The sequence below is a fragment of the Eriocheir sinensis genome, unplaced genomic scaffold, assembly GCF_024679095.1.
Source record: "Eriocheir sinensis breed Jianghai 21 unplaced genomic scaffold, ASM2467909v1 Scaffold574, whole genome shotgun sequence".
Classification (NCBI taxonomy): domain Eukaryota; kingdom Metazoa; phylum Arthropoda; class Malacostraca; order Decapoda; family Varunidae; genus Eriocheir; species Eriocheir sinensis.
The window spans coordinates 97514-168291 of NW_026111914.1; the positions used below are offsets into that span (position 1 = coordinate 97514).

The following is a 70778-nucleotide window of genomic DNA, read 5'->3' on the forward strand; positions in this document are numbered from 1 at the left end:
ACTACTTTCTACGCTTTCTTTTCTTCTTTTTCTACTATTCTTAAACCACATAATTACCGTTGCCACCTTCCCCCATCTCTTATTTCCCTTGTAACGTCTATATACTTTTCTATTACTACTCTCTTCTTCTTTTCCTACTTATTTCACTACTTTCTACACTTTCTTTTCTTATTTTTTCTACTTATCTTCAACCGCCTAAGTACCATTGCCTCTTTCGATCAATCTCTATATTCCCTTCAACGCCTATAATCCTCCCTTACCATATCTCTTCCTAAGTCTTCTTCTGTCCTTTACTGCTCCTCCATTGTACTTTTTCTCTTCTCTTTTCTTCTTTTTTTCTGCTCATCTTAAACCACGTATAAGTACCATGGCCTCATTTCCTCTGTCTCTTAATTCATTCCCTTGTAACGCCTTTGTTTCTTGATTATCTGCTATCTTTTTCTGGTTTTTCTGTTTCTCTTTCGTCAGTGCGCCTTATCCTAATCCTCATTTTCTCTTGATATTCGTTCTTATTCGTCTTCTTTTTCTACTTATCTTTCCTCAGTGCGTCTATTTCTATCCTTATTTTGTCATGTTACTCGTTGGTGTTTTCACGGTGAGGATGGAAGGCGCGGTGAGATTTTCGTCATTATTATAAGACATTTTCGCTTCTCACATCACCTATTTCTAAAGGTCAAAGAGGGGGTCAGTCGGGTTCTAATAAGTGTTTCGTCTGGTTCACGGTACAGAGGAACGGTCAAACTACCACGTACCAGGGTCATAAAACTACTACTGGAAATGCCCCAACCTCCTACGAAAGCCTTGTCAAATAGGTGTTCTTGGGCCACGAAATGTCTTATAATATGCGACCCCATGTGTGCTTCAAACTTTTCGAACCGTGAGCTCAAGTCTTATTTGTAAGCCTCACCTCTCTAACTACCCATTTGGAAGTCTCTCTCTCTCTCTCTCTCTCTCTCTCTCTCTCTCTCTCTCTCTCTCTCTCTCTCTCTCTCTCTCTCTCTCTCTCTCTCTCGTACCATTTTGTGTCTCGTTATCAATACCAAGATCTATAGTAACAGGTCTCCTCACTTTACCTCCACTGCGCAGCCTGTGACGTCAGCTGGCTGTGAGACAGTGAGGAAGACGGGGAACTATTCTATATTCCCCGTTCTCTCATTGCGCTGCCGTTCTCTCTCTCTCTCTCTCTCTCTCTCTCTCTCTCTCTCTCTCTCTCTCTCTCTCTCTCTCTCTCTCTCTCAAGAATACCCCATATTAGCCCCCAGATGTTGATGCTGTCATTATTATTATTAGTAGTAGTATTGTGTGTGTGGTGTGTTTACTCACAAACGCAAATGTACGCATAACAGCTATAATATTTTGTATATCTCGCTACTTCATATTTTTTCTACATGTAATTCTTATAATGTGCCTTGTCAATGGCTATGAGTAGATACCCTCTACTCCATTCTTATTACTAGCTTACATGTGTGTGTGTGTGTGTGTGTGTGTGTGTGTGTGAGAGAGAAACTGGGAGCGACTGCCAGCTAGCTGTTACTACACGGAGGTTGGAAGAGCGACTGACCCCATCGGCCCCGCTGAACCTACCCTCGAACAGCCTGGTGACGTGAGTGCGCCAGCATTTGCGAAAATATGTCGGAAATGAGGAGACCTGGTACTGTAGATCTTGATCAATACGTGAGGAAGCGACGGCCTAGAGAGTGAGTATTTAAGCTATATTAACCCTTACTTTCCGTACTTTTGAGACCTTTCATTTGGCCCGTAACCTGAGACGCTTTCAAGAGATTCGATCGGGTTCTCACATGTTTTTACGTTTGTGATGCAGAAGCCTTGTCCAACTACTACTAGGCTTTTAAAATTACCCTCCTTGGAAATACTAACAACCTCTACGGAAGCCTTATATTATGTGGGTGCGTAAACTCCGACGTGTCTGAGAATATGACTCAAGATATGCTTTTAGTGAATGTTGACGAGGTTAATAAACTATCAACTGTGATCTCTGCAGTATTTTACTTTAAGGACTAGTATTTACTCTATCTCTGTATTCATTCCCATCTAGTGCTTGGGCAGTGTTCTCCGTCCCCACATTTTATTGTCTTATTGTCCAGGGGGAGGTACCGCCCCCTCCCTTGTTGTGCTTTCCTTCCTACCATTGTATCTTTTTAATTCATCCTGCCTGGGGGTTGGGATGGCATGTTCCTCCCTTCTCCCTTGTTGTTTACCTGCAACAATAAACTATCAATCAATCAATCAATCGTAAGATGGGATGCCACACGAAACAGTGGCCCCGGCGATGACTGAAAATTATTGTCAGCTTATAGGGGCGGACGCGGCTTGAGCCCGGGTTCTCCAGGACGTTGCGCCCACAAGCTAACCACTCAGCCAACGCCGGCAGCCTCCCTGGTTTACTCAAGCAAACTAAGTAAAATAAGCAAAAATAAATTAACCGAGGTGACCAGTGACACTGAGGAAACCGTCCGCAGAGCCAAGACCGAGACCGAGATGACGTCACGCGTGTCAACAAGGAAGGGCCGCCGCGCCGCGCGACTCGAAGCGGGTTTGTTTCCCCACAGCCTAACTAGCCCCATAAAACCACCCAAGAAGAAGAAGGGTTTGTGTTGGCGAGACTCACGGGACGCTGCTGCAGGTGTGTGGCTCTGAGGGACGCCAGAACAGGCTGGAGGGGTGGGGGGGAGTGGCTGTGGTTTGTGCTTGCTCGAGGAGGAGCGTTAACCTTTTCTTGATCGTGATAAGTAATGCGCAGGTGCATGACACGCATATTTGGATTGGTGTCCGTCCGCCTCCCACGCCTTGTGGTGCTGCACACTCACCGGGCTGCGTGGTGTGTGTGTGCCTGTAAGGGTGCGGCCACACTGTACATGGTTTGCTGGGAGGGTAGAGGGTAGCGGGTCAGAGGCAAGAACAAACACATGTTATCTACTACGAGTGGCCATACAGGACGCGGGTAGCAGGTAAGCTTGGAGGGAACCCGCTACCCGCGTCCGGTATAGCTACTCGTATTAGATAACGTGTTTGTTCTTGCCTCTGACCCACTAGGCATTCCGCTACCCTCTACCCTCCCAGCAAACCGCGTGCAGTGTGGCCGCACCCTAAGAGTGTTCCGAGGTGCTGGCGCGGCGTCCGGCTGTGCTTCTCCCCGGCACGGCGCCCGAGATAGGCGTCAGGCACCCACCCACGGTCTAATCACATGCTGGACTAATTACCGCCAGCAAGTGAAATGCTGAGATTTTTTGCTCTTTCCTACTACTCCCCCGGTCCCACACGTCCTCTGCGTGTATTGAAACACATGAGAAATTATTGATATGGTAAATCTTAGGAATAGCGGCTCCTAGTGGGTGCGCGTTTGGGGCACGGTGTGGTGGTAATTGCAACATTTCTAGCACGTACAACGGAGTTTTGACAAGCGGACAGGCGTGTTTATGTCACAAGGGTGTATTTTTCCATGCTGGCCTCATGATTTCTTCCAAGTCAATGGGCGATGAGACTGCGAGCTCCGGGGTGAAGAAAGGAAAGAGCCTGCGCGGAAAAATACACCCCTTGTGACTTAAACACACCTGTCCGCTTGTCAAAACCCCGTCGTATGAGCTAGAAATGTTGTAATTACCACCACACCGTGCCCTAAACGCGCAACCGCTAGTAGCCGCTATTCCTAAGATTTACCATTGATATTTTGCAGCTCAGTCTTACTAATCTTTTACAATGATGTGTCATACTGGCCCCCCCCCTCCCCCTTCTGTTTGAGGCCAAGCTTCACAAACCCCCTTCTTGCAAGAGGACAAGCTCCTCAGGTCACCCATGTTCAAATTAATCTAGCCAATCTGGTTGTCATCCTAAGGGTTGGTAACTCAAGCCTGTTATGAGTCCATAGACTGGAGCATCAGTACTCAGACTTTACCATGACTCGGCTGCTAAGAACCAGTGAAGGTAACAACTATTGGTGTGTATTTAGTTTTACACCCATCACACTGCATTCTGGTCACTATGTAGGTGGCAGTCACCTTCTCCCCCTCTACTGACAACAACTGCACCACACAGTGTCTGACATGTTTATTGTAAGCAAACAACAAATCTAACCTAGCCTAACTACTGTATCTAACATACCTGACGTAACCCCCCCACTTCCCCCACTGCCAAAGTGGGATGTGTTAGGCTGTGGTAATAAAATTTTAATATCAATATTTAGATTTTTTTTATCTGGAGGCTTCTAATTACTGCACAGCATTCAAAGATCAAAATGCAACAATGTCAATATTTACCTTGTGTGAAGTGGCTATCATAAATTCAGTATATATTAGCCCTTATTTTTCTCACATATCTGATTGCACTCCTCATCTTTCTTTTTAGCCATTTCCCATGGAAATGGCTAAATAAGGGAGTGAAGGCACCCTCTGTTAGGAGGTGATGTTAGGTCTGGTTAGTTTAAAATCAGGGCTGTGAGGGGGGTGAAACCCTCTTCCTTAAGGAGTTGATGTTAGGTTTAATAATATTTTTTAAGTTAATTCTTTTTTATAAATATTTGTGATACACTTCTTAATGCGACTTTGTCAATGTGATGGAGGCAGCGATGCAACTCTGACAGCACCAGCGTCCACCATCCTGACAGTCTTGTGAGAGCTCGGGTGCCTATTTTTCCTCATTTCTGTACATTGTGAGTCTGAAACTTTTATTACTGTTGAGTTTGATTTGTATGCTATAGATATGCATTACTTTTTACTGGAGATAACTAGTTTTTGAGTCTTGAGAAAAATTTAGGAAACTAGTGACATTTGCTGAGAATAGTTTACACGTTAATTGAAAACACATCAAAATATACCAGAAATAATCAGTTTCTTTTGCTATTGTGAGAGGGGTGAAGTTATAGAAATGTATAATTTTTTCTGACATGTCTTGTTGTACTCTTCATCTTTCTTTGTAACCATTTCCCATGCAAATGGCTAAATGTGGGGTTAAAGGGGGGGTTATCGTTAGGCCTGGTTAGATTCAAGTGAGGGAGGTTGAGGGGAGTGAAGCCCCTCTGTTCATAGGTGTTAGTAGGTTTTATTTAAGTTCAGAAGTTTAATAATTAATGATAAATACTTGTGATAAACTTTGCAATGTTTTCAGTATAGCAGTTAAGGCAGCTATGCCTTGATTCAGCAATCATGGTGCCGCTGGCCGCTTCTGCCCCGGCGTCTCCCGGGACAGGAGCGGCCAGCGGCACCATGCTTGCTGAATCAACACCGTTCCCATGGCAAGGAGCACCTCCTAAGCACAACGTAGCATCTGTGTGTAACGTCCTGGTGCCACTGGGCCATGGCGATACGACATACATTCACACATTCACATGTATGTTATAATATACACATTACACTGTGCCACCACCAGGCTCAGGGACATTCACTAACAGTTCCCTAAAACTGAAGTCTAAAGAGGCAACAATAACCTCAGTCACACACACGCACACACACAAAAAGTCTAAAGGCACCTTAGACAAACTTTTTAAATTTTTCTCAGTTCCCCAAAATTCCCAAAAATTCAAAAATTCTCATGGAATGTTTCCCAGTTCAAAATTCTGGGGAACTTTACAACCCTAGTTATAGGTCACAGTTGCTTAGTGAGCAGAAGTTTAAGATACAATGATAGCCCTACCCAGTGGCCATCCATCAAAGCCTGAATGGTAGAGTAGGGAAATTTTCTGGATTTACCATGAGTAGGCTGACCGGCCTCCTATAACCTCCTCAAATCCTCGTGTGGCAGCCATGGATCCCAACAGCACGGATAGAGGTTGAAGTTTTGAAAGAGGAAAGTTACCAAGACATATAAATTAGACACTCCTTTTAGATAACAATTCTTGCCACAAATGTATGGAACCATTTGTATACATAGCAGGGTGTCTTCAGGGGTGGCTGATATTATTATTATTATTATTATTATTATTATTATTATTACTTTAGGGAAATATTTATCCTCAGGCTCCATAATAGTGCAGAGACATCAGTAAGCTTTTCCTTGGATTAAACAGGCATGGATCAGTGACATATGAGCGACCTTATCACTATCATTATTACCAGTGACCATTACTATTATTATTATTGTTATAGGGGAATGCTTGCTTTCAGGCTCCAGTGATTTGAAGATACACCATTTAGTTTTCTTGCTGCAGGTGACAGAGTAATGGCATAACCTGTGAGACGGCTGTTGGACACGTTGACAGCTGAGGGTCAGGACAGCTGCGCAGGATGGCGGCGACATGCATCATGAAGCAGGTGGAGGAGCGTCATGTGGCCAACGAGATCACCAAGTGCATCTGGTCGCCCAAGATGGACCTGGTGGCCATTGCTAACATCAAGGGTGAGATACTTCTGGCTAGTTAGTGGTTCTTGCTCACCCAAATCAACCTCTCTGTAACATTCCATATCACCCACAGCCCATCACCATTCAAATCATCCACTCCACTACAGTCCAAATCATCCACTCATTACATTCCAATTTGTCCACATGTCCTTACCCACTCTTCCACCCACTTTACTCACTCCCACATCCATCCACACACCCATTCCACCCAGCAAAGTATGCCTCACCCACCCACAATCATTCCACCTCCAGAAAAGGTTAACTTCACTCTTCCAACCACTTTACTTGCTCCCACACCCTTCCACACACCCATTCCACCCAGCAAAGTATGCCTCACCCACCCACAATCATTCCACCTCCTGATAAGGCTAACTTCACCTCCACTTCCTTCCACTTTAAACAAAATTATCCATTTATTCTTCCATCCTATTCACTCGTTTCCACACCCATCCCACTCACCCATTCCACCTTCACACCCACCCCATACTCCACACTTGCTATTCCACCCATTTGACTCCTTCCCACATTCATCCACTCACCCGTTCCATACTCAAACATACCACACCCACCCACAATCATTCCGCCCTCACACACCTACCATAACCAACATCCACCCCATACACCCTAAACCACCACACTCCCCACTCGCTATTCCACCCACTTTACTCCTTCCTACTTCCATTCCACACTCTTGATCATACCACACCCACACCCAGTCATTCCACCCCCACACAATAACTAAGCCTCCACTGACCTCACCATCCTCACCCACTTATCCCGTTCAAAAATTTTCCGTACCAATACTACCTCTAACTTCAGCTCTACAGGGTGTATTACTAAACATTTCGTCACCCAAGTTCACATATTTGACAAGGCTTTCGTAGGAGTTTGTGGCATTTCCAGAAGTAGTTTTATGACCCTGGTGGTAGTCTGACCCCTCTCCTGTACCATGAACCTAAAGAAACACTCATCAGAATCCGAATGATCCACACTTTGACCTTTAGAAATAGTTGATGTGACAAGCGAATGTGTCTTATAATACCGACCTACATGTCTAGTATTAGCTTACTGGTACTGACTCTGAACTCTATTATCCTCAGGTCAGGTGGCGATGCACAGGCTCTCGTGGCAGCGGGTGTGGGTCATCAGCTCACCGGGAGAAGGGGTCAAGGTCACAGGGCTGGCGTGGCGACCTGACAGTAAGATCCTGGCTGTCGGCTACTCATCTGGTATGTTGTGTTGGTCTTTTCTCAGCTAGTTGTTGTTGTTTTGGGGTGAGGTTGCTAATTCAAGCACACTGTTCCAATCTATTTTTATAGTACTCGGGAAGAAAACTACCATGGGAAATTCAGCTGAGATATAAAAATTCATGATGTTTTTAACCTGTCCGCTGCGATTGGCATGGATTTGGCCTTCACTGGTAGCCTGGTAACATATACTCCCAGGTCTTTCTCTGCCTCTGTGGTGGATAGTGGAGTATTTCCCATGTGGTATTGGTATGCTGGATATCCCCTCCCAAGGTGCAGGACTACATTTTTCTTCATTGAATTGTAGCAGCCACTTTTTGTTCCATTCTTGTAGCAAATCTGCAGTCGAGGGGTTAATGAGGCAATCTTTATTTTGTTAGTTTGTTTGTTTATCTACCTCGCCTTGGTTATCCAGTTGGCACTCATGGGAGGAAGAAAATTACTAACTGTGTAAAATTTAGCTTGGGGTATAAAAATTAGTGGTTTCATATTAACACGGTAACAGCGACGGTCCAAATTTGTGGCTTTACCATGTAGCAGCGACGGGCCAAATTTGTGCCATGATTTAAACCCCCAAAAATAGATATATATAAACTGATCACAAATGCTTCGATATATGTTATGAAATGTTTTTTGTGAGTGATGATTTTTTCTCATTTTTCTCGCTTAGAGGGACCATTAAGAAACATGATCCCCGCTGCTACCGGGTTAATTAGTCGATCTTTATTCTGTCAATATATAGCTTGTTTGTTCACTTTGCCTCAGTTTTTCAGTTTGTACTATATGTAATGGGGAAAAAAAACTGCTGTGGAAAGTTTATTGTACGGATAAGACTTAATGATGTTTTTTTTATAAGTCAGTCTTTATGTACATTTATGGTCATACCTTGCCTTAGTTTTCTTTTTTTTTTTTTTTTTTTTTTTTTTTTCTGGTACAAGTAAGTTGAAATGGTGAGAATGGACTGGCAAATACTACCTCACTTTTTACTCATATTTTTCACATTTCCTGGATCTTTTTTTCATGGCAGCTTTCCTAGTCCATTCTGAGGTACCTTTTCTAGTCCATTCTGAGGTACCTTTCCTAGTCCATTCTGAGGTACCTTTCCTAGTCCATTCTGAGGTACCTTTCCTAGTCCATTCTGTGGTACCTTTTTTAGTCCATTCTGAGGTACCTTTCCTAGTCCATTCTGAGGTACCTTTCCTAGTCCATTCTGAGGTACCTTTCCTAGTCCATTCTGAGGTACCTTTCCTAGTCCATTCTGAGGTACCTTTCCTAGTCCATTCTGAGGTACCTTTTCTAGTCCATTCTGAGGTACCTTTCCTAGTCCATTCTGAGGTACCTTTCCTAGTCCATTCTGAGGTACCTTTCCTAGTCCATTCTGTGGTACCTTTTTTAGTCCATTCTGAGGTACCTTTCCTAGTCCATTCTGAGGTACCTTTCCTAGTCCATTCTGAGGTACCTTTCCTAGTCCATTCTGAGGTACCTTTCTTAGTCCATTCTGAGGTACCTTTCTTAGTCCATTCTGTGGTACCTTTTTTAGTCCATTCTGAGGTACCTTTCTTAGTCCATTCTGAGGTACCTTTCCTAGTCCATTCTGAGGTACCTTTCCTAGTCCATTCTGAGGTACCTTTCTTAGTCCATTCTGAGGTACCTTTCCTAGTCCATTCAGAGGTACCTTTCTTAGTCAATTCTGAGGTACCTTTCTTAGTCCATTCTGAGGTACCTTTTTTAGTCCATTCTGAGGTACCTTTCCTAGTCCATTCTGAGGTACCTTTCTTAGTCCATTCTGAGGTACCTTTCCTAGTCCATTCAGAGGTACCTTTCTTAGTCAATTCTGAGGTACCTTTCTTAGTCCATTCTGAGGTACCTTTCTTAGTCCATTCTGAGGTACCTTTTTTAGTCCATTCTGAGGTACCTTTCTTAGTCCATTCTGAGGTACCTTTCCTAGTCCATTCAGAGGTACCTTTCTTAGTCAATTCTGAGGTACCTTTCCTAGTCCATTCTGAGGTACCTTTTTTAGTCCATTCTGAGGTACCTTTCTTAGTCCATTCTGAGGTACCTTTCCTAGTCCATTCTGAGGTACCTTTCTTAGTCAATTCTGAGGTACCTTTCTTAGTCCATTCTGAGGTACCTTTCCTAGTCCATTCTGAGGTACCTTTCCTAGTCCATTCAGAGGTACCTTTCTTAGTCCATTCTGAGGTACCTTTTTTAGTCCATTCTGAGGTAACTTTCCTAGTCCATTCTGAGGTACCTTTTCTAGTCCATTTTTAGGCCATTCTGAGGTACCTTTCTTAGTCCATTCTGAGGTACCTTTTTTAGTCCATTCTGAGGTACCTTTTCTAGTCCATTTTTAGGCCATTCTGAGGTACCTTTCCTAGTCCATTCTGAGGTACCTTTCCTAGTCCATTCTGTGGTACCTTTCCTAGTCCATTCTGAGGTAACTTTCCTAGTCCATTTTGAGGTACCTTTTCTAGTCCGTTCTGAGGCCATTCTGAGGTACGAGTAAGTTGGAATGGTGAGAATGGACTGGCAAATACTACCTCACTTTTTACTCACATTTTTAACAGTTCCTGGATCTTTTATTCTTGACTTCTTTCCCACGTCATTCCGAGGCATCTCCTTTTGGATTTGTTATGGTTTTTGTAAATATTGTGATGATGCAGTAATCAATGAAGGTACAAGGTTATATATGCTGTTAATTTTATTGGTAGCATTTAATTTTGTTAACAGGCTATGTGACAGAAAATGACAATGTATGTGTACGTTTGTGTTTTGAGATGTTACATAGTGATAGAGAAGAGACATCTGGCTCACCAACAACCAATCAGCAGCGTCCCCACATACCCAGCTTGGAGTTAAGGATCCAGCTGAATGGGCTAAAAGGGGGCAGGAACTGAACTTACTACTACGTACATTTTTTTCATGTCAAACGAGTTTTTAATGAGAAACCCTGCACTGGAGGAAAAGGGCAAGAAAATAATCGAGCGAGCAATTTACTGCAAGACTTAAGTGTGCCTTGTCTTGCAGTGCCACAGTGACCTTAGTTTTAGAGATAAGGCGCAAAGGTGGCGAACTAGATGTTTAGTGCAGGAATCAAGTGTATTCCAGTTCTTGAGACAGCCTTGTGTTGCAGGGGAGGTGGTGCTGGTGGACATCGAGGACAGCAGCTCCGTGCACAGGCTGAACGTGAAGGCCGAGGTGACGTCCCTCAGCTGGGCCGCCCACATGCCTGAGGAACCCACCAAGGAGGACACAATATTTCAGGTTAGGAGGAGAAGGAAAGTGAGGGATGGAAGGAACAGAATTATCATCATCATCATCATCATTTCACTTAACGTCCGTTTTCACTCTTCTGAGTGGTTGGACACTTTATGGCTCTCCTCCATTCTACTCTGTCTTCTGCCCAATGCTCATCCAATCCCATCAATGCCAAGTCTTCCTGTATACACCTCCACGTTTTCCTAGGTCTACCAAGTGGTCTCCTTCCTTCTATCTTCAATCTCTCCAAAACTCCCAGCACTGTATCCTCCCCTGCTCTCTTTACATGTCCAAACCATCGGAGTCTCCCTTCTGATCACCGTTTCCAGGTCCTCTACTCCACATCTGTTAGCCACATCTGCATCCACCTGATCCCAGCCATATACCTCAGCATTCTGCGATCATTTGCTCTCAATACTTCCATCGATTTTCTAGTTAGAGCCCATGTTTCTGCTCCATACAACATAACTGATCTGAAGGCCCGTCCACACGATCGAGCTTACCGCTTGTGCCCGCTGAAAAACTCGCTTATGCCTGCTGAAAACCTAGTAGTTTTTCAGCGGGCACAAGCGGTAAGCCCGTCAATGGCCAGACCGCTCGCCTGTGCTCGAGGGCACTGCTCGATTGTGTGGACGGGCCTTTATACACACTTGGTACACCCCAGCTCTGCTCTTAGAGGGATGCTATGATTCACGAGTAGACTCCATATTAATTTTCAAACCTCTCTCCTCCATTCCTTCCTTCCATTTATTAAACTTTTCTTTCACTTCTTCTGCTGTCTCTGCATTTACTACCAAGTTATCTGCATACAGCAGCTCCCATGGTGCCTCTCCTCTTGCTTCCTTTGTTGCCTCCTCCATTACTGTTATAAACAAGAGCGGGCTAAGGGCAGATCCCTAGTGAACCCACACTCCAATTTCAAACTCATCTGATGTTCCCACCACTGTTTTCATTCTCAATTTTGTACCTTCATATAGTCCCATCACTGATTCAAGCAATCTCTCTGGTACTCTTTGCCTTTTCAATGCCCATCTTATAATTGCCCTTGGTACTTTCGAAGGAACAGAATATACAGTATTTGTTTTAAACAAACTTGGACTCATGGCTAGGTTATAATATATAAATAACTCCATGGCACCTCTGTGGTGTAGTTAGCAAGCATGCCTTGATGTAGTGTACCTCCCTGATGTGAAAAGCCTCCCCAACTCACTCAGTGAGTGGGGTACCTCTTTGGCTGACTGGTTGATGGCCTGTTCTCACAGAAAGTGAAGCTGTGCTATGCACACTATGCCACCATGTGGCTTTCAGTTGCTTCTGACTGTTCACACCAGATGCATAGCTATGCAAGCAAGCTTTACATGCAGTGTGAACAACCAGGCCCCAAGGTCACAGCAGATTGTAAAAAAGTTGAGGGGACATGGGATGACAAACAACACACATATTTGTTCACTACATAAGTTACAAGGGCACGGAGGGTTTCTTGTGAACTGAGCTGGTGGATCTGACATCATTGTAATAGTCAATGATTAGCATTATGCATCAACGCAACCTGAAAAATGCAGATTGGGTATTGTTCATGATTAATTTATGCAGCTGACACCCCTGAGGAGCATCACAGGCCCATATTCTCAACATTTCAGGGCTTACGACCCCCATTTGGTAAGGTTTTTATAGAGATGTGTTAGTATTTCCATGAGTAATTTTTTGAGCATTGTGATTAGTTTGACAAGGCTTCTGCATCATGAATGGGAAAAACACTCATGAGAACCCAGCCAATCTCCTTTGTGGACTTTGGAAATATTCATGAGAGCCAAAAGCATCTGAGAATATGGGTCTTAGGCAAGATCTGGGAGGTGGAAGTGGGATGAAATCTATATAAAACTTGACACAGACAACATCATGCTCAGTGAATCTAAGTATAGTCGGTCCAAATTAGCTTGGCCAATTTGCACCGAGAAGCCCCTCTCCCATTCTGGCTAAGCTCCGCCCCCCTTTCACCTGATTGGCTGTTGATGACATCATAGATTGTATCAAAGACACGTACCAAATATATATGGTTGAGATAATCTAGCTTCTTTCATGATTAAAAAATATTCGAAACGTAATTGAATAACGACACTCTACTTAAACAATTAATGACATCACTTAAGAAACAAAGTACAATCATAATACTGCAAGTTTTCAAGAGAGAACGGGCCCTGCAAAATGAGCACTGAAGGTGATGACAGTAGGCTATCTATAAAGTAATGCACACTTTCCGTCATTATTTCCTACATAGCTCATTCACATAGGCATACCAAATATAATCACATAAAAAATATATTCTACAGTAGCTTCATACAAGTAGGAATCATTGTATTGAGGAATAAGTTTCGTATCTGTGGCTGTTGTGCTAAGCGTAGTACATACATAGCCTACCCGTCGCTCCAAGCCCCAGATACATATCTTATTCCTCAATACAATGATTCCTACCTGTATTCAGTTATTATAGAGTATATTTTTTAAGCGATTATATTTGGTATGCCTAACGAAGTGAAATTACTTTTATAGATAGCCCCCTACTATCATCTTTCAGTGCTCATTTTGCAGGCCCGTTTCCCTTGAAAACTGAAAACTTGCAGTATTGTACTTTGTACTTTTGGATGTCATTGATTGTTTAAGTAGAGAGTGTCGTTCAAATTAAGTTTTTTATTTTTTTTTTATGAAAGAAGAGAGATTATCTCTCAACCATATATTTGGTACGTGTCTTTGATACAATCTATGATGTCATTAACAGCCAATCAGGTGAAAAGGCTTTCGCAAATTGGCCAAGCTAATTTGGACCAACTATAGTTCAACCATTGCTAACATGACGGGTCAGAGCAACCTATCTTAACCCGGTAGCAGCGGGGGAGCAACCTATCTTAACCCGGTAGCAGCGGGGATCATGTTTCTTAATGGTCCCTGTAAGCGAGAAAAATGAGAAAAAATCATCACTCACACAAACCATTTCATAATATATATCAAAGCATTTGTGATCAGATTAGTATCATCTATTTTGGGGGGTTTATATCATGGCACAAATTTGGCCCGTCGTTGCTACCGGGTTAATGTTCACTAATTTGTATGCACCATTCCATTTAGTCCTTAGGTTGGGGGAAAAATATTCTGATAAATACTCTGGAAAATTGAACTGTAGCATAAAATGAAAGTCAAGAGAAAAGTTGTATCATCAATCTTTATTTTGACTTTCATTAATATACCTCAGCTCCGTTTTCCATATTACTTTTTTCTCTCATGTGTATACTAACTAAATGGAGTGCTGCACATGAATTGGCACACACATCTTTCTAGAAATAATATGCAGTAACAAGTTGCCTTTTGTCATGTCACATTACAATATTCCTAAAGAAATGTCTACCTAACATTTTATATACCTGCGAGCTTCACTACGTAGTACTCGTATCTTTACTTTCTTACATTTTCTTCTTCAGTCGTCATTAGTCAGTATGTAGTATGTACTATTAGTAGTATGTTTCTGTTTCCTCAGCAAAATGCAGTTCAGTGGATGTGTCATAGCAAGGCAGTACAATGTTACCCTCTCTCCCCAGGACACCTCCGACAGCTACCTTCCCCCATTGCCGTCCCTCTCCAAGACTTACACAGGAGGCACCGGGGAGGACCAGGAGGAGGGCTGGCATGAGGGGCGCCTGCTGAGGGACCAGACCTGCCTCACACTCCTCACGGTGGGCACTGCCGCTGCTGCTGTCCACCTCTACGCCTTTGGCCTCTTCCACTGTGCCACCGTGGAGCTTGGCGACACAGTGCCAGGTGCAGGGCCAGTACTGGATGCCACACCCTCCCATGACCTGCATTTGCTCAGCTGTATGTTAGAGCGGCAGGCTGGGGCAGGGCGAGAGGTGGTCCATGCCACGGTGGAAACCTTTGTGCTGTCCTGCCGCCACCGAGAGCTGCATGCCCTCGCCCGGCGGTACGGCCAGATCCTGGGGCTGATGAGCTATGCCAGCCACACCCTCACACTACTTGAGGAGGCCTGGGAGAGCATCTTGCTGGAGCTTGACCACAAACTGGCCGATTATGCTCGCATGGTGCCCGAGGGAGGTGTGGCAGACTTCCTGGAGCTCCTGGTGTTTGGCCGCACCTCCTCGGAATTTGAGGTTTTCCTGTCTAATGAACTGACTGAAAAGGGCCTGAAAAAGCTGGGCCACTCCATTGAGCTGAGCTACTCCAACATCCAGAAACTGGTGTTGAGAAATGTACAGGCGGTGGGCCAGGCGTTGGTGCACCAGCTGAGTGCATTAATGGGTCTGGCTCGCTGCCATGACCGCTTTGGGATGCTGGGGGTGGGAGTGGAGGAGGAGGCGGTGGGGCGGGCTGTGCAGGAGGCCGGTGCTTTTGTTCTCAAGGCGGTGGAGCTGCAGCAGGTGATAGATGCTGCCATGACCACCTTCAAGGCATTCCTGCGCTGGCTGTACGTGGTGGTGCAGCGGGCGCGGGGCGAGGCCGTTCCGGAGGACATGACCCGTGGCACCCAGCAGGACCTCACCTACATCGCAGAGTTCCTCCATGATGGCCTGGAGGACACCCCCACCAACCCTGCTGCTGCACAGGGCGAGAGGCGGCCACGGTTTCGTCTGGAGCGTGTTGGCCAGTACCTGAAGGATGCGCCGCTCTCCTGTCCTCCAGAGTCTGGCCCCAACCCCTGGGTGGCCTTCCTGGAGAAGCACCCGACCCTGGCCACACACCCCATCATCTTCCCGCACCACCGCGACCGCTCCCTCATGCAGGAACGCAACAACCTGGCCAATGTGTTGGAGGACATGGCCAGCCAGCCCGCCCGCGTGATCAGCGAGGCGATCAGCGTGGCCTCCTGGGTGCCCATCGTGGGGGTAGAGGAGGGTGCAGCGGTTGGGGTGAGTCAGATAAGCTGCCCAAGAGACTCTGCCGTCTACACCGTGGTGCTGCCCAGCCCTGGCCAGTCCACGCTCTACTTGGCCCGTTGGCCCACCACGCCTGAGTCTCTGGTCCGTGCCCCGTTAGGGCAGAGACCTGCCCACCATGTGGAGGCTATGCCTTTTGTGTTTTCACGACTGGATGGTGTGCGGAGTGGCTCTCAAGATCAGACGCCTGCCAACTCCCTGCTAAAGCTCATGGGTGCCCAATTCTACACTGAGGAAACTCTGTCCGTCCTGGCTCAGGACCCGGCTGACCCCCGTGTGGCTCTCTTCATCCAGCTCTGGGTGTTGGCTGCAGCAGGAGAGCTCAAACCACTTGCTATGTGTGGAGACCGACCCCTTGCCGAGGCCGGGATCCCACCCCGTGATGCTGCAGCGCTGGTGGACGCCAGTGGCTTTCGGCGGCTGGAGGGCGGCCCACTCGCTTCCTTGGCTGTGTCAGGCTCCAGAAAAGTTGCTCTCCTCCTCTCAGAGAACAGACGACGTGTAAGGCTGTTTGAAATGGAGGTGGATGAAGATGACGATGATGACGAGGATGAGGACACTGCTGCCCAGCACGAGTCCATCATGAATGCCTCGGGTGCATCCGACGATCAGGCCGATGCTCTGTAATGTAAGGACAGTTAAAAATTTTGTATAAATAAACAAACAAATTTATTAGACTTATTTTTATTTTACCTGAGAAAAGTTTTGATAAAATTGGCAAATTTAGGAAAAGCAATGCAGTGTGATGCACATACTGGTAACTGTGGGATGTTCAGCAAATGGGTGAGGGGGAGGAGGCTTATGGCTATGGGTAAGGAAATAAGGCACCAGGCAGGAGGAGGAGGTGGAGGAAAAGACAAGCCAAACTTACCAACACAAAAAAAAAGACTATTACCTTTACAATATCAAAGGAATCTCACTAACAGAAACAGCAACAACATGTATTTGTGTGTCTGTATAGTGTTGACTTAAAAAAAGCCCACATTTAGGTTGACTGAGATGACTTGCAGACTCCTGATGCATCTATGCTTTTTTGTGCTTACTGGAGAAAGCTTGATGAAGGTACTGAGAAGAAAACGGAGGGCTGCAAGGTGAAGGAGAGCAGGAAATCAGGAGTAGGGAAAAGAATGAAAACAAATTATTGGAAGATATACTACACCTATGTTATATAATGCCTGGAGTCAACATCCATGAGAAAACAGGAATAAAGTTGAAAACAAATTTCCAATAGATACACTACACCTATGTTATATAATGCCTGGAGTCAACATCCATGAGAAAACAGGAATAAAGCTGAAAACAAATTTCCAATAGATACACTACACCTATGTTATATAATGCCTGGAGTCGATATCCATAAGAAAACTGGAATAAAGCTGAATGAAGGGAGAAGAATGAGAAGCAGGATAACTTAGTATGCAGTGGATCTACACACTAATTAACATGACCTCTGAACTTTTCCATATCATAATAAAAATACTGATGTAAGCTATATAGTTTTAGGATTATTTTCTTTAACACATCATGGCAAAATATTAAAGTTAAATTGTAGTAGTAGTAGTAGTAATGGTAGCCTAGTGGTAGTAGTGGTAGTAGTAGTAGTAGTAGTAGTAGTAGTAGTAGTAGTAGTAGTAGTAGTAGTAGCCTAGTGGTAGTGGTAGTAGTAGTAGTAGACTAGTAGTAGTAGACTAGTAGTAGTAGTAGTAGTAGTAGTAGTAGTAGACTATTATTATTATTATTATTATTATTATTAGTAGTAGTAGTAGCGTAGTATTGATAACAGAAAACTAAATCTAACATCGAACACCATGCACAACACGAATATCTGATTTTTTTTTCAAAGATTAAGTTAATTACGGCTCAGCTTTTGTAAACTTACTCTCTTCCAGCGGGTAAAAGTAGCCCCTCTCGTGTAACCTACTGACTCGACGCCTGCAGGTGTTGGCGGCCTGGGGCGGCGGCCTGTGTGTGGCGCCTCGCTCCTGAAGACACGCCTTGTTGTGGTCAGCCCTCGAGACACGCGGTGACCTACGGAGGAATATGAATCTGTGTAATGCCAATATAATAATGATAGTAATGATAATACAATGACAGGCTAGCCCAAATAGAAGGCCAGTATGTATAGTTAAAAAAAAAGCCTTAAAGAACACCCTCAGACTAATATCAATAATGAAGACAAAAAATGTGAAAGTTCATGAATAGAGACTTGGTGAGTGTGTGCATCACATAACCGATCAAGTATCAAAGTATTGCATATATGTCCATGGTCTCCAGCGTCATCAGTGGTGCTTCATGCCTCACGCAAACCCTCCATAAGTAGCTACTTCGTCTCAGCAGTGACACAGGTACGGTGGAAGATGAGGGCGGAGTGGGTGGGGAATGCTATAGAGGAGGTGGGAATGCGAGAAAACTTGCAGAAATGCTTCTGGAAAGGGAGGAAGAGAGAATACAAATAATTAGGGCTTGCAAATTAAGGTAATGGGAATGTGAGAATGCTTAGAGGGGGTGGGAATGTGGGATTACATGTGTGGAGGCAGGTGGTGGGTTATGCTTGCGGAGAGGGAATTGGAATGCTTAGAGAAAGAGGATAGGAATGCTTATGGAGGAATGGGAATAGCTACCAATGGTTACGGAATGAATACTTGGGTGTGATATGACTGTCGGGAAGAAGTTACTTTAAGAGGACCGCCGTTATGAAATGCCGCGAGACTGAAAATGTAGGAGTAAAGTTGGGAACATAGCGCGTGCTAGGCTATTAGCTGCGCGTGGCCGTGGTGTTCATCTCCGTACCACTGGCCTTTAAGTTATGATTGGTTACGATTCGGCAATGTAAGAGGAGCGAGCTTTTTTGTTTTTGTTTTTGTTTTTTCGCCTTCGAGCTGCATCCCGTGCTGTAAAAATAAAAAATAAAAAGGCCATGGTCGCCAGCGCACTTCGGCAAGGGAGTTTCACGGAAGAGGTGAGAAAAAAATAAGATCCTACGCCGAGTTATCTCTGTGAAGGCTATTTCATTCCCGCCGCGACGCACATTTTTTCATTCTTTGTGGCGCTGACGGGGACGAGGAAGCGGCTTCGTGGGTATAGGGACAGAGGAAGCTTTTAAAGAACTTCCACTTACACCAAATGTTATAAAATTATACTACATTTTACGATCGTGTGTGTGTGTGGGGGGGGGGGGGTGACCGCTTGCATCATGGCACTGCTTGTGTTACTATCATCGTACAAAGGATATCCTGCTCCAGCGGCCTTACTCTTATCAGACATTCGCAGGCACTTACACAGAGTTGACCTTCGGATTACTCTCGCTGGGTATTGCAAACGCCTTGAGCAGTGAGGATAACACATCTGAGGAAGAAAGTGAAGAAGACGAGAGCAAAATGGGAAGCGAAAACGTAACCAGGTACGTAACGTGTAGCCGGGGTGACAAGCGAATAACACGACACATGAGGCTTGGTTTCCTGTTTACCAGCAGCGCTACACGGGCGATAAGTGGGTCGAGCTGAACATGTCAATACGCAGTGTGGAAAATCAGGAACTTCCAAACGATCTGTACTTCGAGTTAAGAGTGGTGACTATGTAAAGGTGTGCAAAATGTCTTCCGATTTTGTTCACAATCGGATGCTGCGTGCTGTGGCGTCTGGCTCATCCACTTAATTGTAGGGGTGGGCAGGTACCGGTACCAGTACCGGTACTAACGGTACCAGCTAAACGGTACGGTACCGGTACCAGATTGCTCGGTACCGGTACCAGTTGCTCGGATTTATTTATTGGATTTATTGATAATTCTTCATGTCCGATTTTTTTTTTAGGTTGCTAAAAAATATTGTTATTGTTATAAGACTATGATCGAGTACATCCACAATAACTATACATGCTATTTTTTTATCGAAAAAATAAATATTCACTTCATTCAGAGAGAGAGAGAGATCACCACTTAGTAAGTGGATATCTCGGTGATATGGGTAGTGGGTACTCGATCATAGTCTAATAACAATAACAATATATATTAGCGTTTTCTAAAGACTCGTGGGACTCACTAACTTTTAACCCAAGACTTCGTTTTCTTTTTACTTGCCACTGTTAAATTCGTATGACTCGTTAACTTTTAGAGAGAGAGAGAGAGAGAGAGAGAGAGAGAGAGAGAGAGAGAGAGAGAGAGAGAGAGAGAGAGAGATCATATTTATCCAATAAAGCATTAACGAAAAAAGTTTGAATCCCTTGGCGAGAGTTTCTGGCTATAAAGAATTGCATGATGAATTATATAAGATGATTAAATATTGGAGGTGTAGCCGGAGAGAGAGAGAGAGAGAGAGAGAGAGAGAGAGAGAGAGAGAGAGAGAGAGAGAGAGAGAGAGATCACCACTTAGTGAGTGGATATCTCGGTGATATGGGTAGTGGGTACTCGATCATAGTCTAATAACAATAACAATATTTATTAGCAACCTAAAAAGAAAAAGAATCGGACATGAAAAATTATCCAGTAACTCCAATAAATAAATAAAATAATGGAAACGGGAGCTGTGATGGAAACGGAAAGCAGGACAAAATGGTGGGAACTTGGGGAGACGGTCAGCGGGGCAGTGACTCAGCGACTACACACAGGGTCCATACCGCATGGAGGCGGGCGAGCACCGAGCGTCACTAAGATCCTAATCGCTTGTGTGTATGGGGTAAAGCGACTCGGCTGGGCAAGCAAGATGTGATACTGTGTGTGTGTGTGTGTGTGTGTGTGTGTGTGTGTGTGTGTATATATATATATATATATATATATATATATATATATATATATATATATATATATATATATATATATATATATATATATATATATATATATATATATATATATATTGCTGGAAGCTTCCCCGGCGACCACAGGCCTCTAGAAGGCTCCCGGAGAAACGAGCAAGGGGCGGGGAGCAAGGCAGGCCGTCCGCTCCCGAAGGGCGCGGCCAGGCGCCAGGCAGGAAGTGTTGCCAACTCGCATATATTTTGCTACATGTTCTTGTGTGATCTAAAATATACTGTAACATTCTAGACTGTACTGTTCTGGATATATTAGGAGAAGAGGGCGAGAGTTCCAGTCTTAGTAAGCTAGTGGTAAGTGAAGAGTCAGAGTGAAGTGTACTACTAAGGAAGAATATTAAACTACAGAAGCTGTGCAAAGTGTTTACATCTCCCTCCCACGGAGTCTCCTGACGGCGACACGGAACCCAAGTAGCACGTCCGGCATAACACTGGTGTCAGAAGTGTAGGCATTTGTTTTTCGCCATGGAGACTCGTTCCCAAGCTGCCCAGAGGGACGACATGTTGACTGAACTTTTGGAAGCCTTGAGACTACAGGGGGAGAAACAAGAAAGAGCACAGCAACAACAAGAAAGAGCACAGCAACAACAAGAAAGAGCACTCCAGGAACTCAAAGAACAACAAGAAAGAGCACCAAGAACTCAAGAACAACAAGAAAGAACACTCCAAGAACTCAAAGAACAACAAGAAAGAGCACAGCAACAACAAGAAGGAACACTTCAAGAACTCAAAGAACAACAAGAAAGAACACTCCAAGAACTCAAAGAACAACAAGAAAGAGCACAGCAACAACAAGAAGGAACACTTCAAGAACTCAAAGAACAACAAGAAAGAGCACAGCAACAAGAAGGAACACTCCAAGAACTCAAAGAACAGCTAGAAGATCGCTTCACAGGATTACAGCTACAGCTAAAAGCAGTACAAGATGGAAGTGAATCAGTGCGAAGAGAAATGACTGATGTGACCACGAACTTGGGACAACGCCTGACAGAAGTGGAGAAAGAACACACAAATCTTCAACAAGAGATGGAGGTGGTACGGGAGACGACACACAAAGAAATATTAGAAGTGCAGGGAAAGGTGAACCGTACAGAACAGGCAGTTTGTGATGTAAGTGACAGAGTGAAGGCCCTCGAAGACTGCTTGGCTGGAAACAGACAGCCAGTGCCTGCAGGCTCTAGTTGTACCCAAGATGCTTCTTCTACGCAAGTCCGGGGTAGTTTGAGTCCTGCTTCGCCTGAGTTTATCCCCGCAAGAAGTTTCGCCAGCCCCATGAGTCTGCTGGGTTCGCCTGTTAGAAAGAAGCCTCAGGAGTTTGATGGCAAGGTCTCCTGGGAGGCTTACCGCGCTCAGTTTGAGCTGTTGGCAGCCCGGAACGGATGGGATGACCAAGAGTGTGCGGTACAGCTGGCCACTAGCCTGAAAGGGGCGGCGCTGGAGGTCCTTGCTCAGCTCGATAATGCAACAAAGGGCAGCTACAGCGGGCTGGCACAGGCGCTGGAGCAACGATATGGGACCAAACACCAGAACGAGCTCTTCAGGGTTAGGTTCAGAACCCGCAACAGGAGGCGCGAGTCTCTTCAGGAACTCGCTCAGGACCTTGAGCATGGCACAAGGCATACCCAGGTGCCACCCCTGACCTGCTGACGGTTTTGCTGCGTGATCAATTCATCGATGCCCTGGACAGCCCTCAGCTGAAGATACAAGTGAACCAAGCTAAACCAACATCAATGCAGGAAGCTCTGGCACGTGCCATGGAGTTTGAGTCCTTTGTTAGGTCTAGCTTGTCGAGCTTCAGGGACGACTCGACTTCTGGCTTTAGGGCACGAAAGGGCGCTGTCAGCGACACAGACAGGTTCCAAGGAACGTGCTGGTACTGCGAGAAGGTTGGGCACAAGGAGAACGAATGCTATAAGAGGAAGAAGGAATATGAAGGTGGCGCTAATAAGAAGCCCAGGGAAGGACCCAAGTGCTGGACCTGTGGAGAAAAGGGGCACTGGAAGAATGAGTGTCGGAAAAATGTGCCCCCAACGAGGGACCACCACTCGGGAAACTAAGAAGGACTGGTTCACGGGGGCAACGACCAGTCTGTCCTGTACATGCCCCGAAGATATCAATGTGCAGGAGAACCACCATGACGAGCTGCCAAGTGGAGGGCAAGGTTGACGGAGTGTTGTGGCCTGTGGTCGTCGACACAGGCTCGGAACGCACATTCGTGCGGCCTGACGTGGTGAGTCATCGTCGGCTTCCTAAGACGTCGCATCGACTGTGCGGAGTCACTGGACACTATGCAGAGCTCAGAGGCCCAGTGAACGTGAAGTTTGAGCTCGGAGGAAAGGAAGAGTCCCTCTCTGTGTACGTTGCTGACATGGACGACCCCTGCATCCTAGGTATGGATTATCTTGTCTCCCACAGGTGCGAGCTGGACTTCCGCGCTAAGCAACTGACTGTAGGAGGAAGGAGGGTGCCACTGACGACTGTGCACAAGGAGGGCCTGCCAGTGACAGTCAAGCGCACCACCATTATTCCTCCGAGGTCAGAGATGCTGTTACCCTGTCAAATTACGGGTGCCCCCCCGGCTAGTCTGTGTGTGGTAGAGAGTGGAAGTCGATGCCCGGTAGAAAACGGGGTGATTGTAGGCAGTACTTTGGCAGACCCTACTGCAGCGGAAGTGCCTGTTGTCGTGGCCAATGTCTCCTTCAGCCCAAAGAAAATAAAACAAGGGACCATGGTGGGGTTGTGCCAAGAGATCGACCAGAAACCAAGAACCTGTGTCTGCAGGAGAACCCTGACGAAGCCCCAGGAGGAGCTGCCTGACTACCTGCGCGACCTGTTTGACAGGAGCTCCAAGTGTCTAAAGGAGCCCCAAGTGGAACAGCTCAGGGAGCTTCTCGTGAGGAATGCAGATGTGTTTTCCACAGGAGACCTGGACTTGGGGTGTACGGACCTGGTAGAGCACCACATCGACACAGGTAGCCACCGCCCAGTGAAGCAAGCTCCTCGAAGGATGGCACCAGCCCGTCGCAAGGAGATGGATGAGGTGATGGATGATCTCCGGCAACAGGGGTTAATCGAGCGGTCCAGCAGCCCGTGGGCGTCTGCTGTAGTGCTCGTCAGGAAAAAGGACGGTTCCCTCAGGTGCTGCGTGGACTACCGAGCCCTCAACGATCTCACCATCAAGGATTCATACCCACTCCCACGGATCGACGACACGCTCGACGCTTTGGTGGGCTCCAAGTGGTTTTCAACACTGGATATGAAGTCTGGGTATCACCAAGTCAAAATGGCGGAGCAGGACAAAGAAAACAGCCTTCTCCTACGGTCAAGGCCTGTGGCAGTTTAAGGTCATGCCCTTTGGCCTGTGCAACGCGCCGGCCACGTTCGAGCGGCTGATGGAGAGGGTGCTGGAGGGACTTCACTGGAAGACGGCACTCATCTACCTCGACGACGTGATTGTCTTTGGCCAGACCTTCGAGCAGGAGATGGAAAGACTATCAGAGGTTTTCGCCCGGTTTAGAGCTGCACACCTTAAGCTCAGCCCGAAGAAATGCTGCCTATTCAAAGGGAGGTCCAATACTTGGGACACATCGTGAGCGAGGCTGGAGTACGCACTGATCCTGAGAAGGTGGCTGCGGTAAGGGACTGGCCGACACCCACCAACGTGAAGGAGCTGCGGAGCTTCCTCGGGTTGTGCTCATACTACCGCAGGTTTGTGAAAGGCTTCGCTACGATTGCTGCACCACTGCACCTCCTGACGAAGAAGGGGCGCAAGTTTGAGTGGACAGCGGAAACTCAGGTTGCCTTTGAGAAGCTCAAGGAGGCCCTCATCAGCTCGCCCGTACTCACCTACCCAGAATCCTCTAAGCCTTTTATACTGGATTGTGATGCCAGTGATGAGGGGATTGGTGGAGTGCTGTCTCAGGCATGTGCCGACATGGAACGGGTTGTGGCCTACTTCAGCAAGAAGCTCACCCCAGCCGAGAAAAACTATTGCGTGACCCGGAAAGAACTCCTGGCAGTAGTCAAGAGCCTTGACTTTTTCCATGCTTACCTGTACGGTGCAACTTTCACCATCCGCACGGATCACGCTGCATTGCGGTGGTTGAAGTCACTGAAAAACCCTGAGGGCCAGCTTGCTCGCTGGATAGGTAAACTAGAGCAGCATCACTACACTATTGTGCACCGACCTGGGCTAACACACGGTAACGCGGACAGCTTGAGCCGGCGCCCTGCCTACCTGAGTGTCAACATTGCCTCCAGAGGAAAGCGTCCAGAATATGTGCCGCCGCACTACAGTGGAACAGACAGCGGAGGTGCCATGGGAAGACTTGGGAAAACTGCAGCGGAGGACCGAGATCTGAGACCAATTATGGAGTGGCTGAGTCAGTCGTCAACGCGACGTGGATGGGAAGTAATCTGTCGAGAAAGCCCTACCACCAAGAATTACTGGACTCAGTGGGACACTCTTCGGATAGACGACGGGGTGTTGCAGCGACGCTGGGTCTCTCATGATGGTCTTGACCACTACTGGTCCACGGTGCTACCTATGAAGTCCCGGGAAGGCGTCCTGAAAGAAATGCACGACAGCATCACCAGCGGACACCTTGGGGTAAAGAAGACACTGAGTCGCCTGCGGCAAAGGTTCTACTGGGTTGGCATGAGGAAGGACGTGGAAGAAAGGTGTCACGCGTGTGAGGTGTGCTGTGCAAAGAAGGGCCCCAAGAAGCGTCACCGTGCCCCATTGCAACTATACCAGGTTGGAGCCCCCATGGAACGGGTGGCAGTGGATATAGCAGGACCCTTGCCTCTGACGACGAACGGAAATAGGTATATCTGCGTCACAATGGATTACTTCACCAAGTGGCCGGAAGCCTACGCCATCCCTGACCAGGAAGCCACTACCATCGCCAAGGTTTTGGTGGAGGAGTTCTTCTGTCGTTTCGGTGCCTAACGAGCTCCATTCCGACCAGGGAAGGAATTTTGAGTCAACAGTCCTTGCTGAGTGCTGCAAGCTCCTGGGTATCAAGAAGACCCGGACCACCCCTCTGCACCCACAGTCAGATGGAATGGTGGAGAGGTTTAATTGGACGTTGGGCCAGGAGTTGGCCAAGCAGTGCAACAATGATCAGTCTTCATGGGATCAGAAGCTGCCTGCGCTTCTCATGGCCTACAGGTCTGCCGCCCACGAGACTACGGGGTATTCACCGGCAAAGCTGATGTTTGGACGTGAGCTGCGATTGCCGGTGGACCTACTGACAGGAAGGCCTCCTGGGGAAAGCCTTCCAAGGGACGCCTCCAGTTTTGCCCGTCAACTAGAGGAACGACTGGAAGAGGTGCACCATCAAGTCCGAGGTGCCTTGAAGTTCTCCGGGGAGGCCATGAAGCGCGGTTACAATATGAGGGCAAGCCACGTTGACTTCAAGGAAGGAGACCAAGTCTGGCTTTACAACCCGCAGAGGAAGAAAGGACAGTCTCCGAAGTTACAGAGCCCCTGGGAAGGCCCTTACACTGTGCTAGAACGCCTCTCCGACGTGACTTACCGAATACGGAGAACGGAAAAGACCAAGCCGAAAGTTGTCCACGTCAACCGCCTATGGAGGTACCACGGTCCGGGAAACTACACCTGGAACAACTACAGACACCCAGCAGCCGACGAAAACGCAAGGGACGTCCAGGACCGAGAGGAGGTCGACGACGACATAAGCCTTCTGGACCTTTCAGCCGAGGGAGATAACCTCCCGGCTTCGGCAGATGTTCCAGGGACACCCCAAGAAGCGGACGACGACGAGGCGCACCAAGAGACAGACGTGCAGGAGGCACCGAGCAGAAGACAGAGACAACGCAGGCGTCCACAGCGATACGACGATTATTATGTTTTTGATTAATTCTCTTACGTTTGTATATAGTTAAGTGTGTGATCGGGACGATCACAATTAAGAGGGGGGGATAGTGTTGTGCTGGAAGCTTCCCCCGGCGACCACAGGCCTCTAGAAGGCTCCCGGAGAAACGAGCAAGGGGGCGGGGAGCAAGGCGAGCCGTCCGCTCCCCGCGGGGCGCGGCCAGGCGCCAGGCGGGAAGTGTTGCCAACTCGCATATATTTTTGCTACATGTTCTTGTGTGATCTAAAATATACTGTAACATTCTAGACTGTACTGTTCTGGATATATTAGGAGAAGAGGGCGAGAGTTCCAGTCTTAGTAAGCTAGTGGTAAGTGAAGAGTCAGAGTGAAGTGTACTACTAAGGAAGAATATTAAACTACAGAAGCTGTGCAAAGTGTTTACATATCTCCCTCCCACGGAGTCTCCTGACGGCGACACGGAACCCAAGTAACACGTCCGGCATAACAATATATATATATATATATATATATATATATATATATATATATATATATATATATAGATATATATATATATATATATATATATATATATATATATATATATATATATATATATATATATATATATATATATATATATATACACACACACACACACACACACACAGTATCACAGTCACTGCCCCGCTGACCGTCTCCCCAAGTTCCCACCATTTTGTCCTGCTTTCCGTTTCCATCACAGCTCCCGTTTCCATTATTTGATTTATTTATTGGAGTTACTGGATAATTCTTCATGTCCGATTCTTTTTCTTTTTTAGGTTGCTAATAAATATTTTTATTGTTATTAGACTATGATCGAGTACATCCATAATAACTATACATGCTATTTTTTTTTCGAAAAAATAAATATTCACTTCATTCAGAGAGAGAGAGAGAGAGAGAGAGAGAGAGAGAGAGAGAGAGAGAGAGAGAGAGAGAGAGAGAGAGATTTATAGATTTACATAGAAACTTAGACCACACAGACCCCATGGTACAGACTAGGTGGTCTGTCTTTAAACCTAAGTGATTTTACATTAATCAGAAGGCTCCTAAACGTTGCATTTCTACTCTAGTTGATATTAAGTTGAAGGAAGAGAGAGTTTTCTTTACAGGAAATTTGTTTGGGAATTTCATCAGAAGTCATTAAGAAAAAAAAAACTCCTTTGGGTACCGGTACCGGTACTAACGGTACTTGAGTTTTCGGTACCGGTACTACCGGTACTCAAATTAACGGTACTTGCCCATCCCTTAATTGGCGACGTCAGAACCAAGCAGATGCCTCGTTACACAGTCCGAGAAGCTGCCGTTCACCACACACACTCCCCATTGCACTTGTGAAAATTTATTGGGTTTCAAAGAACGATAATTATGAATTGTTTGGATATGTAAATGATGACACGCTTCAAAGTTAGATAAACACTCCCCAGCCCCAATCATCACTAACTAACTAACTAACTATATATATATATATATATATATATATATATATATATATATATATATATATATATATATATATATATATATATATATATATATATATATATATATATATATATATATATATATATATATATATATATATATATATATATATATATATATATATATATATATATATATATATATATATATATATATATATATATATATATATATATATATATATATATATATATATATATATATATATATATATATATATATATATATATACTCGCGGGGAGCGTTACAAAGGTTAATTCCAAATACTACTGATCCGTGATATATTTAGTGATTTCGGTGATAAATTAATCGCCCGAAAACCACATGGTAAATCAATACAAAGGTAATTTATATACAAAAATTTCCAACAGCCCAAGCCGACATCAGGTCGACATCAGGTCCCGCTGGAAACCACCTCATTTCAACTTCACGCATGACATCTCTTCCGTTATAAATTCCATACGGCAAGGAAAGGGCGCCCCATCCACGTCACCGCGTACGTCAGGGCTGATAGTGCCAGTGGTGTCGGCGGGGTTGGTGCTGCTGGTGAAAGTGCTGGTGGTGCTGGTGGTGTTCCGCTGCATGCGACGACGGAGATCAGTGGTACCTGGTTAGTATTTTTTTTTGAGAGAGAGAGAGAGAGAGAGAGAGAGAGAGAGAGAGAGAGAGAGAGAGAGAGAGAGTTATGTTGTCATTCTTTCTTAGGTCAGGTTTCCCAGCACGAGTACTCTTCCTTCCATTCTTTGTCGCTTCAAGTAGTCCATTAACATTCCCAATCCTCTGTTTCAACCGGCGGAACAACACACACACACACACACAACACACACACACACACACACACACACACACTTTCATCAAGTTCAGTAAAGTCTTGTTTTGCTGCATGTCTTACAATATATAGTTTACAAGTCTGCCCATCCTTTCCCCATCATCCACCATCTCCTCCTCGTCTTCCTCTTGCTACTAAAACAAGAAAAACAACAACTAAGAATAATAAAAACGATAAACAATAATAATAACATAAATAACAATACTAAAGCTATAATATCGACAGTCTCTGAGACCAGCCATCCCCGCGACCCTGATCTGGCCACGCCCACAAGAGCTTCAGTCCACGGCATTGAGAACAGCCTGTACGAGCCAGTCGAGCCTTTCAGCGGCCTTCAGACACCCGCCGCCGGGGGACACCAGCAGGGGCAACAGTACATCATTGAGAACACCCTGTACGACCCTTTCAGCGGCCCTCAGACACCCACCGCCGGGGGACACCAGCAGGGGCAACAGTACATCATTGAGAACACCCTGTACGACCCTTTCAGCGGCCCTCAGACACCCGCCGCCGGGGGACACCAGCAGGGGCAAGAGTACGTCATTGAGAACACCCTGAACGAGCCTTTCAGCGGCCCCCAGACACCCGCCGCCGGGGGACACCAGGGGCAAGAGTACGTCATTGAGAACACCCTGTTTGAGCCTTTCAGCGGCCCTCAGACACCCACCGCCGGACGTTAGGGGCAAGAGTAGGCCTACGTCATTGAGAACACCCTGTATGAGCCTTTCAGCGACCCCCAGACACCCGCCGCCGGACATTAGGAGCAAGAGTAGGCCTACGTCATTGAGAACACCCTGTATGAGCCTTTCAGCGGCCCTCAGACACCCGCCGCCACATAGAAACACGACAGCAACATAGAAACACGACAGCCACATAGGAACAAGACAGCCACATAGAAACACGACAGCCACATAGAAACACGACAGCCACATAGGAACACGACAGCCACATAGGCACACGACAGCCACATAGAAACACGACAGCCACATAGGAACACGCAGCCACATAGAAACACGACAGCCATATAGGAACACGCAGCCACATAGAAACACGCAGCCACACAGGCACATGACAGCCACATAGGAACACGACAGCAACATCGAAACACAACGGCCATATAGGAACAAGACAGCCACATAGGAACACGACAGCCACATAGGAACACGCAGCCACATAGAAACACAACAGCCACATAGGAACACGACAGCCACATAGAAACACGACAGCCACATAGGAACACGCAGCCACATAGAAACACGACAGCCACATAGGAACACGACAGCCAAATAGGAACACGACAGCCACAGAGGAACACAACAGCCACATAGAAACACGACAGCCACATAGGAACACGCAGCCACATAGAAACACGACAGCCACATAGAAACACGACAGCCACATAGGAACACGCAGCCACACAGAAACACGACAGCCACATAGAAACACGACAGCCACATAGAAACACACAGCCACAAAGAAACACGACAGCCACATAGGAACACAACAGCCACATAGGAACACACAGCCACATAGAAACACGACAGCCACATAGAAACACGACAGCCACATAGGAACACGCAGCCACATAGAAACACGACAGCCACATAGAAACACAACAGCCACATAGGAACACGCAGCCACATAGATACACGACAGCCACATAGAAACACGACAGCCACATAGGAACACGCAGCCACATAGAAACACGACAGCCACATAGGAACACGCAGCCACATAGAAACACGATAGCCACATAGAAACACGACAGCCACATAGGAACACGCAGCCACATAGAAACACGACAGCCACATAGAAACACGACAGCCACATAGGAACACGACAGCCACATAGGAACACGCAGCCACATAGAAACACGACAGCCACATAGGAACACGCAGCCACATAGAAACACGACAGCCGCACAGGCACACGACAGCCACATAGAAACACGACAGCCACACAGGCACACGACAGCCACATAGAAACTCGACAGCCACACAGGCACACGACAGCCACATAGGAACACGCAGCCACATAGAAACACACAGCCACATAGAAACACGAGAGCCACATAGAAACACGACAGCCACATAGGAACACGACAGCCACATAGGAACACGACAGCCACATATAAACACGACAGACACATAGGAACACACAGCCACATAGATACACGACAGCCACATAGAAACACGACAGCCACATAGGAACACGCAGCCACATAGAAACACGACAGCCACATAGGAACACGCAGCCACATAGAAACACGACAGCCACATAGAAACATGACAGCCACATAGGAACACGCAGCCACATAGAAACACGACAGCCAAATAGAAACACGACAGCCACATAGGAACACGACAGCCACATAGGAACACGCAGCCACATAGAAACACGACAGCCACATAGGAACACGCAGCCACATAGAAACACGACAGCCACACAGGCACACGACAGCCACATAGAAACACGACAGCCACACAGGCACACGACAGCCACATAGAAACTCGACAGCCACACAGGCACATGACAGCCACATAGGAACACGCAGCCACATAGAAACACACAGCCACATAGAAACACGACAGCCACATAGAAACACGACAGCCACATAGAAACACGACAGCCACATAGGAACACGACAGCCACATAGGAACACGACAGCCACATAGAAACACGACAGCCACATAGGAACACGCAGCCACATAGAAACACGACAGCCACATAGGAACACGACAGCCACATAGGCACACGACAGCCACATAGAAACACGACAGCCACATTGGAACACGACAGCCACATAGGAACACGACAGCCACATAGGAACACGCAGCCACATAGAAACACGACAGCCACATAGGAACACGCCGCCACATAGAAACACGACAGCCACACAGGCACAGGACAGCCACATAGAAACAAGACAGCCACATAGAAACACGACAGCCACAGAGGAACATGACAGCCACATAGGAACACGACAGCCACATAGGAACACGCAGCCACATAGAAACACGACAGCCACATAGGAACATGCAGCCACATAGAAATACGACAGCCATACAGGTACACGACAGCCACATAGAAACACGACTGCCACACAGGCACACGACAGCCACATAGAAACTCGACAGCCACACAGGCACACGACAGCCACATAGAAACTCGACAGCCACACAGGCACACGACAGCCACATAGAAACTCGACAGCCACACAGGCACACGACAGCCACATAGAAACTCGACAGCCACACAGGCACACGACAGCCACATAGAAACTCGACAGCCACACAGGCACACGACAGCCACATAGGAACACGCAGCCACACAGGCACACGACGGCCACATAGGAACACGAAGCCACGTAGAAACATGACAGCCACACAGGCACACGACAGCCACATAGGAACACGCAGCCACACAGGCACACGACGGCCACATAGGAACACGAAGCCACGTAGAAACATGACAGCCACACAGGCACACGACAGCCACATGTGTGTGTTTATAAATTGATGTACTGTACCATGAAAAATGAAGGATTATTTTCTAATGTATCTCCTGAATACAGAACTAAAAGTTCTTTAATGGCCTTACAGTTACTTTTCAAGATTTTTCTTCTTCATATAAAGAGGTGTGGTTATAAACCAGCCAGTATATATTAAAGGCTGTTCCACTACAGTTTTCAAACTGTGCATTGAAAGCTCTTCTATGTTAATCCCAATTATACAATGGACATCTTTAATTAATATTTTGAATCTGTATATTTCAGTATCACACAGTGATACTGAAATATAGTGATATTGTGACCTGTTCTGGTTCATTTCCAAAGTATTTTGTTCACTGATGTCTTTTTTTTCTGTGTGTTAATGATTTACTGTAGCTAGTAATGCATTAGTCTTAAGCAGTTCACTGCCGCCCTGCAGGAGTGCTTGGGCCAAAGTTTTGGCCTAAGACCTGCAACCCAGTGTATTCCTCTTCGGCCTTTATTTTAGCGGCGTGCCTCGCTCACATCGGCGTTCAGTTATCGCCGAGCGGTTACGATCCATGATTTCCATGCTCCTGTGAAGGGCAGCCCCTCACGGCCCTGCCTCTCCTGCTGCGGAAAGAACCTAACTGAATGATTGTTGCGATAACCACAACGAGGGTCACACGGCACCGCAATGTGACGGAATATGAAAAACAATAAATGTACTTGACAAACAAGATTTCATTCTCCTGTGAGTGGGCTGCGAGCTGAACTAATGTCAGAGTGGTGAGCCTCGTCATCCCCATCCACTGCCTCGGCACTGTGTTGGCTCTATACTCCTCCGGTGCCACCCTGTTCCACAGACTCTGTGCAGCTGAAAGCCTGATACAGAGCGTACAGTCCGGACGGAGGCTGCGAGGGAGTAGGAGGAGGCAGAGAAGGAAGGGGCTGCCGCAGGGCCTTGTCACCTTGCCTCAGGATAGGGGAGGTGAGGCTGCCGTGCAGGGCGGCGACCCGTGGGTGGACGGTATAAGCCAGCACCGAGGGCGGTGCGGGGGGGGTGACGGGGAGCACGTCTGCCATCCCGTATCGTGAGACATCCGGGTTGATCTTCTTGGTGTGCGATTTTTTCCAATTTTTTTCACAGCCCAGGAGAGACAACTTCGATCTATATTTTTAAACGTACAGGCGCCTCAGTACGCACGTTTGAAAACCCTCTCGTATAAGTTGCTGGGATCATCATGGACTGTTTTGTGATCGTAGTGATAGTTTTTCATGAATTCCGCACCTTGAACGGGAAAGTTACCCATGAAAACGCGATCAGTCTTCTCCGTGGGCCGGAAAAATAGTCGTGATGGGAGCCCGAGATGTAATGCTGACTTGCCTGATCAGCTAGCCTCCCATAACCCACTTAGCCGACTGGTAAAGGAGTGGCTCTCCCGTTACGCTGGTCGCGGGTTCGATCCCCAGCGCCGGCAAACCTCTCCTTGTTTGGATTAATTTCTCGTGTATTTCGTTACACGCAGTGGCCGTGTGGGAGTGTAGTAAAGAGCAAATTCTGGCATTTCAGAGATACGTTTAAGAATGTGCATGGACGATAGCCTTTCCACGAGCGGGATCCGGTTGGCTAATCTAGAATTCAGCAATTATCGATCAACACAGGATGTAACGTCCTACTTTCCATCAACAACTAAGAACGTCATGACTTTAGCAGTTAACTAAGCAATTTTGACTGTACCTACAAATGGGAAAAGTTAAAAAAGTCGGAGCAGTTAGAGCAGCTATGAGCAGTAAGGAGCGAAGTACAGTCTTTGGTTAGAGTAGTTATGAACAGCGGTTACGAGCGTAGTGAAGTAGGTGGTTAGAGTAGTTAGCAGCAGTAATGAGCAGTTACGAACGTAGTGAAGTCGGTAAATGTCCAGAGAGTTGCCCATCTCACCGCGGTACTTCTCACCCTAACCATGGGTTAGATCTCATAATTCTATGCATTTTGAACCCCATATATATTTGCCTCGCAAATTGATAGAATCGCTGCAAGCGATTTTTGAAAAGTTAGTGAGTTTTTTGCGGCCGCCTCGGGGCGTCACGGGGGGGACTGGGATACTTTGTTCCCCCGCCTCCAAAATACGATATTACGCCTCCATATTGTACTTAAGGGACGAAATACATGTCCCTTAACCATAATATGAAGGCGGAAAAACTTAAAAGTAGACAAAAAGTGGTAAAGGTAGTGAAAAAGCATATTATACATACGCGCGATGTGTTTTGATGGCGGCCATATTGGGAAGTGAGCAGTGTTGCCAACGATCCAGTTAGCGATGGTACGCTTAGTTAGCCATTAACCCACGCATGTGAGATCAGGTCCACCACGCGTGGTTATTTATTTTTTTAGAACACGCACCTTTACCTAATACTATACCCGGCCCAAACCTTCACAAAAGCCTTTGGGTAAAGGTGCGTGTTCTAAAAAAAAATAACCACGCGTGGTGGACCTGTCTCACATGCGTGGGTTAATCGCTAACTAAGTGTACCAGCGCTAACCTAGCGTACCACCGCTAGCCGGATCGTTGGCAACGCTGCTCACATCGCAATGGCGTCGCCATGTAAACACATCGCGCGTATGTATACTATGCCTTTTCACTACCTTTACTGCTTTTTCATTACTTTTAAGTTTTTCCGCCTTCATATTATGGTTAAGGGACATGTATTTCGTCCCTTATGTACAATATGGAGGCGTAATATCGTATTTTGGAGGCGCGGAGTGATTTTTAATAATTACCAAAACACTAACTTTTCAAAAATCGCTAGACGCGATGCTATCAATTTCCGAGGCATATATATGGGGTTCAAAATGCATAGAATTATGAGATCTAACCCATGGTTAGGGTGAGAAGTACCGCAGTGAGATGGGCAACTCTCTGGACATTTACCGTGAAGGCTTTGGTTAGAGTTGGTTAGAGAAGTTAGGAGCAGTTATGAACAGTAAAGAACACTGTGAAGTCTTTGGTTAGAGTAGTGAAGGGTAGTTAGAGCACTTATGAGCATTTATTTATTTATTTATTTTTTTACGTTGTTCCGGCGCAATAGGCGCATCAGGCCCCCGGTGGGGCCTGATGGTCGGCCCAAGGCTTCTTCCAGGTGGGGCCTGATGGTCGGCCCAGCCCGTTCTGGCGCAGGCGAGTGTTTATAGTGACGCCATCTTGCATTGGCTCATGCTGCCCCCCGGAACTCGTTCTTGATTCGCTTGGACGGCTTCCTCTAGAGTCCGGGTTGATGGGTGGTCTTCAGGACAGCATGTGGGTAGTTTTAAGCCACTCGGCGGTGACTGAAAAATCCGAGTGGTAGCGTGAGGATTCGAACCCGCGTCGTCCATCACGCGGCGAATGTGGGTCCAGTACGCTATCACTTCGGCCACCGCCTACCCAAGAGCAGTTATGCGCAGTTTTAAATTAAGGCGTAGAAGAGTCTTTGGTTAGAACAGTTATAAGGAGTTACAGCAGTAAAGATCATGGAAGAGTCATCAGTCACTGAATCGGAAGAGTTGGCAACGACGCAACCCTTTCAGAGATACAAGCGACTCGATCCATAACAAAACTATGCAAACCATCTTGAGTAGGATTCGACTCTTCCACGTAATCTGGTGCTCGTAAGACAATGAACCACTAATGAATTTAGAAACAGGCACTTAATTAAGTACATATTTTTAGACGTAGCAGATTCCCATTGCACCTGCTTCCCAAAGCTACAGAGGAGACTGAGCGGGTTTTCACGGGTGAATTTTCCCATTCCTGATGCAGGAATCGGGTGAAACGGTAATTGTGGAGACTGACTCCGCGCCTCCAAATTACGATATTATGCCTCCATATTATACTTAAGGGACGAAATACATGTCCCTCAACCATATTATGCAGGCGCAAGTACTTAAAGGTAAAGAAAACGGAATCCCCTTCCCCTAACGATCTTGGGGGACCCGTGGGAAATCTTTTTTTTTTTTTTTTGGGGGGGGAGCATATTTAAACTACTCCAACCGAACTTTATTTAACCTAACCTCTAACGGGGGCTTCACCCCCTTGAGCCTCCTCATAACCAGGGGGGGCGCAGCTCCCTCTGGACCCCCCCACATGTATGATGTGCCGGCAAAACTATGGAGAAGTACAACAGTATGTGAGACCTTGGAAAGGTTATTACTCTCGTGGGGGCAATATTGGAGGCGCGTAGTGAATCAACATATTTACCATTCTTTTCGTTCGAGATGCAAAAGTCTTGTAAAACTGTCACCGGCATCACAAAACAGCCGTGGAAATTGCTCAGTAACTTCTACGAGAGGCTTTTCAGACAAGCGAACTTTGGGTGCCGATGCGTGCAGTAATACGAGCTTCACTTATCCGTTGTTATGGGTAGGCTACGTGTCTTTCAGGGTTAGAAAAGATAAAGGAAACAGTTGTAGTAGTACTTACCGAAGCATGTCGTTGGTGGTAGAGTCGTTGCCGCGGTCACTGGATGCATGATTGTTTACCTTCGTCGAGGCGGTGATTTACATAGATTTACATAGAAAATCAGACCACACAGACCCCATGGTCCAGACTTGGTGGTCTATCCTTAAACCTAAGTGATTTTACATTAATCAGAAGACTCCAAAACGTTGCATTTCTAATCTAGTTGATATTAAGTTGAAGGCAAGGTTGGGGAGGAGTCTACCTTGCTCTTCGTCAGTCTTTCTCAGAGTCTGCGTTTATTAATACACTTTTCATGGCGTTAGGTAAGAGAAATGGGGAGGTGGATGGGTGTAGCGTGCTTGGTCAGTCCTTCTTTCTCTTCACTCTTAGCTATACAGTTTTTTACGCAGCTAGTGAAGAGAAACGGAGGAGGAGAATGTGTAGTTTGCTCTGTCAGTCCTTCTTATATTTCATTCTTATTGCTACACTCTTTTACGCCGTTAGGGAAGAAATAACTGAGGCGGTGGATGTGTGGTTTGCCCTGTCAGTCCTTCTTATGCTTCGGTTATCACTCTTTTATGCTGTTAGTGAAGAGAACAGGAGGCGATGAACGTGTGTAATACCTATCTTGCTCTCTGTCAGTCCATTTTCACGCTTATCATTACACTGTCACCATACACTATACACGGTCGGTTCTTCTAGTTCACGGTTATTGCCTATTGGTACACTTATTTTGCGCCGTTAGCTAAGAAAAAGTGAGCAAAGAAGAGGTGCGTCCGTCCTCCCTCGCTACCAATAGGCGTGTGGTCGCAATGTTCCGGGTTCGTTCGCTTCGACCACTGCCTCGACTCCCTCTCCGAAGCAGCTGTATTCCTCGGCGTCACTGCTGGAAGTTGTTATTTACTCGTGATCGAAGTTTACCGTCTATGGAAAGTATCAGTCATGGATTTTTTTTTCTCACTCTAATGAGTTAAATATGAATGGAGTAAAGGCCACACACACACACACACACACACACACACACACACACACACACACACACACACACACACTTTTACCATGTCCGACAGTTCAGCGAAATGTTGTGCTTCGTGTCTTACCATATGTATATACAGTTTTTACAAGTCTACCCAACTCCTTTTGCTCTTCATCCATCATCTCCTCCTCCTCCTCCTCTCCCTCCTGCTACTACCACAAGAGAACAGAACAACTAAAAAATGATAGTAACGATAACAGTAATAGTAGTAGTAACAATAACAGCACCAAGTCAGGTCAAGTGTAGGCTATTGATGTAAAAAATAATAAAAGTGTAAGACAGTCTCCTAAAGCAATGGTAAACAGCAAAATAAAACATAACTCCGCAACAAGGCGTAGAGAAACATGACTGAAGAATCCATTTAGCTTAGAACAGCGAATAATGATAATAACAATAAAAAAAAACTAATAGATAATAAAGTGATTAACAGCAAAACAAGACAACTCCGCAACAAGGCGTAGAGAAACATAACTGCAGAATCCATTTAGCTTAGAACAGCGAATAATAAACATAATAACCATATGAAAAGCTAAAAGATAATGAAGTGTGACAGTCAGCTTGAGCAATGACAAACAGCAGAACAAGACAAAATTCCGCAACAGGTCGTACTGAGACATGACTGGGCAATCTTTTTTTTTTCAGCTTTCAGACAACGGGCAGCAGGACCAGACTAGTCGGCCTACGTATAGGTACTAATATTGACACCACCATCAACACCACCACAGCGACAATATAGTGAAAGACAGTTTACTATAGCAATGGTAACTATGAAAAAAAAACAGATAATTATGAAACAATTTTTTTTACAGTAAAGGAAACAGCTCCAGGTAAAAAATAAAAATAAATAATAAAAGCCCGCTAATCACTGCTCCTATAAAAAAAGAGTTAAGAGGAGTGGCCAAAAGAGAGGTCAATTTCGGGAGGAACTATGCAACAGGTCTAAGGAAACATGACACTTTTTTTTCAGACAACGAACAGGACAAGCCTCAATCAATAACGAAAAGTCCTGCCTCAGTCGCCGCCTCACCGCCGCCATCATAAGGGAATTCCTGCAAGGCAATTTTTTCTTTCTGTCTCTCTGGACGTGTTTGCAGACCTACTTAATTATGAGTGGACGGGTGCTTTCCATGAGGGGGCGGAATGGGAGGTAGAGAGTTACCTATACCAAGCCTTCATCCTTATGCTAACTACATACTAAATATATTCTTATACCAAATGAAAACGCACTAATGGTGGAAGGGTTATGCTACACACATTCACTCTGTTACTAAATACATTCTAAATACATTCATAAACTAAATGCATACTAAATTCATTCCCATACTAACAGATACACACTTCATACACGGTGCTCTGATGGTGGAAGGGTTATGCCACACACTCACTCTCTTACTAAATACATTCTCATACTAAATACATACTAAATACATTCTCATACTAAATAGATACCAAATACATTCTCATACCAATAGATACACACTTAATACATGTGCTCTGGGGGTGGGAGGGTTATGCTACACACTCACTCTTACTAAATACATTCTAAAACTAAATACATACTAAATACATTCTCATACTAAATACATACTAAATACATTCTCATACTAATAGATACACAATACATGTAGCCTACTCTGGGGGTGGAAGGGCTATGCTACACACTCACTCTTACTAAATACATACTAAATACATTCTCATACTAAATTCATACCAAATACATTATCATACCAATAGATACACACTTAATACATGTTCTCTGGGGGTGGGAGGGTCATGCTACACACTCACTCTTACTAAATACATACTAAATACATTCTCATACTAAATTCATATCAAATACATTCTCATACCAATAGATACACACTTAATACATGTGCTCTGGGGGTGGGAGGGTTATGCCACACACTCACTCCTACTAAATACATTCTCATACCAAATACATACCAATACATTCTCATACTATAGTAATCTAGGTACACTTAATACGAGAAGACTGCCACACTTTTATTATGTATGCGATTTTTATTATTTTTTACAGTGAGGGAGGTAGCTCATGGGGAACAACAACAACAACAACAACAACAACAACAACAACAAAAGACTGCTAGACGCTGCTACAACAAAAGAGCATCGACTCCTCTCTTGATAGAACTGAAGTCCTAAATAAATAAAGGTCGCTATACTATTTATCCTACCTTACGCCTATCCTATACTATCCTTTCTTATCCTATATTAAACCATCCTACTTTACTTCTATCAATATAAAGCCTACTATCATTTGAAGACAAGCACACCGTTAAAGTTAAAGAGTGTCAGTTTGATAGACTCTTCTCATTGGCTGGGCAGAAAGAATACCATTAGAGAGGTGGTCTGCATAATGGCTGTTGTCTTTTTCCTTGATATTGAACTCGTTACGTTAGCTGTGTGTGAGTGTTATACATTGTTATCCTTATCATCCCTACTTCCACTTTTTCCTTTACAAGTATCTATCTATTGTCTCTTCCTACTTCCCCCACCTCCTTCCTTCCTCTTCTTCCTTTACCCTCAGTTTACCAAAGACAGAGAAAAACAGAGATAAGGAGGCAAGGTTATTGTCGCCACGGAGTCTGCAAGAGCGAGAGAGATAGTGTGTGTGTGTGTGTGTGTGCGTGTGTGTGTGTGTGTGTGTGTGTGTGTAAGGGAGTGGGAGGCGGTGTGTGTGAGTGTGTCTGTTGGGGGGCTGGTCATCGCGGGGGCTTCCCTCTATGTCACGGTGCATGCGTCACTCACTGTTCAGACGCCCTTGTCCCCTCTACAGCCCCTCCCTCTCCCTCCCTCCCTCGCTGGTCTCTTACGTATATAACCATCGCTACCTTCCTCCTTCAGGCAGTGCCCATTCGTCTGCTGTAGGATGAAGGTGAGAACGAGAGGAGAGATATAGGCTGTGTGTGTGAGAGAGTGTGTGTGTGTGTGTGTGTGAGTGTGTGTGTGTGTGTCAGCTCCATTACTCATACTAATTATATTCTTATAATAAATAGCCTACATACTAAACACATATCACACTACACACATGCTAAATACATTCTCATACTAAATAGCCTATACATACTAAACACATTCTCACACTACATTGTACATTCGTATACTAAATACGTACTAAACATTCTAACTAGCCTACATACTAAACACATTATCACACTACACACATGCTAAATACATTCTTATACTAAATACCCTACAATCTAAACACATTCTCACACTATACTCACACACTAAATACTCCATTCTTATACAAAATACATACTCAATACATTCTTACACTAAATACATACTAAATACAGTTATCATTTCCTCCACGACACTTTGGGACATGGGTATTGTAGGACGCACGTTTCTTTCTTGTATTACTGCAACTCCCATTATGTACCTATTGCCTGGGGGTCGGGAAGGCATGTTTCTCCCTTCTTTGTTTCGTATAGGTACTTTTGCAACAATCAACCATCAATCAATCAGTCTAAATACATTCTCACACCACATACATACTAATCACATTATTATACTTAACATCACCGAGGCCTTGCACGAGAAGAACTTAAGAAGGTGATTATCTGAGAACATTTTTTTCTTCTTATGAGGACTAAAGTTTGATATGAGCGTCAGGTAATGGACAAACTATGAAACTATGGGTGGTGGCATGATTCATGGTTGCAAAGTAACTGATCACACTTCGTTAGGGTAAAGAGATAAATAAAAGTAAAGACGGACTCAAGGGACTGAAAGGCTAGTGCTTCGGAAATGAATTCCGAGGCGACGCGTAGCTTTAGCTAATGTTACTTTATAGATAGATAGGACTTGTTTGTTGATCATCTTTCTCTTTCCGTTTGCATGCAGTTTAATATTCGTTCTTCCGGGCAAAACATTAGATGGTCATTATGTTGACAGAGACAGAGACACCCTCGCCACTCTATCCTCAGTCTCAGAACAGTTCACATCCTTGCCACTCTCTCTATCCAGGTCTCAGTACAGTTCACACCATCGTCACATCTCTTGTTGTTGTTGTTGTTGTTGTTGTTGTTGTTGTTGTTGTTGTTGTTGTTGAAGGACTGTGACGACCTTGGGTTATGGTTGTGTTTGCTCACGGTGTTTTCATTGTACTTTTTTCCCCTTCACAGGCACATGGCGGCATCAGACAATAATAAATCACTAATCACTCATTGCAGGTCTCCGGTGTTGTGGCCCTGCAGGTGTTGGTGTCCGTGGCCAGACTCGTCTCGGGCCACTCCATCGAGTTTGGCCGTTGCAGGAGTGTTGCCGCCGACCCTCACTTCCACCCGGACGAGGTAAAAAATATGAAAAGCAAGCAAGTGTTTTATAGTGGCGCCATCTTGCTTGGCTCATGCAGCCAGATTCCCAGAGCTCATCTTTGATGCTCTTTAGAGGGTTTATCTAGATTCCAGGTTGATAGATGGTCTCCAAGACAGTATGTGAGTACTCTTAGGCCACTCGGCGATGACTGAACATTGTCAGCTTGTATAGCGGCGGGCGATTTTGAACTCGGGTTCTCAGGACGCTATGCCCGCACACTGACCTCTCACCCACCGCCTCCCCATTTGAAGGAAAAAAAAAAGCAGCTGACGGGACTATAATAAGTTATGGAGACGTTCAAGAAAAAAAAGTTAAATTACACACCAATTATTCAGAATAGCTTTCGCCCTTCCCTGCATCTGACGGGGCTGTGGTGCGTGATCGAGGTACTGAGGAAAATAAACAAGAGTACTTGCAACGCCCATGAGTCAGTCAGCTAAGAAAAGCCCTCAAATTAGCCTTCCCTGCAGGTGACGGGGCTGTGGTGCGTGATCGGGATATTGAGGAAAATAAACATGATTACAACGCCCATGAGTCAGTCAGATAAGAATAGCTCTCAAATTCTCCCCCTTCCCTGCAGCTGACGAGGCTGTGGCACGTGATCGAGATGTTGAAGAAAACATTATAACACTCATTAATCAGTCATCCAAAAATAACTCCCAAGCTCTCCCCCTTCCCTGCAGCTGACGGGGCTGTGGTACGTGATCGAAATGTTCCGGACGGGCAGCCACTGCATGACGCTCACGTTCGCGCGCACGGCCGAGGGCTTCACGGGGACGGAGGTGCGGGAGCTGGCGGCGGTCAGGGCGATCGGCCTCGACCACACCGTCTCCAACACCGGCGTCTTCACCATCAGGAGCATGGACTACCCCGCCGTCATGAAAGTGCGCTGGCCCTCAGGTGTGTGCGTTCGAGTGTTCGTACCTAAAGGTGGTATTCTTAGACAGTTCCGACTCTCACATCAACTATTTCCAAAGGCCAAAAATTAGATCAGTCGGGTTCTAATGAGTGTTTTTGTAGGTTCATGGTACAGAATAAGGGTCAAACTACCACCAGGGTCATAAAAATACCCTTGGAAATACCCACATATCCTAGGAAAGCCTTGTCAAATATGTGTACTTGAACGCAGAAATGTTTAAGAATACGACCATTATTATAACTGTCAGAACCGTGGATAGACTCTGTTAATTGCTCACCTGTGTTTTTTTTTATATTTATAGTTGTATAGTTTTTTGCAGAATTCAGTCAAGCTCGTAGAGTCTTCGATCCGATTCAAGCGTCTTTCCCTTCTGCCAATATGTATTCATGAGGTTTTGGCGCATGATATCGTTTTGGAGAGCAATTAATTTTCATACGATTTTTTCATTACGAGTGTTCTATCCGATTCGAGTGTCTGTGTCCTTTCTGTCAGTGTTCATCGACAAGCCGGCGGAGGTGACGGTAGTGGACACGGACGGGGACAACTTCGCGGTGCTTTACGAGTGCCAGACGCTGTGGGTGTTTCGGCGAACCTCCGCGGTCATCCTCAGCCGGACACCCACCCTGCCCGACGACCTGCTGGCGAGGGTGAGAAGGAACTGGGACTGGGAATAGAGAGAGTGGGGAAGGTGTGAATTGTTCTGAGACTGGGGAGAGAGAGATTGGCGATGGTGTGAACTGTTCTGAGACTGGGGAGAGAGAGATTGGCGAGGGTGTGAACTGTTCTGAGACTGGGGATAGAGAGAGTAAGGAAGGTGTGAATTGTACTGATACTGGGGAGAGAGAGAGAGAGAGAGAGAGAGAGAGAGAGAGAGAGAGAGAGAGAGAGAGAGAGAGAGAGAGAGAGAGAGAGAGAGAGAGAGAGAGAGTGTGTGCCGATGGTGTGAACTGTTTTGAGACTGGGGAGAGAGAGATTGGCGAGGGTGTGAACTGTTCTGAGACTGTGGAGTGAAAGTGGCAAGGGTGTGAACTGTACTGAGACTGTGGATAGAGTGGCGATGGTGTGAACTGTACCGCATGAGACTGGGGATAGAGAGATTGGCGAGGGTGTGAACTGTTCTGAGACTGGGGAGAGATCCATGGTATACCTTTATCATTAAGTACTCAAATTATGTCTATCTAAAGTCAAGTTTCAAGTAATCTAACAATAATCGCATGCAGTTTTAAGCGTCTATCATGATGTCTGTCCCTCTTCCAGATAAAAGAAGACCTCGTCAAAATGAACATTAAAGTTCAGAAGTTCGACAAGATCAAACACGACGAGCACTGCAAGACGCTGGGAAAGGCCGACCTCAACCTCGACCTCAACCTCCTCCTCAGACACGTGAAGGAGCGGTGGGCGCGGAGGGGCGGGAGCGGGAGGGGGAGCGGGCCCGTGGCTTCACCGCTGGTATCCCCAAAGCGACCACCGTCCAGCCCCAGACGACCTTCCAAACGAAACTAATGTGAAGGATTTGAGCGTCGCTACTACGCCTTGTCGCCGAGACCTCCCAAATAACGTTAAAAGAAATTAGGAGGATATGCTCGATCTCAGGGACCTTACAACTAACGTGAAATATTAGATGCACTCGATCTCAGAGTTCTTCAGACGATTGCTGTTGAGATTTTCATTTCGTAGTCATGAAAGAAGACTTATATACCCTACTCGATCTCAGAGTTCTTTAGACGATTGCTGTTGAGATTTTAATTTCGTAGCCGTGAAAGAAGACTTATATACCCTACTCGATCTCAGAGTTCTTTAGACGATTGCTATTGAGATTTTCCTTTTGTAGCCGTGAAAGAAGACTTATATACCCTACTCAATCTCGGGGTTCCTCAAACGATTGTCTCTGGGACCTTTCTTCTGTGGGCGTGAAAGAAGACATACCTACTCGATCTCGGGGTTCTGCAAAGGATTGTTGGCGAGACCTTCCAACTAACGTGAAGGAAAACATGTACTCGATCTCAGGGTTCTGCAAACGATAGTCTTCGAAACCTTCCAACTAACGTCGAAGGAAAGATAATTATATTCGATCTCTGGGTTTTTTATTTCTTTTTACTTGGGGTGGACTACGAGCATGTTTCACTTTATTTTATTACCCACGCGCTCCATTTAGAAGGCTCATCTTAGTATACCATAAAGATTTGTTTGCCTCCCGTCGTCTGGTAACTTGTCATCTCTCTGTGAAGAAGTGGCGGCGGTTCACAGCAATATTATATACGCGACCTGTCTACTTTATTCTATCACTACTCTGTCCTCTTTCACTGCTCTCTTCACGTACAACTTCGAGAAAAATGTCATATCTAATTGTCATAAAAATATACATATCGCTGGCCGTTTGCCCCGAGGTGCAGTGGTTAACGTGCCTAGCTACGAATTCGCCAGGGCAGTCGGCGTGAAGGTCAGCCCGAAATTGACTTTACTGAGCTTCCCATAAGCAAGCCACTCCCCCATTCCAATCAAGCTGCATGGGCTCACTGGCTTGGGAAAGGTTTTTATTTATTTATTTATTTATTTATTTTTTGGCTGAACTGCTGTGTGGGAATTTTTCTTTTTTTCTTTTAATGTTAAACGCGATGCAATGTATGTCTCCACCATTCGCGCCTTTGCAGTCTACCTCACCCCTATATATACATGCTCCCTGTTAGTGAGTTTTTTTAAGCAAACGAAGACAAAAAATCCCGCTCTTATTACTCAGTTAGTCAGTCACCATTATGCCGTTCAAATACCTAGTGCAAGAGTTAATCGGTATGTTCATTCTTTCATCCCTTCTTTTAGTAAACACTGGAACAGCCTTCTTTCCCCTGTATTTCCCGGCGTAAGCGCGGTGGGGAAAGTTTTTTTTCTTTCTTTAATATAACGGAACACAAATAATGTATCTCTCCATCACTCACACCTTTCCAGTCTAGCTCACTTCTGTATAATATTATGCTCCCCGTTAGTTTGTTAGTCACCCCTATGCCGGTCAAATACCTAAAGCAAGAGTTAACCGGTATGTTCATTCTTTCATCCCTTCCTCCAGTAACCTCCGGAACGACCTTCTTTCGTCTGTGTTTCCTGCTTCCTACGACCGGGTGCTTTCAAGAGGAAGTATCAAGATGCCTTTCCAACCGAATCTGACTGATATATTGCTTCTCTTCCTGTCCTCTGTCCTTCATATGTTTTATTTTATTTTTGTCTCGGAGCGGCCTAGTTTGTTGTAATAATGATGATGATAGTAACAATAATAATAATAATAATAATAATAATAATAATAATAATAATAATAATAATAATAATAATGTTTCGAAATAACTTCGTGTGATAGACCTAAAGCTAAATAAAGTAAGCTTATTTGATAGACCTATATGTTAAATAATGAACTAAGCTTAAATAATGATAGAGAAATACAAGCTGAACAATAAAGTAAGCTATTTGATACACCTACGTACAAGCTTAATATTAATGTAAGCTTATCAGATACACCTGCAAGCTAAATATTAAGGAACCAAGCTTATTTTTACGACAATGGAGGCGGAACACAGGCTGAACACGACCATTCTTCGCAAGTTTCCTTAAAAATCACTTCAACTGTCAACTGTAAATTTCAAGCTGTAATAAAAAAATAAATAAATAGTCAAGACAATTTTATGTATTACTAATTTACGATCAGATAATTTGAGTTTGTTAGTGTTGAGAGAGAGAGAGAGAGAGAGAGAGAGAGAGAGAGAGAGAGAGAGAGAGAGAGAGAGAGAGAGAGAGAGAGAGACAACAAAGTATTTCCTCCATCCTGTGTTGAAATCGGAATATGCAAACCATGAACACTTAGACAGTAGCCCATCATAATAAATCTCCCTGCAATATGTAAGGAGTCTATGTTTGTGGATGAGTTACTGTAGCTATAGCAAGATGGCGAAATATCATCCCCAGCGCAGGCTCTAGGTTCCACTCTCATCCAGCGTCACCATTTTATCGTACTCAAAACATCGTATTCATCAGTTCCAGGGCCCAAAACTTTCGTAGCCACACAGATAACGCGATTCTAGGTGAAGTTATCGTTAAAAGCGTTACTTGTTGGTGTTTGTTTCCTATAACTGTGAGTCAAAAACCGAAAAATACAATGTGCTGAGTGGCTGAGTACGATAATTTGGTAACGCTGCGTCCCATCCTTCAATGATATACAACCTCCATTCCTTTCCTTTGTCCTGTTCATCTCCATTACACACTTGCACAATATCTTCCAGTAATCCTTCAACCTGTGCGTGACCTGTTTTTCCTTTCTGAACCTAAATTTTTCCAACTTACACCCGTGGCTGAATGTCCTTGCGTGTCTTCCATAAGAATGCTTCGATTTTTTTCTTATCTTCCTAATTCCTTTCCTCAGTCACCTTTCTCTCCCCTCCCTACCACCGCAGCCTCCCTCTTCTTCCCTCTTTCTTTCTTTACTTCTGCCTTCTTATCCTTCCTCCTCTTCCCTCGCCCTTCTATCCAATTGACGTGTTTTTTAATCTTTTTTTCTTATCTTCCTAATTCCTTTCCTCAGTCACCTTTCTCTCCCCTCCCTACCACCGCAGCCTCCCTCTTCTTCCCTCTTTCTTTCTTTACTTCTGCCTTCTTATCCTTCCTCCTGTTCCCTCGCCCTTCTGTCCAATTGACGTGTTTTTTTATCTTTTTTTCTTATCTTCCTAATTCCTTTCCTCAATCACCTGTCTCTCCCCTCCCTACCACCGCAGCCTCCCTCTTCTTCCTTCTTTCTTTCCTTATCATCCTTCTTCCTCCTGTTCCCTCGCCCTTCTATCCCATTGACGTGTTTTTTTTATCTTTTTTTCTTATCTTCCTAATTCCTTTCCTCAATCACCTTTCTCTCCCCTCCCTACCACCGCAGCCTCCCTCTTCTTCCCTCTTTCTTTCTTTACTTCTGCCTTCTTATCCTTCCTCCTGTTCCCTCGCCCTTCTATCCAATTGACGTGTTTTTTAATCTTTTTTTCTTATCTTCCTAATTCCTTTCCTCAGTCACCTTTCTCTCCCCTCCCTACCACTGCAGCGTCCCTCTTCTTCCTTCTTTCTTTCCTTATCATCCTTCTTCCTCCTGTTCCCTCGCCCTTCTATCCAATTGACGTGTTTTTTAATCTTTTTTTTCTTATCTCCTAATTCCTTTCCTCAGTCACCTTTCTCTCCCCTCCCTACCACCGCAGCCTCCCTCTTTCTTTCTTTACTTCTGCCTTCTTATCCTTCCTCCTGTTCCCTCGCCCTTCTATCCAATTGACGTGTTTTTTTTAATCTTTTTTTCTTATCTTCCTAATTCCTTTCCTCAGTCACCTTTCTCTCCCCGCCATACCACTGCAGCGTCCCTCTTATTCCTTCTTTCTTTGCTAATCATCCTTCTTCCTCCTGTTCCCTCGCCCTTCTATCCAATTGACGTGTTTTTTAATCTTTTTTTTCTTATCTCCTAATTCCTTTCCTCAGTCACCTTTCTCTCCCCTCCCTACCACTGCAGCCTCCCTCTTCTTCCCTCTTTCTTTCTTTACTTCTGCCTTCTTATCCTTCCTCCTGTTCCCTCGCCCTTCTATCCAATTGACGTGTTTTTTAATCTTTTTTTCTTATCTTCTTAATTCCTTTCCCCTTCCTACCACCGCAGCGTCCCTCTTCTTCCTCCTTTCTTTCCTTATCATCCTTCTTCCTCTCTTATCTTGCCCTTCTATCCCCTTCGTTTCACCTCACCAACCCTCCTCCGAGGCCCGCTGATTCGTAGTTCGGGACGCTAACCACTGCACTGCTGAGACGGTCCGGGCTTTCACTCTTACCACGCACTAACAAAGTTCTCGGCTATCGCGATGCGCGTAGTAGTAAGATCGCTTATACCTTGTGGGCGGAGTAAGCGTACGGGATCCCTTGTACAGCCTTGCCACGTGTCTTCCAGCCCGCGAAGTAGAAATGTTCTAATTTAAGTAAAACCATGGTATATAGTATGGTTTTCTCTAGTTCAAGAAGAGACCGAAAGTGCATGGAAAAAGTTGGAAGTTTCAATTTCCGCATCGCTGCAAGGCTTGTCAAGTCACGGTGATCAAGAGCACAAAAGGTGTGTGTGTGTGTGTGTGTGTGTGTGTTGTCCTTTAATGTTCGTGCTTGACTTTTTTGTCCTTGAATGATTGTGCGTGTGTCCTTTTGTGTGTGTGTGGGGTGGGGTTTGGGGGGGTGAGCGCGTTTACAAAAGGCGGTAGTCAGGATCAAGACGCATATTATTGACCTAGGAAGGCAGAGGTGAGCTACGTGTGTGTGTGTGTGTGTGTGTGTGTGTGTGTGTGTGTGTGTGTTGGAGTGTGTGTGTGTGTGTGTGTGTGTGTGTGTGTGTGTGTGTGTGTGTGTGTGTGTGTGTGTGTGTGTGTGTGTGTGTGTGTGTGTGTGTGTGTGTGTGTGTGTCTGTGTGTGTGTGTGTGTGTGTGTGTGTGTGTGTGTGTGTGTGTGTGTGTATCTCTGTGTGTGTGTGTGTGTGTGTGTGTGTGTGTGTGTGTGTGTGTGTGTGTCTGTGTGTGTCTGTGTGTGTGTGTCTGTGTGTGTGTGTGTGTGTGTGTGTGTGTGTGTGTGTGTGTGTGTGTCTGTGTGTGTGTGTGTGTGTGTGTGTGTGTCTGTGTGTGTGTGTGTGTGTTGTCCTTTAATGATCGTGCTTGTCTTTTTTGTCCTTGAATGATTGTGCGTGTGTCCTTTTGTGTGTGTGTGTGTGTGTGTGTGTGGGGGGGCAGTGAGCGCGTTTATAAAAGGCGGTAGTCAGGATCAAGACGCATATTGTTGACCGAAGAAGACAGAGGTGAGCTACGTGTGTGTGTGTGTGTGTGTGTGCATTTACCTATTTGAAGTATTCAGGGCCTCAACTCAAGCTCGGACAGTCCTGTCTCCCATCTATACTTGTCCAGCTTTTCCTTCATTTTATGGACACTGCCCGCCTCAACAATGTCTTTGCTAAGTCCATTCCATGTATCCACACTCCTGTATGGAAAACTGAACTTCTTTTTGTCTTTCAAACAAGTCCCCTTGCGCAATTTCTTGCTGTGTCCTCTTAGTTGCCTCCTCCCTTCCATCTCGATTAACCCCCCAGCTGATTTGGCTCGCTTCGCTCGCCACTGTCCCCTTTTCAAGTCGCTACAAAGGTTCCCATTTAGCGGAAAAGACCCGCCCCCTTTTTACAGCCGGGTACGCCTCTGCACCCCCCTCCCCCTCATTACACACACCGCTCTGTGGCTCAGTGGTTAAAAGCTTTGCGCTGCCAGGTTTTGCGGCCTGGCAGGCTTAAGTTTGAGCCCCGCTCAGGCCGGAATTTTTCCTCTGACAAGGATCAGTTAAAGTTACTGTTCCCCCTTGAGAAGGACCAGAGGTGTGTGGTGTGTGAAGGTCCCGCCAGTACCTAGAGATCGAATAATGAGCCTTGCTCTCGTCGGGAGGCTTGATGACTGGTGATGACTGAGGCTGGTGATGAGTCCAGCTCGTGATCAGGCCGTGGGTGAATTACAAACACACACACACACACACACACACACACGCAGACCTGTCACAATAGCCTAATGCTTCAGGCTCGACGTTACCGGTGACCCCATATGCCACACAGGTACGAATCTCCCCAGTGACCGCCAGGTGTTATGCAAATGTGCGAGGGGAAGGAGGGAAGAAGAGATAAGAAGGTGAATTGAGAGGGATGAATAGAAATGAAAAAAAAAGACAAAAAAAGGGGAAGTGAGATGAAGAAATGTAAAGGAGGAGAACGAAAGAAGAAGAGGAGGAGGAATATAAGATGAGAGAAGTGATGAAAACAACTGGAATAAAAGAGAAGAAAATAGGTACATATGAAAAGGAGAGGAGCAAGAAAAGGACAAAGGAAAGGAGATGGGAAAAGAAGAAGAGGAAGAGGAGGAGGAGGAAAATAAAAATAAAAAGAAGGGAAAAAGGAGGAGAGGGAGGAGGAGGAGGAGGAGGAAAAAAAAAAGGGGGAAAAAGGAGGAGGAGGAGAAAAAGCAAATGGTAAACTAGGAACATAAGAGGAAAAATAATGATGAGAAAAAAAAAAGTGGAGGAGGACAAAAAATAAGTGCGTGTGTGTGTGTGTGTGCCCACGCTAAGCAGGTACCTTTAATTAACAATAGGCTTCAATACGTACTTACATGTGCTGGAACAGACACTCGAATACTTGTTAGGGTGACTCACTGGCGGTTATAATACGTTCTTGTGATCGTGTTGTGAACAAAGCCTCTGTACCGTGGGCGTGACAACCCTCCACCGTGAACCTGCCCGCTCTTCCCTGTCGCCTTGGTGAATGTTCTTGGTGAGACCGGGCGAAGCGTTACAGTGAACAGGTCTTGGTGATTCGCTTTGGTGCACTTTGAATCATTCCACGTGGTTACACATGGGGGTCCTCTCTCTCTCTCTCTCTCTCTCTCTCTCTCTCTCTCTCTCTCTCTCTCTCTCTTATTCTTTTTCTTCCTCATTTTTGCTCTCCTTCATTTCTTTCCTTCTTTCACTTCTTTCCTTTTCATCTCTTCTTTGTTTCATTGATTCTCTCTCTCTCTCTCTCTCTCTCTCTCTCTCTCTCTCTCTCTCTCTCTCTCTCTCTCTCTCTCTCTCTCTCTCTCTCTCTCTCTCTCTCTCTCCTACAGTAAAGGAGGGAGCCAAGGGAAAAGTCAGAATGATTGAATCCTGATTCTGATGACAGATACCGATTACTTTATTGAGTCCGATTCTGTAAAAATAAATAAATAAATAAATAAATAAATCTGTGAGCATGCCGCTCTGCAAATGTCTTCGATAGTACCGCAGGATTTCTTAGTGCGGTCCGCGGTAGTGCGGTATTTTCAGAAAGTTTGCGGTAGTGCGGTAGGCTACATTTTTTGTGATACGGTACTACCGCACTAAGTACCGCACTTGCCCACCTCTGGTCCGATTGAGATGTACTGTGATGCTGCTGCACTAGACAGAGTAGACTATTTACTGAAATGAGAGAGGTTTGCAAGCAGGGACACACATATCTTGACATCCCTGGCAGATGTAGTGCTAGGCAAAGGAGCAGAGGACAGTCTGAAGATAGTATCAGATTTCTACACTGTGGATCAAGACATCCTGATGGCTGAAACTGTCATTTTTCACAATCTTGAAGTTGAAGGTGTGGAGTTGAAAACTGTAAATCAAGTGGTAAACTATCTCCACTCAAATTCTCTGTGTGAAACTTTGCCACACTTCACCGAGGTGGCCAAAACCCTTGCAGCCATATTTGCAACGTCCTGTCAAGCATTCTCATGCTTGAGAAGACTCAAAACCTGCCTTAGGTCTACCATGGACCAGGATAGACTCTCAGCATTAGGGCTTCTCTGCATTGAAAGAGGTCATGCCAACTGAGTGGATATGAACACTGAAGTGGATCCATTTGGCAGACGAAAGGAAAGGGACAAAATGTTCTTCTAATTTAATGCCATGTATGCACGCTATTACATGTACCAGTGTTACACATATTTTCATCTGTATTTGTAAAGCTTATCCAGTATGCATAATATATGTTGATATTGTGTTCCTTTAAGTTGTGTAACATTTTAAAACTTGAGTAATTGGACACGAATTTTATTGTACTTGAGTTTTTTAAGACATAAAACAATGTAGGTATATATGATTCCAATACTCTGAATAGTGTATAGAATAGCCTACATGGTCTGGGTGTTTCTGAAATTCGGGCAAATTGGGTGTTGCCCCCCAAATAAACCCTGCCTCCTACGCCTATGGTTGTCCGAATTAGGTTTGGTTAGAATCGATCGGTTTGGCGCTGATACAAAAAAAAAAAAAAAAAAAATAGATGTAGAAAAGAAAATAAAGATAAATGTAAGCAGGCTATTCATGCGTTTAATTTTAGTGTTTCGATTAAAGGACTAATAATTTTTTTTACTCTCTCTCTCTCTCTCTCTCTCTGCGTTATTTTTCTTCCTCATTCTTGCTTTCCTCCTTCATTTCTTTTCTTCATTCTTTCTTCATTTTCTCTTTCGTTTCCTTGATTTCTTCCTCCCCCCTCCCCCGACTCTCTCTCTCTCTCTCTCTCTCTCTCTCTCTCTCTCTCTCTCTCTTCCTTCGTTTATCTTTGCATTGTTTTCCTTCCTCATTCATTCCTTTCCCTCTCTTTCCATCCTTTTTTTTCCCCCTTGATTTCTGCCCCCACTCCCCCTCTCTCTCTTTCTCTCTCTCCTTTAATTTTTTTTTGCATTCTCTTTAATCAAACTAACTTTCCCTTTTTTTGGCTTTCTAACTTAATTCTTCCTTCCTTCCTCCCCCCCCCCCTCTATATGTTTTTTTTGCATTATCTTTAATAAAAATAAATTTCATTTTTGTGGGTTTATATTTTATTTTTTCCTTTCCCCCCCTCTCTCTCTCTCTCTCTCTCTCAGCCATGTCAGTCTTTGTCGCCACCTCCAGCCTCCTCTTCCTCTTGGCCCTTCCGCTCACCCGCTCGTACCCCAACTACGTGCCAGCGGAGGCGTGTGAGAGGATGACGCCCGGCCACCACCCCTTCAAGCCGCAAACCAAATGCTCGCCTTTCGAAGTGATCGTGAGCCAAGAGAGTATCGTGGCCGGATCATCAGTGGCAGGTATACTATATAGGGTGTGGTATGTATATGGTGTTGTAAGTCCCTGTTTCTGTCTGTGAGTCTGTTTGTTTGTTTGTGTCTGTGTGTTTGAGGTTGTCTGTGTTCTCTCTCTCTCTCTCTCTCTCTCTCTCTCTCTCTCTCTCTCTCTCTCACACACACACACACAGGTTAAAATTGAATAAATATATAAATAAATAAGAAAGGAAGACAATATCAGAATCTATTAAAAGATACCAGAAACCCCCCCAAAAAATAAGTAAATAATAAATCAATATACGTAAGGTTGAAGGAAATGTTAAAATTCTGACTAATCAAATACGGAAGACCGAGGTTAGTTGTTATTGTCAATTGCCTTAATTAAGGGTTTTGGTTGCGCGGTTTGGCTGTCCGCTCGCTTCATATCACATTGCAACCTCATTGATGATATCCAGTTGATTCCACAGCGTTTGGAGCGCATCATTGCTAGAGGCAATACGAAAAGTTGAAATGACCTGCAAATTTTTGTTTCTGACAACCTCTAATTTTTCTTGTAGGTGAGTGATCAATTGTCTGTTGAATCGAATCTGTCATTCATTAGTTTCCTTTCCCTCAACCAAAAAAGCAGGAAAGATCAGAGGTGCTTCTCATAATCTGTATCTCATCCACTAATCTGTCATTCAATATTTCACTCCCATTCAACACAGCATTCAGGCATCTGGGGGTGGTACTGTAAAGCCATACTCACCTCCCTCAAAGACTCCTCCAACTGTTCGTTGCAGTTAACATCACAGGCCGGCAATACCACGAGGGATTCATGGTGCAGGCCAAGGACGTGGACAGTGGGGCAGTGATCGGGTTCTGGGATGTGGGAAAGAACAACACCCTCGCCAAACCCATGACCTGCTGGAGCCAGGTATGCATGTGTTCCTCCTTAATTAATGCAACTTCTTAAAACTTATTATCTTCTCATTATAAAGTACAATTTACAGCACTCTACATAACACCACACAGTAATATTACCTTGTGTAAAGTATACGGGGAGGCAGTGGCCGAGCGGTCAGCGTGCGGCGTGGAGAGCCCCCAGAGGACCTAGGTTCGAGTCCCCACCGATGCACGCTGACAATTTTCAACCATCACAGAGTGGTGGAAGATTACCCACATGCTGCCCAGATTTTCAGTCAACCCTAATTTCAGTGACTTTGTTCAAGAAGAACACCGGGAGACAGCATGGGCCAAGCAAGTCATACATCATAAAATTCGCCTGTGCCACTAATGGTCTGGGGGCACCCAAGAGACCCCTTGAGAAAGCCTACCGGTGCTATAGGCACCACCTAAAAATAAATATATATATATAATATATATATATATATATATAATATATATATAATATATATATATATATATATATATATATATATATATATATATATATATATATATATATATATATATATATATATATATATATATATATATATATATATATATATATATATATATATATATATATATATATATATATATATATATATATATATATATATATATATTGCATGCCTAGAATTTTGTGTGACAATCACTGAACACTTCCTAGACTCTTCCCAAGTCATCTATAAATTATCATCATCTCATTATATACTAAAGCTTGTAAAACCCACAAAGCACCACATAATAATACGAAAGTGCTATACTGCTACATCATCTGAGTCCATCAAAATGAATAGATAGTGAATAGATGCATAAATAAGCCTGTATACTTTTATAAAGGAAGCAAGGCCGAAGCAATCAACCATTTTACCTGTAACTTTTACTCCTCGTTTCTCTGTCAAGAGGATGGAAATATAATGACAGTATAGGTTCGTAGAATTACTTTAATATGTTATCAAGTAATCCCACCCACTATATTCTTGCTTATATTATCTACCAAGCATCACAATAATATGAAAGCGATATACTACTGCATCATCCGAGTATATCAAAATGCTTCCCCCCTCTCCAGGACGACACGGTGACGCACACAAACGAAGACCACAAAAACAAAGTCTCCGTGTTATGGAACGCCCCCGCAGACTACAACGGCACGGCCGTCTTCAAGTAAGTGTTTGTTTGAGCCACTGACTAGAATGTGGTGATTATTCATTTCTACCTGTACCCATATAAATAATGCGAACAGAGAACCAACTGAGTGCACATCCTTGTGTCACCAACTAGAACACAGTCATTTTTTTATTTGTCCCCATATAAAGAATGCCATTTCAGTTTCCTTTGAACTACTTTAATCTGTCTTTAAGTAATCTCGCCCATCGCTGAGAGCATTACCTTCTTTTCCCTCCCTTAGAGCGACGGTGGTGAAACGCTTCAACCTGTTCTGGGTGGGCATCACCTCCGACCCCCTCACCGTCACCTACGGGTAGCCCCCATCACGCTGCAAGTCTGAGAGTCCGGCTGTGTCTGACTTACTGTTGGTACACTTTTTATTGGGATACGGTAAAGATGAAGGATAATATTCTCTCTCTCTCTGAAAAAGGGTAAGCTAGTAATTTTCCTCCACCACATAGAGCAGCGTCACCATTTCTTGTCGACCTTACTGATTATGATGTGGACACTGGATTTTTATGGACTCTTGCTTCACATTACACTGTTTGTTGCAAGTTGTGTATCCTTTAATTCCAACCTCCTCTTGTATTATTTTATCTTGTGGGAACTTTAATTCAGTTGCCATCAGTTTTGTGTCTTGATGCTGCAGTACAGTAACTTCATTTAACAGCAAATCTAACCTGTATGGTAGCCAATGCTGCTCCCTTGACTAACCAGAGTTTACTGTGGGACTGAAGGTTATTATTAAGAGAAAGATAAATACATAACAGATATCCATTTTTTAAAGATTCACCACATAATGGCAACACCAAATAGTTGGTAGTAACTTTTTATTTAATTCATAATGTCTCGAACAAAAAACAAAAAATATTTAACTCTAAACACATGCTGGTTATACTCATAAATGTACCAAACGAAATATATAAGAAATTTGTGAAAAAGTTTTAGCTCCAAGTCTCACATGTATACAAAATTTCATATCTGGTCTTTTATATAAATAGAAACAATATTTCAATGGACCTGACTGTACAAGTGATGGTGTTTGAGTAAGTTCATATAATATCACAGATACTACTTTGCCCTGGCATGGCGTGGAGCACTGACAGGAGAATCATCCCTCAGAACACGGAGATCCTTTTCCCGAGTGCTGCCATCACATTTCTGAAGAAGTTGACAGAAGACAGGAATCACTTTCATCTGCAAGAAATTATAAACGTGGAAAATTGTAGAAAAACAAAGGCGTTAATGATGACATTGTTACTCCAATACTTGTCCCTTCATATATTACAAATAAGACCTTTTGTGATGGATGAAATCAAAATTTATTAGTAGTATTAGTACTATCATTATATCCGAGACACAGGGGCTTCGAACAAATGTCTGTATTTCACCGTGTTCCAAGGAGTGACTAAGAGGGACACGGCTCCTACGATCCAGGAAGTTAAGATTAAAGACTGATCGGCCTTTAGCAACCTTTGCTGAGATACTCTTCAGAATAACCAAACAGCCTTTATAAATTCCCACCCTGTCTTGGTAAGAAACGGTCTTGGATGATAATATAGTTTTTTAATGCTCATTTTATTAGGAAGAGGGGCATTTTTTATGGCTATATGCCCGTAGTGATGCCAACCCCTCTACTGCAGGACACAAGACAATGCAAGGCAGGTGTTCCCTTCCATGCCCCAAGATATGTTGACTGTACATAACAATCCTCACATATGGAAGTGAAACATGGGCCTAGAATGAAAGTCGGAGATCTAGAGTGCAGGCAGTGGAAATGAGTTATTTGAGGAGTACTTGTGGTGTGAGTAGAATGGATGGAATGAGTAATGAAAGTGTATGAGCATTTTGGAATGTGTCACATGGGTGAAGGGAAGAAGTGTGGAGTGGTGGAAGAAGTGAAGCGACAGACTTTAAAGTGGTTTGGCCACATGGAGCAAATGGAGGAGAGTAAGATGACCAGGAGGGTGTATGTGAGTGAGATAGAGGGAGAGAATGTTAGAGGACGACCTCCAGTGAAATGGAGAGATACGGTGCAGGAGTATGTCAGAGAGAGGGGTGAAAGATCTTTGAGAAACTTTGAGCAGGCAAGGAGGGAGTGTCTGAATAGAGAAAGATGGAAACTCTTCTGCCGTGGCCATCCCCTGGTGGGAGCTCCTAGGAGCAGGCGTCAAAGATGAATGAATTTAATTTCTTTGCAAATAGTTCTATTAAATAGTTTCATGATAATCACTTACCATGAATGCAAACAAAGTCATCAGGTTCAAACATTGGTGACTCAAACAACTGCTTGTTGGACTCCAGGCTCAGCCTTCTCATGTTGGAAATTGATTGTCGGCGAGAAGAAACACTTTCTGAAAATAATGGAAGAGAGACTGTAGATATAATATCAGCACCATCACTCACAGGGACAAAAATTTTGATGTAGCAGTTAATTTATGGATGCATCTATCAGTTCTTTAGAGTGTAAAATTATATATATTTACCAGTTCACATCTTGAGAAAGAACAAAAGTAAAACCGGCAACACTCTCACCAACGAATATGGGTAGCGTCCTTCCTCAAATCTGTTATACATAGTGGTGGTCACGGTTCCGCTAATCTGTTGACACCTAACTAGCAAAGCTAACTTTTTCATTAGCTAATTAACGTTTTTGCTAATGTTGGAAACAGTTAGCAGACCAATTAGCTTCAACTAAATGTAGTTTCTCCTCCGCTTTTTTATGGCGTTTAGCGTCATCGTGCCAGGACCTTAATACCCTTGATGACGCAAAAGCGCGTCATAAATGTAAGAAGGGTAAAGATATTTTCATGGCCATTATGACAATTTCACAATATCTTGATGATGATCTATGTAGGTGGTGTCACCGGGATGAGAATGTGCTGGAAATTACAAGAATTACTTGAGATGGTTTGGTCATATGGAGGATAACTATTGGCATATTGACAAGAAAACAGTAAGGCCTCTATGAGTGAGGTGGAGAGTGAGGGGGGTAAATGCAGGATAGAGATGAGGTGAATGGATGAGTGAGTTAAGTTTCAGCAAATGACAGCAGGGCAGGGTGAGATGCAGGAATTTTGTTGGTGGCTTTCTTTGTGTGGTGACTTGTGGTTGAGTTGGGCCAACTCACCTCTTCGTATTTGTTCACCAACATTTTTGTTGGCAAGAAGTGATACGTCCAGTTCTCCACCCAAAATGGAATCTGTGAGGGTGTCAAACACTGAAGTCTCAGGCAGGAGGGACGACACGGACTGTGTCTGAGCCTCAAACTTGTGGCTCATATACTTGGCACTGACGAACACCTCATCACGCTCAGGGCTGTCTTGGAACTCCTGTACAGTTTAGAAATGAAAAAACATTTTGAATTTTTAAAGTTACATTCATAACTGGATTAACAGTCACGGGATACCTGGGGCTTAGCACATTCTAGAGGCCTTTGATAAGAATATGAAATTTCCAAGACCTATTTTGTCCAGTAAGGAAGGGCCAAAAGATTACAGCCCATGTAGCACCCAGGTTTAGATCCAGCCCTGCTTACATGTTAGTTGCTTTCCCATTTGGTGGTTGTATCTATTCACAGCTATATCATCTGACCATCTGCCATACAGAATGTTCTTACCTGTGTGTTGGTGTCAATGAGTGTGGCATCTTCATCCAGACAGAGTAAATTCTGCATCCTGGCAAAGTTGCTGTAATATTCCTTGCTTACATCTTTGCTAAGCCAGTCACCAACACTCAGGTCTGTGGTGGTGCTTTCATTGCTTGTGGTGACAGAGGTTTTATGACACTTGATTTCCTCTGTTTTGATGTTGTCACTTTCTGGGGCAAGTGATGGCTGAGAGCTTTTCAGTTTTTCAACATAGGAAAGGAAGTTTGGTTTTGATTTGGTGCCTTTTGCATTTTCCTTTTGGGACACTGAATCACCTTTCTCAGAAGACTGCTGCAGTTCAAGCAAGAAATCTAACCTTGCCTTCGAGTGATTTCTGAGTTCAGTGATGGTGTTGTTCTCCTTATAAAAACTCTCAGCAGGTAACCTTGAGGAGAAAAGGTTACTTCCCGGAGACGTATCAACCCCATCAAACTTGTCAGGTATTCGGAGCCCCAGAGGTGACCGAGTGTTTGTGGTTGGTGGCGTCTGAGTGACAAAATGGAGCTTCCTTTGGAGACCGGGATCGAATCTTTCCACCTCCCGTCACGTTCACCAAGGGATCCGTTTCGCTCCTGTGACATCAACGGAGAATTTTGGTTATCGACAAGTGAAGCCTCGCCCGCTGTCCCACGGAACACACCGACTTGGTGGCCGGGTCTTCCCTAGCACTGGGGTGTTCAGCCTAGTCAGCATCTCCTCAAGCAGTGTGGAAGTTTTTACACTCCTGTTCTGTGACTGAATGGCGTACTTTCCATTTTGCATATGAAAATCTTTGTGAGGAGTGCTGTCTTGGCTTCCATATGATCGTTCAGACTTCTTGACAATATTCATGTCTGATATTGCCTCCAGCAGTGTGTCGGAATCTTTGGACATTTCTGCACATCCTGGAAAATACAAAAAATCCTATTGGTGACATGCACTTATCATTTTTTTACCAGTACTAAGCATGATGGAAGGTCTGCTCGGATAAAGGAAGCGTATTATAGAAAGTAAACTCATTATTAATAACCTGTCCTCTGCGATTGGCACAGAGTTTTCCTTCACTGGTAGCCTGGTAACATATACTCCTAGGTCTTTCTCTGCCTCTGTGGTGGTTAGTGGAGCATTTCCCATGTGGTATTGGTATGCTGGATTTCACCCTCCCAAGGTGCAGGACTTTACATTTTTCTTCACTGAATTGAAGCAGCTACTTTTGTTCCATTTCTGTAGCTTGGTGATTTCTTGTAGGAAATCCACAGTCGAGGGGTTAAGCAGCAACACAATCAGTCAGCATAAACATCGCTCTGCCCACCTAACACTACTAGGCTCCGAGCTGCCTGGATTGCCTTTGCCTTTATTTTTAGTTATTAATGCACAAGGACACACAAGAATATATGATTGCGAAAGGCCAGTCAGTCTACAAGTTAAAAGATCCTGAGAGCGCGTAATTTTTCATCCGACTTCTCTATCCAGAAATCTATGTTACCTCCATTAACCACAAACCCATTATAGGTAATAATTCAGTTCCTTAATTCATCTTCTGCATTGAGGTGCAAAAAAGTTTCCCTTTCTCCCATTCCTCGCTAAAAGAAAAAAGTGGAAGAAGAGGGAGTTTCATGTTTTCTTCCTCTGTCCAAAGTACTGTCAGTAATTACAAGGACAGTTCAAAGTCGCGTGAAATTTATAAACTTCTGGAATCCAAGTTCTTGTCAGTACACTGCCTGATAGGAACTGGGATATTTCAACCTTCTTCTTCTATGGAAATCAAGTTTTATTTTGTTTATAAGTCACTTTTCAGGACAAAAAGTTACAATGGAAACGAAACATCTTAACTCGCCTACGAATTTCCTACAAGAAGATATTACCAAGCTACAGGAATGGATCAAAAAGTGGCTGTGACAATTCATTGAAGAAAAATGGTCATGCACCTTGGGAGGGGAAATCCAGCATATCAAATACCACATGGGAAACACTCCACTATCCACCACAGAGGCAGAGAAAGACCTGGGAGTATATGTTACCAGGCTACCAGTGAGGGCCAAATTCGTTCCAATCACAGCAGACGGGTTAAAAATAATACATCTCGGTACCTAGTAGCAAAGCGCAACAATAGAAATATTGTACTTAAAACATCACACATGTAAAATCACTGTAGAAGCTGATATGACTAAAATGGTCAGGTCCTTACAAAACTAGCATATCAAAATAAATAAATAAATAACAGATGTACAAAACATACCTGAATCTAATAATAAAGTAGTTTTCCAGGGTGTTTCATTCAGTGTTTGTGTGTTGTGTGACTCCGTGGTGCCACTATCGTTCTCACACTCGTTTATCTCTTGTGCAATATCATTAGCCAGCTGAGGAAAAAATAAACCATCATAAGTAAAAATTGACATCAAGTCAGTCAGGCCCTCAAGTAGAACACAACCAAAAAATTGCCATTCCAAACTTTTAACCCCTTGGCTGCAGACTCCCTACAAGAAGGCATTATCAAGCTACAGGAGTGGAGCAAAAAGCAGCTTCTACAATTCAATGAAGAAAAATGTAAAGTCCTGCACCTTGGGAGGGGAAATCCAGCACACCAATACTGCGTGGGAAACACTCCACTATCCACCACAGAGGCAGAGAAAGACCTGCGAGTATATGTTACCAAGCTGCCAGTGAAGACCAAATCTGTGCCAATTGCAGCGGAGGGGTTAAGGTGTGAGATCTAATAAGCTTCTAATGTAACCTTGACAATAGTGTATATTCTAATGGACACTGTGCCTATAAATACATGATGACGATGATGATGATTATGTATTTCCATAACTAAAGTATCCAAATGCTTTGTAAAGGACATTCATTTGGTTAATTCATCTGATTAATGGTTAGGTTCAAGAAAAGTAAAGAAAATCAACATGCTACTAAGACATCCATATGTATCAAATATCTCTATAAACCAAAAATTTAGCATGCTATCTCAAGAGCTCTGTGGTCTAGTGGTCAGTGTGCCTGGCTACTACTCTGCGGGCCCGGGTTTGAATCCAGGCCCGGGCAGTTGGCGTGCAGCTCACTCAGCTGTTCATCCTCCCTTTCGGGCGGGTCGATAAATGGGTACCTGGGGAAACCTGGGGAAGGTAAACTGTGGTAACCCAGATGTCACACCAGCCCTGTGTCCTGGGATGATGGGCCCCCTCCCTCCACAGGCTCAAGGGCGAACGCGACAGCAATGAGAACTGAGGCCACGTGCAGCTATAGTGCATGCCCCCGACTTTACCATTATATGTACTGGCTTTCAGGAAACAAAAAACTTCAGCCAATATAGCATTTACCTCATCACTTATCAAATTTCAAACATCCCACCCATAGCAGCATATTCAAGAGGCATCTAAAGTTATATTCATACGATGGCTGTTGCTATTTCTGACCATCAGTTATCAGAGAGAAACTGAAAATTAATATATCCTTTATTGCACAATTTGAAATATCCTACCCATTACAAAAAATATTCAAATGTTATCTAAAGAACTCATAATCGTAATGGTTGTCATGTGGCTTTCATTATCGAAGAGAAAGATAAACCACTGTACCATTTACCTCATCAATCAAGAGATCCTCCACACATTCCTCTGGACCAACATTGTACTTCAAGTTGTCTTTTTTCTCCTCTGCACCATTCACTTCCTTCACCCTCGGCTGTGCTGGTTTGCTTGATGACTTAATGGGTACTTTGCTGAGGAGTGCCTTGGCTGGTTTTCCTCGTCTTTTATTAGTAACATCCTTTGGTAGTGAACGTCCCAAACCTGAGAGAAGAAATCTTATCAAACCAGAGCAAATTTCAAGGGGTGGTCATGGCAGAAGGTGAACACGGCATCAAAATGGACGGAAGGCAAAAATTAGTTTAGGAGAGGCTGAAGAAACTGACCAGGAAATAGGTTTGTGTGTTTTTAGGTTCAGTAGTGCAGATATAGGAGTGGAAAGAACACACATACAGGATACAGACTGGCTGGGCACATTAGAACTGAAGATCAAGAGTATAAAAACAAGACTGTATTAAGGCAAGCAACGTTATGTGGGGCAGAAGCTCTGTCTACAACTATGAACAAAGGAGAGAACCTGAAAGTAAATGAGTGAGATTATTGAGATGGGCTGCAGGTGAAACAAGAAGGGACAATAGAAAAAAGGTATGTGAAAGGTGCAATGATGATATGTAACTGAAATATATAAAAAAAAAAATATGGAAAAGAAGACTGAATTGGTTTAAAAACTTAGAGAGGGGGAAACAGGATCACTCAAGTACAAGGGTGATAAGGATCTCCCCTAAAAAAGTCAGGGAGATGACCTATGTGAAGAGGCATGAATCAAGTGGGACTCACAAGAGAAGACGTGGTAGACATAGAAAGAAAGAGATTACATTACCTCTGTGTGTTTGATGCGGTCTGTGATCCTCCACACGCAAGGCTTCCTCTTTCTTCCTCAGGTACTTCCCCCGCACGTCAACTGTCAACATTTCTATGCTCAGGCCGCCCTCGGGTATGCTTTCTTTGGCGCCTTCACCAGTGTTTGTCTGGAATTCAGATAATCAACAAAATATCACACCTGCTGATATTACTGAATAGCATAGAAATCAATCTTAACTTACCGCTTTTTGCAGTTATGTCATATTACTCTGATCAGCTAGAAAGAATTTGAAATGAGTTAGTTATGAGAACTTTTGGAGGATGATCCCTTGGGAGTCAAAAGCCAGGACTGACAAAGGAGTGAATGCTAACATGGGTAACAGTTAGTCATCACCAACAATCATGACAATAAGAAAAGGCCTGTCATCACCAAAGCTTGTGGCCTTGAATAGAAAAAGGTTTGTGAGCACTGTTATTCTTGACATGAAGATATTATTACTACTTACAAAGTCGTCCTTGCAAGTGACAGAAGAACACGTGACGTCTGGTTTGGGGGACTTCTTGCTGGCCCGAATCATGCCCATGCCACACAGGAGCCTCCGGGGCGTCACACTGAAACCATCCTCTGCCAGGCTTTGAGAGGACTGTTGGACACCTTATGGAGAAATGAGAAGTTAAAAGCTCAATGAAACTGCCTTCACACACTTATAAGAGAACTAAAATTGACACACACACGACAGATCAGTAAGCAGCTTTGAGTCTCCAAATCTGGTAAAATAAAACACCAAATTTGACAGTGATAAGCAGAAATAAGTAAGAAGCTATACAAAAATGGCTTCACACTCCACCTACAAAAGCAAAACTTGTGGAAGAGTGTGGAGTGGTGAAGTGGGTAAAGCATAACTCATTGATGTGGTTTGCAGTTCTTATGAGAATGCAAATTGACGAGTTCAATAGGAGGGTCGGGTGAGGCAGAGACCACAAATAATATGAAGTGACGGGACTGAGGAATACAAGGAGAGGGGACCGGGGGGCATGAATGTTGTGAGGAGGGAATGTAAGAACAGGGAAAGCTAGACTCCTCTGCCATGGAAAGTTTCTGGATGGAAGAATGGAGAATTAAAGCAAAAAACACATACATAGGTAACACAATAGACATCGTTTGGACCCTTCTGGCAAGTTGGGTAAAGGAGGAGAAGGGAAAGACAAGTGAATCAAGGTGAGCATATTCCTGACTCGCCTCAATATACCTGTGTCTATTATTACTGTTATCATGAGACAAAGCAGGTAGAGGGAGGAGTGCAGACACTATAATACTGAGCAGTCCCTGAACACCTAACTGACATTGTTTACTGGAAATGACCACATAGGGAAATGCCTCGTCATCTGACCAAATATACACAAGTGCGCCTTTCCAGCACCTCACCTGGAGTAAGCTGCAGTGGGACGTGGGCTGTCCTTAAGGAGTGCACCGGCTGGCTGGACAGAGTGAATGGCGGTGTTGGCGGGCACAGATGTGACTTTTCTGCTGTTACAAAAGAAAGAAAATATAGATCAGAGGAACAATCAATAGCAAGGGAAAAATTGAGTTCTGAGGAGCAACAACAAAATTTCAGTCGCTACAGCAGAGAGAAAAAGAGTGTGATCCCAAGAGAGAGAAAGATGATGGAGGTATGTACTCTTCTGAAGAGTAATACAATAAACCCTCCGTTATCCACACAGTCTCCCCTACTTAAAACATAAGTTATATGGATATTGGGAGTGTACTTGCTGTCCAAAAAAGTTGTGCACTGAATACATTCTTAAGAATAATCACTCTAAACAGACCAGCATGCCTACCCAATGCAAGTCTCTCTGAAGAAGGGAAGTCAGCCATGCTTCTGGGGTAGCTGGCCGAGGCGGAGTGGCTGAGCGTTGGCAGCAGGGACATCAGTTTGTCGCTGAGCTGGTTCACAGTTTCACCAACACTCGTCACTTGCCCTGACTGGGCTTGCAGTTTTTCTGAAGACACTGAAATGAGGGCAATGTGAAATTATTATCTCACAAAAGCCAATCACACAAGTTTAATACAAGTGGTAGTTTCTAATAGCAGGTCCATTCTCTGTGCATTTTAGACAGGTGAAGATTACAGTTACATTACCATAAAATAATTAGGGGACATAAAATAAGCGTATCACCATAATTTAGTTGTCTCACATCCTTTCTTCTTAAAGCAAGTATCTTTTAAGGAAGGTGAAATATGAAAAGCAGCCATTAGTCCTCACATTAAAGAGGAGTGCAAGTCTCAATCATTCCTTTGTAAGCCCCAGTAATGTGGGATGACTGATTGATAAATTGGGATATGTGGTCATGGTACCACAGCTACAGGGGTATTTTTTTTACAGTAAACAGCTCAGCATGCTCTTATAAAAGCAAATAGAACAGGGCAACCAAAAGAGAGATCAATTTCAGATGGAGAGGCATCTTGATACTCCCCCTTTGAAATAGTTCAGCTCATGCCACTGAGCACTGTTAATCCCTTGATTGCATATTTCTTACAAGAAGACATCACCAAGCTACAGGAATGAAACAAAAAGTGGCTGCTACAATGCAATGAAGAAAATTGTAAAGTCCTGCACCTTGGGAGGGGATATCCAGCATACCAATACCACATAGGAAACACTCCACTATCCACCATAGAGAAAGAGAAACATCTGGGACTATATGTTACCAGGCTAACAGTGAAAGGCAAACCTGTGCCAATCGCAGCGAATGGGTTAAATTTAGACTGCATATATGTTCACAAAAAGTTAACGGTGCATGCTAATAATTCTTCCAAAGATCATTCTTTCAGCTACAGGAGCCCTACCTGTCTGGGTGAGGCTGTGGGTGCTGCGGAGGGAGTCCAGCAGCACCGTTAAGGCCAGGTTGGAGTACTGCACCAGACTCAGCAGGTCCAGCTTCCCATCACGGTACAAGCCTTCAAGCTTTAGCTGAAAAAGACATCATGTACTAATAGCCTTTTCTTACCCAAATTTCCTTACATTGCTTCAAGTAAATGGATAATTACAAAAATCTACGTGTACTTACCTATTTGTATATTTACAGAACCGAGCCAAGACAATATCTCCCGTTTCTTATTTTATCATATTATTCCTGATAGTTTAACACAGCTTCATTTGGTAAAGTTTTCTAATCACCACCTGATTTGGAAAACTTGATTCTTTTTACAGTTTTCTTACTGTGTTCTCTTGATATCAGCTTCCCACAAGTGGCAAGTGATATATCAATTATTCTTTGTAGCTAACTAACAATCACGACCCCTCTATTCTTTCTTGCTTCCAGTGTTGGCAGATTAAGTTTATCTAGTCTTTCTGCCTAACACAAAAGGCATATGCTGGAAGCCATTTATAGTCAAACCATTTAAAATAGTCTGGGTGTTCGATTCCGCGGGACCTTTCCTCCCCTCTGCTCTGCCACACAGTCCCAACACCTGTCCCTTCCTCTCATATGTTAGCTATAAGTCACATATGAAAGGAAGGGACAGGTGTTGAGACTGTGTGACAGAGCAGAGGGAGAAAAGACCCGTGGAATCGAACGCCCAAACGGATTATTTGAAATGGTTAGACTATAGTCTCTCAGCCTTACATAAATGACAAGCTGGGAGCCAGTTTTGTAGCTGTCCTTTGCATCTTCCTGCTCATTTCTACGAGCTTCTTTTGAAAAGGATTCCAAACCACAGCTACATTTTATAGCACTGGTCACACGAACACTGACATTATCTTATGTACCATCTCTTTCATCCACGTACACATTACCTAGGTAAAGTATTGGTATCATCAGAACTAGAGAAGGTATGCATAACACAGCACTAAATCTACGGAAGTGATACGAGGTAAATATGAAACAGAGTTGAATATGAAAAAAAAAAACATTAATTCTACCTTGTTTACTGTGCTGCCAGGAGTCAAATTAGCCACAATATACATGATGTTGCTAAGACTACAGAAGTAAAATGATATGCGAGTTGAATATAAAACCGAGACAAACATATAAAAAACATTAAAGTAATCCTACCTTAATAACCCCTTCATTACGGCCGGGCCAAAACAGTGCCCTGCGCCGTATCAGAGATTGCCGCGCGCGCCAAATTTCATTGACTTTAACAAGTTTTCAGCCATAAACTCAACATAATCATCATGTATTATATATGATAACATGCAGAATTAAATCGTGCCAATAAAGAAACTCACTACGGCTGGGCCAAAACAGCGCCCCGCGCCGTATCCGGGATCACCGCACGTGCCAAATTTCAAATGTCGCTATTGAATATAACAAGTTTTCAGCCATAAACTCATCATAATCATCATGTATCATATATGAAAACATGCAGAATTAAATGGTGCACATAAAGAAACAAATTAAATGATAATTTTGAGATGCAATCATAAATATAGATAAAATAACTCGTATATTGGCTAAAGCGAGGCAGGACGCAGAATGCGTTTTCCTCGGATATGGTACGGGGCACAGAAGGACGCAGTATGAGTGTCCTCGTGTTGAAGGGGTTAACTGTACTGGCGTGAGTCAAAATAGCCATAATATACATGACATGCTGCTAAAATTACAGCTGCTAAAACTACAGAAGTAAAGTGATATGCGAGTTGAATATAAAACTGAGTCGAATATATAAAAAAACATTACAGTAATCCTACCTTGTTTACTGTGCTGGCGTGAGTCTTGTACACCATTTCTGGGACTTGTGGCGAGTACACTGAGCCATCGATGTGGGAGAGGAAAGCGGAGCCGTCGAGCAGTGGACGCAGCACTTCCCACGCTGAGCCTTCAACTTGCTGGAAGCGGTCCACTGGACTCCAGAGCTTCTTCATTTCATTGTTCATTTGGGTGATGTCAGTCAAAACAGCTGAAAAAGGTTCCACTCTAAACATTGTATGGCAAGTCTACATTACATAAATTTACTATGCAAAAGTCTTTATTATTACTGAGATCCATGGGAGGGCATCGGAGTAGAAAACTAACTGAAGTAGACCCAAACAGCTCCCTCGATGATGAATATGGAAAAATAAAAGACTATAACGTAAGAAGAAAATGAAAAGTAGAGCAAATTAATTTATCATTTTAACTCCACTTGCAAACTACCCCAGTCCATGTATTCAGACTTACAGGTGCTGGAGGTTTGATTAGGACTCCTTAGGTCATGAGATGGGTTCTTACACCTAGGAACTCCACACACATGAATTAACAAACATTACACGTGTTACCCTAAACAGACATATAAAAACTAGCCACTAAAAAGGGTAACAGCATCACTCTGTCAGTCCAGAATCATGATTAATGATGTCAGGAAAAAACACATTGAGAGAAATAGTCTTTTACGATGCTGTGTATAAACATCACCCTTTGTAGTACTCTTAAGAGCTTGCAGATCAGTTCACAATCGCTTATAAGTAATTCATATTTTACATAAGCCACACACACAAACCTTCCTGTGATGTTAGGGAGGCAGAGGCAAATATATAAGTAACTGCATACAAACGTCACCCTTAATAGTACCCTTAACCCGAGAACGTTGGCAGACCCTTTTTAGGGCTTTCACGAGTTGTGGCTGTGGTACGATGGACCCTAAAAAGGGCTCACCATAAAACGCCCAATTCGATCTAATTGTAGGCGGTGGTGGCATAGAGCAACCTACCATGAATGCCCTAGGTCATTGTGGTGGGTGAGTGATCTTGCAGTGGTTTTTTTTTGTCATAGGTGGTGCTGTAAGGTCATGGCAGACTGAATTAGCTATCCATACAGTAATCACTTGTCAAATTCTCTATAGTACACAACAAATGACTCTTGGCTAGATGCCACGTGTCACGAGACAGCTTATTTTGTAACAAACACCACCCAAAAAGAATGGAGTTTGAGTAAGAGTAAATATTTTTAACGGCTTTATGGTAATGAGAGGAGTACTCTGCTGTACGTCCATGCTCTTCTCTTAGTCTCAATATGCAGAGTAATTTTGTCGTTTCTCAGGCACTTCCCGGCTTTCCCATAACCAAAGCCCACGGGTTATGAGCTTGCGGATCAGTCTACAATCACTTACAAGTAATCCATATTTTACATTAGCCCCCCCCACACACACACTCACAAAACTTTCTGCAACTGGAAGGCCGAGGCATACACATCCCTCTTTCCCTTGGTAAAACCTTAAACTTTTGGATCAGCGTACATTAAACTTATAAGTAATCCATATTTTACATCAGCCACACACAAACCTTTCTGCACCGTTGCTAGGGAAGCCGAGGCATACACATCCCTCTGGTTCTGGGTGAGCCTCTCGTCGTTGCTCAGCGCTGCACTCATCTCCACTGCTGCCTTCTCCCCTTCCTTGCACAGCCTGCGGTACTGGCCACTGAGCTCCCTGGAAGACAGAGATACAGACACATATACACACACACACAGAGAGACAGCGAGAGAATCAAATGATACATACACACAGCCAGGTAAGGAGAGAAAGAAAGATACATATACACATACATAGAGCCAAGAAGAGAGAAAAAGATACAACAGCCAACAGCTTACCTTGCCTTGTTCTTCATGTTGAGTAGCGTGCTCTGACGGACCTCCTGCTTAGTAATGTAGTTCTGGCTGTGCTTAACCTTGAAGGCCTGGATTGTCCGGAAGGTCTGCAAGTTCTGCTGTGGACTACGGCTGTGACTCGGCATGTTAAGGAGCGTACAACTTGGGGCTGAAAACAAGAGTAGGCTAAGAAAAAAAACGCTATAACATTTTTTTATAGTAATGGAAGCAGCACAAAAATAAACAAAGGAATAAAAAAGTAAATTAGTGAATAAATAAATAAATAACTGACTTAACTTGTAACTTTGGGACTGAAAACAAGAGTAAGAAAAAACACTAACATTTTATATATACAGTAACGGAAGCAGCAAAAATAAATAAATAAATAAATAAATAAATAAATAGAAAATAAAACAAAATAAAATTAACTTATATTTTGTAACTTTTGGAGTAAACAAGAGTAAGAAAAGAAAAAAAACTCATGCATTT

At 44.3% G+C, this 70778-nt stretch overlaps 5 protein-coding genes across 16 annotated transcripts in view; 4 read left to right on the forward strand and 1 right to left on the reverse strand.

Annotated features, from left to right (window-relative positions):
* The first annotated feature begins 2487 nt into the window (after positions 1-2487).
* On the forward strand, positions 2488-16468 carry LOC126993165 (anaphase-promoting complex subunit 4-like). Of its 5 annotated transcripts, XM_050852028.1 has the most exons (6): positions 2505-2644; positions 4581-4666; positions 6161-6348; positions 7452-7580; positions 10732-10862; positions 14447-16468. In XM_050852028.1, the coding sequence occupies exons 3-6, from the start codon at positions 6237-6239 to the stop codon at positions 16421-16423; spliced, it is 2349 nt and encodes a 782-aa protein (XP_050707985.1). In that variant the 5' UTR covers positions 2505-2644; positions 4581-4666; positions 6161-6236; the 3' UTR covers positions 16424-16468. The 5 variants fall into 5 exon arrangements, with proteins under 5 accessions (XP_050707987.1, XP_050707984.1, XP_050707985.1 ...); XM_050852030.1 differs by lacking the exon at positions 4581-4666 and having other exon boundaries at positions 2488-2554; XM_050852027.1 differs by lacking the exon at positions 4581-4666 and having other exon boundaries at positions 2495-2644.
* A 2566-nt stretch (positions 16469-19034) lies between these two features.
* LOC126993167 (uncharacterized) lies at positions 19035-33007 on the forward strand. 6 transcript variants are annotated; one of them, XR_007747483.1, is made up of 4 exons: positions 19035-19196; positions 28341-28579; positions 29024-31867; positions 31906-33007. XR_007747483.1 is itself a non-coding variant. In XM_050852033.1 (3 exons), the coding sequence occupies exons 1-3, from the start codon at positions 19174-19176 to the stop codon at positions 29476-29478; spliced, it is 717 nt and encodes a 238-aa protein (XP_050707990.1). In that variant the 5' UTR covers positions 19035-19173; the 3' UTR covers positions 29479-33007. The 6 variants fall into 6 exon arrangements, 1 of the variants encoding a protein (XP_050707990.1); XR_007747484.1 differs by having other exon boundaries at positions 31944-33007; XR_007747485.1 differs by having other exon boundaries at positions 31982-33007.
* A 7475-nt stretch (positions 33008-40482) lies between these two features.
* LOC126993166 (apolipoprotein D-like) lies at positions 40483-45402 on the forward strand. The gene is made up of 5 exons (XM_050852032.1): positions 40483-40638; positions 41942-42061; positions 42770-42986; positions 43498-43652; positions 44263-45402. Exons 1-5 carry the CDS (start codon positions 40633-40635, stop codon positions 44506-44508), a joined length of 744 nt encoding a protein of 247 aa, XP_050707989.1. The 5' UTR covers positions 40483-40632; the 3' UTR covers positions 44509-45402.
* Positions 45403-53432: 8030 nt separating this feature from the next.
* Positions 53433-56263, forward strand: LOC126993160 (putative defense protein 3). Its single transcript, XM_050852020.1, has 4 exons — positions 53433-53633; positions 54392-54525; positions 55612-55706; positions 55951-56263. Exons 1-4 carry the CDS (start codon positions 53435-53437, stop codon positions 56024-56026), a joined length of 504 nt encoding a protein of 167 aa, XP_050707977.1. The 5' UTR covers positions 53433-53434; the 3' UTR covers positions 56027-56263.
* Positions 56264-56804: 541 nt separating this feature from the next.
* The window catches only part of LOC126993161 (HAUS augmin-like complex subunit 6), a 17163-nt gene continuing 3189 nt past the window's right edge, over positions 56805-70778 (reverse strand). For 2 of the 3 annotated variants that reach the window (XM_050852022.1, XM_050852021.1), the window contains exons 5-18: positions 70293-70458; positions 69986-70131; positions 68417-68625; positions 66571-66694; positions 65562-65732; positions 65149-65250; positions 64229-64377; positions 63742-63889; positions 62920-63125; positions 61577-61697; positions 59329-60242; positions 58840-59041; positions 57947-58063; positions 56805-56906 (exon numbers count right to left, since the gene is read on the reverse strand). In XM_050852022.1, the coding sequence (XP_050707979.1) occupies positions 59956-60242; positions 61577-61697; positions 62920-63125; positions 63742-63889; positions 64229-64377; positions 65149-65250; positions 65562-65732; positions 66571-66694; positions 68417-68625; positions 69986-70131; positions 70293-70458 (1829 nt within the window). In that variant the 3' untranslated portion in view covers positions 56805-56906; positions 57947-58063; positions 58840-59041; positions 59329-59955. The remainder of the gene's footprint in view (positions 56907-57946; positions 58064-58839; positions 59042-59328; positions 60243-61576; positions 61698-62919; positions 63126-63741; positions 63890-64228; positions 64378-65148; positions 65251-65561; positions 65733-66570; positions 66695-68416; positions 68626-69985; positions 70132-70292; positions 70459-70778) is intronic. The other variant, XM_050852023.1, reaches the window with a different exon arrangement.

Excerpts from the sequence above, each read along its gene's own strand:
- LOC126993165 (XM_050852030.1), top strand. The coding sequence starts at position 6,237 with ATGGCGGCGACATGCATCATGAAGCAGGTGGAGGAGCGTCATGTGGCC. Across the intron at positions 7,581-10,731 it reads GGCTGTCGGCTACTCATCTG|GGGAGGTGGTGCTGGTGGAC; the intron begins GTATGTTGTGTT and ends CTTGTGTTGCAG. Across the intron at positions 10,863-14,446 it reads AGGAGGACACAATATTTCAG|GACACCTCCGACAGCTACCT; the intron begins GTTAGGAGGAGA and ends CTCTCTCCCCAG.
- LOC126993167 (XM_050852033.1), top strand. The coding sequence starts at position 19,174 with ATGGGAAGCGAAAACGTAACCAG. Across the intron at positions 19,197-28,340 it reads GGAAGCGAAAACGTAACCAG|CCCAAGCCGACATCAGGTCG; the intron begins GTACGTAACGTG and ends AATTTCCAACAG. Across the intron at positions 28,580-29,023 it reads ACGGAGATCAGTGGTACCTG|TCTCTGAGACCAGCCATCCC; the intron begins GTTAGTATTTTT and ends TAATATCGACAG.
- LOC126993166 (XM_050852032.1), top strand. Across the intron at positions 42,062-42,769 it reads CTCACTTCCACCCGGACGAG|CTGACGGGGCTGTGGTACGT; the intron begins GTAAAAAATATG and ends CCTTCCCTGCAG. Across the intron at positions 43,653-44,262 it reads CCGACGACCTGCTGGCGAGG|ATAAAAGAAGACCTCGTCAA; the intron begins GTGAGAAGGAAC and ends TCCCTCTTCCAG.
- LOC126993160 (XM_050852020.1), top strand. The coding sequence starts at position 53,435 with ATGTCAGTCTTTGTCGCCACCTCCAGCCTCCTCTTCCTCTTGGCCCTT. Across the intron at positions 54,526-55,611 it reads CCATGACCTGCTGGAGCCAG|GACGACACGGTGACGCACAC; the intron begins GTATGCATGTGT and ends CCCCCTCTCCAG. Across the intron at positions 55,707-55,950 it reads AACGGCACGGCCGTCTTCAA|AGCGACGGTGGTGAAACGCT; the intron begins GTAAGTGTTTGT and ends TCCCTCCCTTAG.